At 34.4% G+C, this 53,715-nt stretch overlaps 2 protein-coding genes across 3 annotated transcripts; one reads left to right on the forward strand and one right to left on the reverse strand.

The window, feature by feature from the left end:
* Positions 1–12,592: 12,592 nt before the first annotated feature.
* LOC110110508 lies at positions 12,593–29,033 on the forward strand. Of its 2 annotated transcripts, none has more exons than XM_020842014.2 (3): positions 12,593–12,825; positions 12,936–13,032; positions 28,847–29,033. In XM_020842014.2, exons 1-2 carry the CDS (start codon positions 12,658–12,660, stop codon positions 13,014–13,016), a joined length of 249 nt encoding a protein of 82 aa, XP_020697673.1. In that variant the 5' UTR covers positions 12,593–12,657; the 3' UTR covers positions 13,017–13,032; positions 28,847–29,033. The 2 variants fall into 2 exon arrangements, with proteins under 2 accessions (XP_020697673.1, XP_020697672.1); XM_020842013.2 differs by lacking the exon at positions 28,847–29,033 and adding an exon at positions 28,402–28,796.
* A 251-nt stretch (positions 29,034–29,284) lies between these two features.
* LOC110110505 (AAA-ATPase At4g30250) lies at positions 29,285–31,571 on the reverse strand. The gene has a single exon (XM_020842011.2). It carries the CDS (start codon positions 31,107–31,109, stop codon positions 29,595–29,597), a length of 1,515 nt encoding a protein of 504 aa, XP_020697670.1. The 5' UTR covers positions 31,110–31,571; the 3' UTR covers positions 29,285–29,594.
* Between the last annotated feature and the right edge of the window lie 22,144 nt (positions 31,572–53,715).

The following is a 53,715-nucleotide window of genomic DNA, read 5'->3' on the forward strand; positions in this document are numbered from 1 at the left end:
TAATACGCCGATAAAAATATAAATCTTTTTTATTATTTAGGGTGCTAAGGTCATATAGTCAATCTTATTTTCACAATCTTCATTAGAAAATTTAGCAAAATATCTCATCCACCTTTGTTGAATATCATCTTCTAAGAAAAGTATTTTTTGATCTTCATCCTTAATACACTTCACTTGAACTAAATCTTTATTACTCATATCTCTTTGTTTGGCTAACTTATACATATATCTTTCTCTCTCCTTAGTATTTAATCCATTATAAAAATCACTAAATTATAAAAATCACTAAAATTCTATAAATCACTAATAATTAGATCAGATAAATTAAATTAATTTATAACTAATCGTATTGTACGACATTCTATCGTATAGAACGATCGACTATTTTGATAAATCTCTTCGTTGTTTGATCTCCCATCATATTAGAGTAATAATGTTTGAGTTGACTACTAAACATTGCTCGACCTCTGCTATTCATTATTGACCATCACTTGATGCTTACGAATGATGACATTTGACCCCCGTAAGCCATTGACATATCCGATGGTTGGTAGCTTGATCTTCCTCTTATAAGGTGAACAATGGAGCTGGCCATTGATTATTGCTTATCCTTTGATGGCCTCATCAATCACGACCCCAAACAACGGTTGATGTTCAACCTCTGTCAGCAATCAACATTTGATGCCTATATTATTAGTTGCCTCATTTCTCTTCCTATTTAATGATTTAATGAATGGCTAAGCCAATTTCATACTATCATCTGATTTTTGAATTTCCTTGTTGATGATCATCCAACGCCTCTTACATCTAACAATTGTTAGCTACAATTTTTCAATAATCATTTTACTAGTCATCTGTCCTCCCCTTCTATTAAGAGAATGGTCAAGCTGATCTTCAATTATCATTTGACTTTCAACATTCGTCATTTATCAATGATTGATGTTTGACGCTTACCGACCACCATCACTTGATGTTTGCCTCTCAATTGATCAATATTCTGAATGACCAAGTTGACCATCGGCTGTCTTCTAACTTTTGACCTTTCTCATTAATTGTTATTTGAGGCATTCCAATGACTGACATTTAATGCTCGCCTTCCACCAACATACAAAACTTATCTTCGTGGTTACTTTGTCACCCGGTTATTTAGATAATGACTTAGTTAATTATCCACTGGCCTCATTTCTAATATTCCTCATTGATTGTTGCCTCATTTCTAATATTCCTCATTGATTGTTGCCTAATGCTTACTAACCATTGGCATATGTTGTTCGTTAAGAGAACAAATGGTGTTTGAATTCGTCATAAAATATTGTAGGGCAAGTTGATTTAGAAGCCTCTAAGGGTACCTAATGTTGGACATAGTTCTTATTAAAAGTCCAAGAGAAGGCTCATAAATTCCATGAATTGAAGGGTTGAATTCACTTCATTTTGTTTTTGAGGTAAATTCTTCTTGCTAAAACCTTAAAAGTCAAGTTTCAACAATTTGAACAAAAGGTGTATAATCAATTATAATTAAATAATTGAAAATTCTTACTAATTTGAAATACCCTTCTCCCTTCACCTAAAGGCTTCCACAAATGCGGAGCAGAGCTGTTATATTGATTTTTATTATTGATTTGAAATACTTTTGAAGGTTCAAAAACTATTAATCTTACAGATCTATGGAAATACACATATTTATAGTCATCTTTTTTATTACACCAATACCATAAAAAAACTCACTGATTGGACCCCTTTATGGATTTTCTATAACAATAATGTAGTATAAAAATTGCCAGCAAACAGCTATTTCTGAATTTTTTTTGAAGAAATTATTTTGAGAACAATTCTAAACACTTATGTGGAAAATTTACTCATGAAGGGAAGCATCCACAAAAATTTTGGCCAATTTTAATGAACTTACAAGAAAAAAACAAAATCAAATTCTATAATCGACTGGAGTGATAGCTTTGAGAGTAAATCATTTAGAGGGTGGTTATTGACAAATTAAATTGCATGAGCTTGAAAATTAGGATGCAATTGTCATGCTGTGACAACTAGACTTTTTTTTTTGATGATTAAACATCTCTGTTTGGAAGCATGAAAGTTTTTGTTGATATAGTATATTGTCTATTATTCATTTTTTTTCTTTTTAAATTAGAACAAAAATGATTATCTCCTTGCAACATGTTGTGTTAGAGTATTGGTATTCATTAACAAGTCATTAATGTAGACTTTGACTTCGTTTGGGACGGCTTTCTTACTGCTTCTTAAAGCCGCTTATTAGTACAAAAATTAAAAGTTTTGTACTAGAAAGCAGCTTTAAGAAGAAGCAAGAAAGCCATCCCAAACGAAGCCTTTAATGTTCCAGCTTTTTAAACTTTGAATACCTCATCCATCATGCCTTGGAAAGTTTCTCTAGTATTCATATTACCAAACAACATGAGGTTGTAGCTATAAAACTTATCATTGCCACTGAAAAGAATTTTCTCGTGATTGGTAGAATGCATCTTGATTTGTTGATAGCTTGAGAATAATCAAAGTATCTCATAATAGGATTGTAGATTGATGAGTCCTCTAGAGGTTATAGCCGCGGAGCGGCTAATGAATTTAGTTGGGTTGTTTCAAAGGGTGATTTCTTTCATTCTTTTATTGCCCTCGGAGTCTTGAGGCCAACTCCTCGTCGAGTTGTAGTACTCTCGGATAAATCTAGCTGTGTTTAAGTATCATGTTTAAGATTAATGTTTTGTTTGAGACAGCTTTTTTACTACTTAAAGTAGCTTTCTAGTAAAAAAAAAATTTAGTTCTAAATTTTTTTGTACTTAAAAGCTGCTTTAGAAAGCAGAAAGAAAGCCATCCCAAATACAACATAAATGGTAAGAGTTCAACCTCTTATAAGAAATTTCATTGTCACATGATATGTAGGGATGACCACCTTGAAAGCATTAAGGAGTCGGCACCCAATAGGATGTTATGAAGTATCAGAGCGTTGATTATTATGAAGTTTTGTCATTGCAGCAGATTGTTGTTCATTTTCTGCCTATGCGATTTGTCTTTCAGTCTCCTCAGAGAAATCATAAGGGGGCCACCAGTGTGCTTCAACCACTAGGATTTAAATTCATTTTGCTTAAATACACATTTAAAATTTATGTTCATGATACTCGTCTTGTTAATTAATATGTTGCCAATATGGTAATTGGCGGAGCAATTCAGTGGTAATAGTGTTGATGGAAGTGATTGATATTTTTAGAAATAAAGTCAGAAGAGGTGGCATATACCTCACTAGATTTGCTTGCGACATGCCTTCCTTTACACCAAAACACCAACTCCTTGCAGAATCTCTGACTTCTTATAATATGAATCACTTGTGCTAGGACAAATTTGCTCGTATTTTCTTTCATCATTGCCTTACGAAGTTTTTTCTGGTCTACCTTTACCTTTCCTAATAAAAATCAATTCTAATACATCTACCCTTCTATCCGGGTCATCAGAAGGCCGTCATTTTATGTGACCAAATCATCTAAGGCGACTCTCTCTAATCTTATCTTCCACTGGAGCTACTCCAACCTGTTCACATGTATGCTTGTTTCGTATCTTGTGTTTAAGAGTAAAGCTACTCATTCACCTGAGCATTTTCATCTCGGCAAAGCTTAATATTAAAAAAAGACAAATATTTACTTATCTTCATCTCTCACGCGGCCACTACCTCTTCCATTATTCTTCCTCTTCTTCTGCAAAGCTGGTTGACTTCAACTACAATAAGGGGTTTGATCTTAGAATTTTGAGTTTTTATCTCTAATCAATCGAATTTTGATATTAATAGAGCACTTCTGAACTTCATTACTGAGTGATAGAGCTCAGATTGATCATCAAGAATGACCTCATAAAAATTTAATTTCATTCAAATTTAACAAATGATCATATCAGCTTCATTTGTAGAATATTTGACATTGTTAGCAAGAATGGATCTCTATGAAGATCATAGACCAAGTTGGAAGACTAGTGAAATTTCAAATGATGCTCGGGATAAAGATGGAGGATTTTAAAAATTGTAGAGTTATTTGTAGCATGGTCTAATCAAGTGGGATCTGTGATATTTATGTAAAATTTTTTAAGCCAGAAGGATATATCATACACATTAATGCAGTGTTCATAAGGTTAGTCAGTCGATCTTTATCACTAAATCAATACCATTCAATTTTATCATCCATTCATCTCACATCAATCTATTACTTATAGACATAATATCAATAACAATATTGAGTATCAATAACGGACCTGTATCAGTATTTTCAGTGTCAGTCACAATAATAGTAACAATAATTAGGATAGTAATAAGTGACAACGATTAGTGTTTGTAATATTAATATCCATACATTATATCAAATTCAAATTAGTAGCAAACATTCTTGCATAACTCAATCATATCAATCATTTTAATATATATTACCTTGCAATCTTATCATGACAAATAATACTATAGTACTTTTCGACCTATTTCCAGTGTCTTTTTCTCTACTCATTTTACCCAGAAATTTTTATACACATTTAATCAGTAAAAGTATAATAAAATTATATTATATTATTCAGGATGATCAAATCTATAACATATCAAAAATTATACAGTGAAAGCTTACAAAATTATGATATGATGCATTTTTGACATATTTAGGAGAGATAAACTCGTAGAAATTAAAATTATTGAAAACAGAAGTAATAATATAGTTACTTACAACAAATTGAATACAATCCATAATACAAATGATGGACAAATATGACCCAAAAATCCTTCTCTCTACTTTCTCTTCTTCTCCTCTTTCAATTTCTTCCTGGCCAAGCAACTTTGTGAGATATACATAAAAATACTATTAGTGGCCTAACACTGTAGCGCTCTAGTTTATAATTTTTAATATTTTTCAAATAATTTATTTCACAGTTTTAGGTTATTACAATGAGTATAAATTATGGTCTTCTTTATGATGTCCTGATAGTGCAGAAATTTTCAGATGTATTTCTTGAGGAGTTAGTCAATTTTCCTCCAAATAGAGACATAGAGTTATGCATTGATATATGTCTGGTTACAACCCCGATATCTAAAGCTTCATATATGATGACACATAAGGAGTTTCAGAAGTTAAATGTTCAGCTTTAAGAGTTCATGGACAAGGAATTAGTTCATCCTAGTGTGTATCCATGGGGAGCATTTGTTCTATTTATGAAGAAAAGGATGGTACGATGTGTATATGCATTGACTATATTGAGTTGAATAAAGTCACTATTAAGAACAAGTATCTTCTGCCTGATGATCTATTTGATCATCTTATTGGATTTTTTGTATTCTCAAAGATTGATATACGATTAAAATATTATCATATGAAGGTGAGAGAGTATGATGTGATGAAATTAGCTTTCAGTACTTAATATGGACATTGAGTTTTTAGTCATGCCTTTTAGGGTAACAAATGCACTAGTCATCTTTATGAATTTGATGAACAGAGTGTTCATAGATTTTTTTGGATCAATTTATGATTGTTTTTATAAAAGATATTCTGCTTTATTCTTCTCTTAAGAAAGATCATGCTAGATATCTGAGGATTATTTTGGAAACTCTGAGGCAACATCAGTTATACGCTAAATTCTTTAAATATGAGTTTTGGCTGATGAATACTTCTTTTTTGAGATATGTTGTGAGTAGTGCTAGTATCTCTATTGATCCCCGGAAAGTTCAAGCACTCATTGAATTGCCGAGGCCAACTACTGTATTTGAGGTAAGCATTTTTTTGGTTTAGTAGTTTTTGTATGGACACTAGAGTGTGAGGTTGGTTTTTAGAGATTGAAAGATTGTTCGATTTCTGATCCAGTTTTGACTCTTTCTTCTAGTACATAAGGCTTTCAGGTATTCAATAATATTTCATTGAGAGATTTGAGATGTATTCTGATGCAACACAGTAGAGTTATAACTTATGCCTCAACATAGTTGAAGCCATATGAGATGAACTATTCAAGATATGATTTGGAGTTAGCTACTATTATATTTGCGTTAAAGATTTTGCAGTATTACTTATACGATGCATGTGTGAGATTTTCATCGATCATCAGAGTTTAAAGTATATATTCACTTAGAAAGATCAAACTTGAGCCAAAGGAGATGGCTTGAGTCGATTAAAAACTTTAATATGACTATGCAGTATCAGTTTGATAAGGCTAATGTGGTGGTAGACGCTCTGAGAAGATCTTTTGGATTGTCATATATATAACTTACTTTTTATGAGTATTTGATATAGATATGAAGAGATTTTAATTGTAGCTGATTTTTTTCTATTGATTGAGATTCTGATATATTAGCTCAGATAATTATTCAACATTCTTTTTAAGAAAAGGTCTAGGAATATCAGAAATCAAATGATTGATCTGGTAAGAAATTTGACTTATGAGTATATGATTATAATATTATCTTATACAAGAACATATTGTTGGTTCCTATTTTTGGCGATCCTAGGAGAGAGATTTTACACAAGACTCATGATTCAGGCTACAATATTCACCCATGAAGGAGCAAAATATATAGTTATTTGAAAGCTATGTTTTAGTGTCCTAGATTGAAGAAGGATGTGATAGATTTTGTATCAAAATATGAAGCTTGTTAGTTAGTGAATATAGCGATCAAGAGGATTTCTTCAACCATTGCCCATTCAAGAGTGGAAATGGGAAGAAGTTACTATAGATTTTATGATGGGTTTTCCCAGGTCAAGATGGAGACATGATACTATTTTGGTTGTAGTTGATTGTTTAACAAAGTTTGCTCATTTCATTCTTATTCGATAGTTTGATTCTGTAGACAGATTGATACAAGTATATGTGAGTGAGATTATCAGATTATATGGGATATTGAAGGTTATAATTGATAGGGATGATAGATTTGCCTCTAGACTGTAGAGGGGTATTCAATAAGGACTAGGTATGAAATTGCACTTCAGTACAAGCTTTCCTTCGCAGACAGACGTAAAGTCTGAGAGGACTATTCATGTACCAAAGGATCTTCTATAGCTCTATTTTCTAGATTTTAGTGGCAATTGAGAAGACCAAATTCGTTCGATTGAATTTATGTACAATAATAATTTTCAGACAAGCATAAATATGGCTTCGTATGAAGCTCTGTTTGGTAGGAAGTGTTGTACATCATTATATTAGACATAGATGGGTAAGAGATATCTGATTGGGCCAGCCTTGCTTGATGATGCTACTAAAAAGATTCATTTGATCAAAGATAGATTGAAGGTTGTATAGGACATGCAACGATTATATTTTGATGCTAAGTATTAGATTGTTGAATTTCATGTAGGAGATTTTGTATATGTGAAGATCAGATAGATGAAAAGTATTATAAGATTTAGTAAGGAAAAAAAATTGAGTCTAAGGTACGTTAGACTATTTGAGGTTTATTAAAAGGATTTGAAAAGCTGCATACATGTTACAGTTGCCAAATCACGTCTCGAATTCATAATGTATTTCACATGTCACTTATAAGAAAATGAATATCTAATTTTGAAAATAGTTTATCTGCTGAAGACATCGAGCTACGTCTGAATTTGAACTACAGGGAAAAATCAGAGAGGATTTTAGCCTATGATTTCAGAAAGCTAAGGAGTATACATATTCTTATGGTTAGAGTTCTATGGCAGAATAGGATTGAACGAGAAGCTACTTGGAAAAAAGAGTTTGAGATCATATTGTTGCACCCTTTTCTATTTATGTGATTTGAGACATGAGTTTTGAAATATCGAAAATGAAATTTTTTGAGAGAGAAAAGAGTCGTGAGACATTCAGGTTCAACATTCAGCTCCACCCATTCTGACCTGACTTAAAAAAGGAAAGATTTGAAAACTTGAGTTTTTAACCCATTTGGATGTCTTTGGGAGTGTTTTAATGTTGGAGTGTATTTTAGAATGAGTCCTAAGTGTTTGGAGTGAATTTTGAAAAAAAAAAAATTAAAATGTTAGTTTTGGAGTGCCCCAATGTTAGGTATCCGAGCATCGTGGAGCTGCACTCAGACAATACGCCAAATAGTGATATTGTCGCTCACTTGGCTATCAAATTTGAGATTTTGAACTAGCGCCACAGCGTTAGGCCACTAATAGCACTTTATATATTTTTAAATCTATTATTCGATTCATTTGATTGATCATAACCAACCAAATAGGAGAGAGAGAAGAGAGGGTTGGAGAGGAAAAGTGAATTTTTGAGCCTCTTCGGGCCATTTTATCTGTTGGCCTAGCTGGAAAAGTTGTTTAGATCAAGGTAGGTCACATTATCCCTATTTCAGTTTTCAAAAATACAAAACTTTTCAAAATATTTTGATTAAATATCTATTTCTGTTATAAAAAAACATAAATAACTATGCATTGATAAAGCTTTCACTGCATAACTTTTTATATATTATTTTATAAACATTTTGAATATTTTCTAAAAATTTATATCGATTATTTTAGAAATTATGCAGTTTTTATCGAATAAAAAATAATTTGGACACTAAAAATAGTGTTGCATCATAATTAATGTTTTAAAATAGTATTTTACACAATTAATGGAAATTATACTTGGTGGGAATTTCTGTTGCCTACCATTATACAAATTTGTGCAATTCTGAAGCATTCTCAATTATGCTTTAATTTCCATAATGTGATAAAATATGTGCATATGTGATCGAATTATCATTACTGGTAGATATAATGGGCTGAAATTTTTTGAGATTTTATCTATGTTCAAGAATATAAAGCTTATATGACATGTTCTAGTGACTATAACTATTTTCAGGTGCATATTGATATATTCTGGTGCTATAAGCACAAAATGGAGTCATAATGGGTCAGAATCCTTTGAGATTCTATTTGGGACCAAGATAGATGATATGAATTGCTATATAATATGAATTTTAATTTATTTATCTTCTCGATATTATTATTTAAATAATTGAATAATTATTATGCTCTTATTATCTTTTTTAATACACTGATTTATTAGACTATATTGAACTGCATTTAAATATTAAAAAAAAAACTTAATAAAAAAATTTAAAATTTTAGATCAATTTGTGTGGTTGCTGAGTTGTAGCTCATTGTGGTTTTACTTTTGGTTTCAGGATTTAGAAAGAGGAGCTTGTTGATTAGCAGTTCAGAATTAGATATAAGTTTATGTATTTATTTGTTTTAATTTTTGTAGTCATAACTAATTTATTATTCAATTATGTATTTCAGTTTATAGCTAGTACTGTAGTGTAGATACATTTTGATGAAATGAAAAAAAAAAAATCTTGTGAATGTGTTTATTTATAATATTTTAAATATTTTAGCAGCTTCATAGTCTGTTATTTATTTAAATGAATATTATAAGAGAATATGTAATATTTCAAAATTGGATTTTAGGATTTGTTTGTCACAGCTCAACATGATATGACCTATCTTGGTAGGATTATATTATGACATGATACCCTCAAGATTCATTCATTCACTAATGGGAGTCATATGGAGCTAAAGACGGATTGAGAGTTATAAGGAGTCGGAATGACTGATTTATATAATTTGTTAATTGAAAGTTATAAGGAGTTTACTAATTGGGAGTTATAAAAGGCAACTAATTTGAAGTCATAAGGGTAGGAGCAAGATCAAGATAACTTCATCTAAATATTTGATACAAAGAATATTGATATTGATCATTATATTGATATTGACTACTATTGATAATGCTATTGATATTGTTACTACTTATTGTTATTGATATCGAATATTGTACTGATACTAATATGAATCACTATTATTGATATATGGATACTGATTATTATTACAGAATGCTGTTATTGATACTATTGTTATAACTGATAGACTACAGTGAATGATTTAATGATAATGACATACTGATTGATAAATTGATACGGTCAAATGGCACCAATAACATACACTAATGCATTGTTTTCTTATACAATTTACATCATGATGTTTCTATTTCCTTACATTGATTTTAGTTGTAAGATTTTTGGTTGCTTATTGGGCTATTTGCTCACTTTGTGGTTTTACATGTTTATAGATAAGGGTAAATACCCCATGATATGAGGCTTCAAACAATATGCATAATTTTCCTTTCAGCACTTTCAGTTTATTTTATAGTCATGATGTATATGTAATAATAGATTGGTGAAATCACACGTAGTTTCCCTTTCACAACTTTTAGTTTATTTTATAGTTATGACATATATGTAGTAATAGACTGATCCTTTTGTATCATGACTATTGTATTCATAATATTTTTAGCTTATAATAATTGTATATATTGATGAATATAAATATATTTGTATTCCTTTGTGCTATTTATATGAAATATGTGAGATCCGGTTAATTGGATAAAAGAAAAAAAAAAATTCTTCTAAATTAGATCTCGAGTTGTGACTCAAGCTCCCACTGATCCACTCATAATACCCCCTAAGTAAATCCTCTTTACAAGAATTGTTTATTAAAGAAGTTATCAACAAATATTTGCAATAATACAAAATTGAGGAAGCTAGTTGTGAGATTCAAAATTTTAGAGAGAGAAACAGTTAGAGATAGAAAGAGAAAAAAGAATTTAGAGTGAGAAGTTATAAGATTTTATTATATTGTAAAATATAAATTGCTTTAAGTAAAAATAATTTGATGCTCTTGGCTTGAACTTTAACCTCTTAGTAATAGTCTTGGGTCAAGATTTAGCCGCAGTAAGGACCATATTTTGGTTAACAAGTAAAAAAATGCATAACAATGCTTAATAATCACTTGAACCAAAGTACACGAGGCATGTAGTCCTAAAAATATATTAAGAAATCAAAGATTAATTAACAAAGGCCAAATCCGTAGGGTTCCTTTCACTTAAATTGTTTGTTGATTTTACTTTAAACTGTTCAATTTTAACAATGGTTTTAGGCTTCGTTTAGGACGACTTTCTTACTGCTTCTTAAAGCAGCTTTCTAGTAGAAAAAATAAATTTTTTATTAAAAAGCAGCTTTAAGAAGCAGTAAGAAAACTATCCCAAACGAAGCCTTAATGTTTGAGCTTATTAGCTTGATTAGTTACGGTGAATTTTCATAAAAAAATGAGTATTCAAACGACTTAGCTTAACTAGATCTTGAGTTGAGTACGATGATTGATCGGTGAATTTGTTATGATTTTGACAAGTTCATCATGATTTTGGCATGTTCACTGCGGCCATTGCGAGTTCACCATAATTCTAACTTGGTTATTGTGGCCTTGGTGAGTCCATCATAATTTTGGCGAGATCATTATGACCTTACCAAATTTTCCATAGTTATGATGAGGTTATTGTGACCTTGGCCAATTTTCTAGATTGGTTTTAGACCAACTTGATTTGAATCAGATCTTTGTGATATCTGACTATAAACAAGTGACACATCACAAGAGCAACAGATCAAATATATCAGCCAGCATCACAAGAGGACTATTAAAGAAGTAGGGAAACACACTTCGGAGTATTTGGGATTGATGTTGATGATATTGGCGCCTACACTTTTGCAGAACTATGTACTAAGTTTGAAAAATCTCTATCATGGTTTAGGGAAGTTATGTCAGTTCCTTGGCAAAGGGTTTGGTGCCTATAATTTATGGGAAGATGTAGTCTTCTGCTGGTCTGGGAAGAGAGAGAATATTACGTGCGAAGTTCAGATTCGTTCGAAACGGATGTGACACGTCACCAAATGCATCGTGTATTGGGTGATGTGGCATATCTGGATCGGCCTCCGAATGCATATGGACGCCGTACATAATAAAATTTTGAAAACAGAAGGATCAATGAGCACTTGGAAACGAAGATTTAGACTCGATAGTAGTAAGTAGTTGTTGCACTATGCATGAAATAGAAGGGCAAGTCTTTTCTTGCTCACACTTTCAGTTGTTTAGATAATATAATATAAAAAATAGAGATTAGATATATAAATACGTAAAATTTTTATAATATGTATGTCAAGTCAAAATTAATTTTGTATTTCTTGTAATGATTGAAATTGAATAAATATGCTCGTTGTTTCATGTTTTTGAGAAATATATTTGAAAGTTTTATTTGGGGCGAAAATATCTTAACTCTGGAGTGCACGCTACTTTGTCAAGTCTTTTAGACTAAAATGAATTGGAATAGAATTTGAATAACATTTGATCAAAATTGAAATCATATGAGATAAAAATTTAATCAATACTAGAATGTTGTTCAAACCCTAATTGAATCAGAATCATTCTCATTCAAAAATTTGTTCAATCAAAGTTCAAACATAAATCAAATATGATTCTTATAAGGCATTATTTAAAAATTTTATAAAATAGTGGAATTATAAGATTTAATAAAATTTGTATAATATTTGAAATTTGTCAAATAATAGAGTATATCATAGTAAATTTTAATAAGAAATATTTTATTAAATAAAAGCAATTGTAATATTCTACAATAATATATTGAATACTTATATATAAGATTTTGATTATTATAATATGAGAAATAAAATCAATTTTTATGTTATAAGTCTCAAATTGCAATTTTTAAATCTAAGAAAATAAATATATAAATTACACACAATATATGGAAGTTTACGTTGAACAATGGGTATCGCCTGCTCGAGGCTAGGGCTAGGTGGCGAAAATCTTATCAATGAAGAGATCCGGCAACGCAATGGGCTCGACGGGAGGCAGCGAATCAGGTGGAAACTCGGCTGTTGGAAGCGTAGGAAGAGATATCGCCGGTGTTGTAAGAGCTCAGAAGCAAAAACCTCCCTTCCGAACTGCTCAGGACGACTCCAAACCCCTTCTCCAAGACCCGGTCCGCCCAATTCTTCGCTCTAATACGCCCTCTATCAGTTGAATTTTTTGTTTTCTCCATCAATTGCTCATTCGTGTTTTTCTTTCATCTATTTTTTTTGTACGTAACAGATACTGAGGTCGGTTCCTTTTGAAACTGAGCAAGCTATGATTCGATTACCACCTTTTCCACTCAAAGCGGCCAAATTCTAATCGAGCAACTGGAAAGGTTTCGACTTGTTTGTTGTATCGTGTTTTTTAATGGGTTATGACGTGAATGCGGAAATCTATCTGTGGTGTATATTTAATATATAAGTGATTATCCCCTCTTTTTAGTTTGATCACCTTTCAGGCTTTATCTTCTGAGTCAAGCCTATAAGTTGTCATTGTCTAGGTTTTAGAAGCTTGAGTTTCTGATGGGTCTAGAAAAACGTTTAGGGAAAAAGATACTTAAGCTGACATCTGAAGTATAAATCTAGTTATGTCTATTTTTTATGGTCAACTTTATAAGCAAGATCAATCTGACATACGCTTTGTTTACTTTTATGAGTTTATACATCATAGCTCTTCTTATTTGTTCTTAAATTTTTTTTTTCAACTCTTGTCTGATTTATTAGGATGTCTGATTGTTTTGCATATAATTTTGAAGTGTTGAGGCCAAGTAACTTAATTGACTAGAAACAGATTTGGAACTACTTTGGTTAGAATTTCGGTGCCCCTAGAAACTTCAGATTCCCTTGCTTCTTGTTGCTCGTGGGAATTTGAGACAATGCAATTTGGATCTATCTTGATTGACTTAGTTTTTTTTGGATATCACATGCGCATGATTAGTCAAATAAATAAAAGAATGTGACAATATTTTCTGGGGGAAAACCGTTGGAGGGGAAAAATAATAGGCCTGAACTAATGGGCATCAGCCATTCTTTGTACAAATGTGACCTTATTTCATATAAACTAAGGGATTTTAGTACATGGTTCTTCTCAAACAATTTATAGAGGCAATGTAGAGGGTATCAAGATAGGTATATACACTCATCAGTTGTGAATATTATAAATATATGCGATAATATGGTTTATCATATAACTAGACATGGCTCTAGTATAATCTTGGATGAAGTTAGTTCTTGTCCAGGTTCAACTAAAGATTGCTATGAGACATTTCTCGCTGGATATGGCTATGACATAGACTTTGTTGTGAGATCATTTATATGTGGGTCTTGAAGAGGACAACTACAATTCATGCTAGGTTATTGCACATGTCCTGATGCCTCTAGCATAAGTGAGATTGCAATGCAAGCCTTGAAGGAGACAACTATGGTACAAGTAAGGTTGCATCATAGATTTGGAGGGAGACCACTATGATGCAAGTGAGTCTATGTAGTTCTTAAAGATGATGTTTGTGATACAAGTGAAGTTGTGGACCACAAGGTCATGTGGTTGATTGCTAAGTTTTTCTATCTCTTTTAACTTTATAAGATTGATGGATTTTTCTACCTCTCCACCAGGTTATCAATGTTGTTGGGTATTGATAGTCTAATATATTTTGTTAAGCACTAAAATACCTATTTTTTATTCTTCAAGGCAGGGTGGTTGGTCTAATTCAACCATTCGGATCATCTATAAGATGTTAGAACTCAATAATACACACTTTTTTGACAACAACAAAGGAATGCTAGATAGTTGGGGCGACAATGAAGGCTCTCTCATCTTAGGTGACTTGGCTAACCTATAGAGATGTGTAGTTCTTCCACTGGGTCTGACAAGATGAAAGGGGTTTTCATCACATTGTTTGCATTGGAGAAGAAAATGAGGAAAATTCTCATAGTGGAACCCTTTTATTGAGGTGTGGGAAAGATCATTGTTAAGCTAGTGAACATGATCGAGGAAGAGGAAGAGAAGGACAATGAAGATAAACAAGAGCTTGTCAAAGTAAATAGGTCGATCAAGATCCCTTTACTGATGCATATAGAGACGTTCGGATCGTAGATTCTGGTGTAAGATAGGAAAGCCAATAAGGAATTGTGATTGAGTCGATGAGGAATTCCTAATTAAACATTGAGGTCAGTTAGGATACCATAAAAGGCTTGACTATCTAGTTGATATGCCATAGAGCACTGGAGCAAGGTGCTTTTTAAGTCTAGTTAGCTTCGTAGCTAGGTGTTGATCATCTGATAGTGGTTATCACATGATGGCTTCTTTAGCTATTGACACCATTTCTAGCACATGGAGCATAGCACATGGAGCATCTCAACCGTATCTTGGGAGTGTGATATGAGTGTGGGCGTATATTAACAAGCCCATCTGCATTTTTTTTTTTTCATTTGTGATAATGGTAGTTATTTAGGAATGGTAGTTGCTAAGGTTGTTTGGTTAATGCCAGATTAGAAAGTGCTGGACTCTATGGAAGGCATTAAGGTAGTGTGCTTAATTGAGCACAAGTTGTTTGAGGCCAACGAATAACGTGATGGTGATGGAATAACACTTTCACTTCACATATTTTTAGGTTAGGTAGGCGGTGATGTTAAGATATGGAGCCTTTTTTCTTTATGAAGAAAATGTGCTACACAGATTGGGGTGTCAAAGACGGGTTCTAGGTCGGGTTCGGATCAAACCTGACATTGAACCGCTGCAGTTTGACACAACTTGAACCCGACATATTTGACACCATTTCTAGCACATGGAGCATAGCACCTGGAGCATCTCAACCGTATCTTGGGAGTGTGATATGAGTGTGGGCGTATATTAACAAGCCCATCTGCATTTTTTTTCATTTGTGATAATTGTAGTTATTTAGGAATGGTAGTTGCTAAGGTTGTTTGGTTAATGCCAGATTAGAAAGTGTTGGACTCCATGGAAGGCATTAAGGTAGTGTGCTTAATTGAGCACAAGTTGTTTGAGGCCATGAATAACGTGTTGGTGATGGAATAACAATTTCACTTCACATATTTTTAGGTTAGGTAGGTGGTGATGTTAAGATATGGAGCCTTTTTTTCTTTATGAAGAAAATGTGCTACACGGTTCCAGGTCGGGTTCGGATCAAGCCTGACATTGACCCGCTGCAGTTTGACACGACTTGAACCCGACATATTTTTGCAAACGGGTCAAAAATTCCAACCTGAACCCGACCCGCCAAAAACTCGGGTCAACTCGATCTGACACGGGTCGTGGCCTTACTGTTGCTGCTTACGTTGACGCTTTTGCCGCCATTGCTACCATCGATGATCTCAACCATAAGCAGATTCTTGACATCTTCCTCGACTCGAGATGGGCGTGCATCTTGTCATCTCGCAGAAACTCATTAGCTTATTGGCAAATGATAGTCCCATGATGGTGCTCTGCAACATTGCGAGGGTAATTAGGGATAGTTTAGGGCAAGTTGGACAACTCTTACATCATGTGTTGAATGAGATGCCACTGTTTTACAAAATTGTGCTTGGTTCGCCCCCAAGGATGCAACTGTTTGGGGGAATCCCCAATCCGTAGGAGGAGGTAAACCTTTGGAAATCCCACAGGGAGAAGCTGGAATCTGTGATGGTTTTGCTGGTGCCGAATTTGTAAGTCAGGCATGTTCTGCAATGGATGCAGAGTTGCTATGATGAGATCTTTGCACAATCTTCTAGTTGTAAGGGGCTTATTCAAACTATTTCAAATGTTGAAGGGCTAGTGGCTACTGAGAAGATGGTCCAAAAGGCATTGGATGTATGTGAGGGGTTAGAGGAGAGCTTGGAGGAGTGGCTCAGGGCTGTCTTTGGTTTTGATATCAAATCCCCTTGGAAGCAAATCTGCGGGCTTATTCTAAAAGCTGGGATTGACAAAGTCGGAGGATGGGTCAAATCTGGATCAACTTTGAGTTAGCAGGCTGATCCGGACCCATCCCGATTTTTCAAACGGGTCAAATCCTTAAACCCGAACCCAACCCGTTTGCCAAACGGGTTGATCCTAATACGAAATTTTTGGGTCAAGTTCGGGTCGGGTTTTCAGGTCATGTCAAATATTGATTCCCCTATACATAGACTTAGTCATGGGTCAACATTCTTGATAAATTCATCATAGAGGTTGTGATATAAGATATATATAAGATTTTTATAATGAAGGCAACAATTTGATTGTCATCCCTTTAGGGTGGTGGTCGAAGTGTTATTCAATATTTAGATAGATTTGGTGCTGAAACTTCTAGACTATCAAAGACAAGTTTCCTTGGAAAAAATGGGAGTAACTACAGATTAAAAGTTTGGAATTTTAGGAAATTAATAATGGCGTTTTATGGAATTTGGATAAGTGGTCAAGGAACTTTGAAATTTTTATCTAGTTGCGCACATGATGAAATGTCTCTCTATATTGGATTTTGGCTATGATATTTTTAGGGTTATTGGAGATTTGAAGCCTTGGAAGTTTGTGAGAGACATGAGAGAATATTTAGGAGAGTTTTGAAGAGGTTGAATGTGTTTGGGGTTCAGAAAAGCTAGACTTGAGGTTACATGGAGGAAATAAAAATTATGTCAGGAAAAATAAGGAATAAGGATGAGAAACGATAACTAAGGATTCACTAAAAAGCTTTAGGGGATCAATTACCAAGTTTTACTGAGAGTAGAGCATCCACCAAGCCTTTGCATATTAAATCTGCATAAACAAGTATAATTTTTATTCCATGAATAAATTTTTTTAAATGATGTTTATTTATAGGATATTTTCAAGCCTAGGAAATCTATAGAAGCTAATAAAATACTATTATTTTGATTGATAGCTTGTTCTTTATAAAGGAAAAGAAAATAAAAGAAATAAAAAGAAATTTGAAGCCTTTAAATACGTGAAAATCCTGATTAGCCAAATAATAAAAGTAAAGCGGTCATGAGATTAAATAATTATGAAGATTTTTACCTCTTTGATTGGTATTGCCCATCTACCTATAAAAGCCTTAATTTAAACTTCTTAATTATTCTCCAATATTTTAAAATGATTATGTGTTGTTTATAAGCTTGCATGGAGAGTTGTGTATGATGAACCACACAAATCTTAATACTGAGGTTTGATTTGTGAACTTATTAGTAACTTTTATTTTGGTGATGCACAACTCTGTTGAGCCTCAAAGAACTCTACTTTATAGGGTTAAAGTTCATGTACTCATCAACGAGACTTGGGCAAGCTTCTCTAACTCTTCTTTGATCATCCAAGTGTCCTCATAAGAAGATTGGTTTTTTCATCTTATCAAGAGTTGAAGTAATTCTTGTTGGTGAGTGTTGTTTTTTTGAAATGATATTATCAATATCCAAGAATTATGGGGCACAAGAAATATGTAAATATATCTTGTGTCTTTTATAATAGAATTATCCCGTAAATCTTGAGGCTTAATAATTTCATAACAAACAATATATTCTCAATATTAAAAACATAACTTATCTGCATATTAGATGGAAATTTCAAGAGAAGCATTTGATTTAGGTTTTTTAAAAATTTCAAATAGGCCATAAGTCCTTGCATGAAATTTAATATATTTTGTGGGATAATGCTATAGGTGAATTTAAATTAAGATATGATAACTTTAATTTGTTATATTCTTTGGAAGAACGTATAGAATTTATTTTATTTACATAATTATTATTATTTAATTGGATTTACTGTTTTACTTGTGCTTGTAGATTATGAAAGTTTTTTGCCATAGTGAATGCAGCATGTGATTATGGGGGAATATATGCCAAATCAATTCATTTCTTTGGGTTATCACTATTAATAACTTCAAATGATATTCTTAGTCATTTTAAAAATATTTCTATTGTATACAAACTCATAACTAGATAGATACAAGTCTCATGTACAAATATTCTTACCTACTAAATACCTTAGTAAGTCACTTGAGGATCTAATAAGAACTTCCGTTTGATTATTTGTTTGAGTATGAAATGTACATGAAAATTTTAATTGTGTTTCAATAGTTTGCATAACTTTTGTAAAAAATATGAAACAAATTTAATGTCCCTCTCTGACATTATTATTGATAGTAACCCATATAGTCTAATAGTTTCTTTGAAGAAAAGTTTGAATTTGGTAGATATTATTAGTTTTTTTAATAGGGTAAAAAATGCATCATTTTGGAGAACCTAACAACCTAAAAAATACCATCATATATCAATGAGTAGTTTTTGACAATTCTAAAATGAAATCTATGAAAGGTGCTCCCAACGTCAATAGGGGACAAGGAAAGTAGTGTATTTGTCGGCTTTTTATTTAATTATTTTGACAAGTTTGCAAGTGAGATAATAAGCAATAATATGTTCAACATATCATTTAAGGAGGGCCAAAAAATTTTTAGAGTGCAATATGAATTTCAAGGTTTGGTTGTAGTTGAATGCCTAGTGGAAGTAGATGTGATGAAATGAGGTGTTGTGGAAGGAGATTTTGGATGCACGGCTATAAACCTATTAGTGAGAGGAGAAGTGAGAAATGGAGCTAAAGGCAGCAGAGGTAAAAAACAAATGCATTTTATAGGAGAAGAAGGCAGATTGACATAAGTGGAGATCTTATGAAGGATAGATTGTTTTAATATAAGGATAATATTGTTGAGCCAAAAAGATGTATTGAATGACATGATGGGATAGTCTGCCACATCTTAGTTGAAGGGAATGAACAAAACACACAATAAAAGATGCTGAGGGTTAAGTGAAAAAAAAAAAATCTATGGGTATTAAGAATAAAGAATGGAGTAGCTTCATTCAACATAATAGATGATGCATTATTGATTAACTTCTTTGTAGTAAGATTAACGCCCCCCTAAAATTTGCAAGGAAAGTGCATGTGAAACAGTAAGGCTCGAACAATGTCAAGAAGATGCTAGTGTTATGGTCATTTGCAATATGTTTCTAAGATTTATATGGACATGATGGTTGATGTATAGTGGCATTCTTGACACAAAAATAGCGAAAATAGAAAGTGCATAAAATTAAGTGAAGAGTTTTGACTTCGAACAGAAAAATTGTACTTTTGTTTTTTATAAAATAATTTGAATAATAGGTAAACTCAAGTAACTCCGATATGCCATTAATGAAGGAAATGAAGTGGTGAAAACAAAGAACGGTGGTAAAGGATTTTGGTTCCTATATGTTAAATTGAATCAAAGTAAATGGGACACTTTTATGTAAAAGTGAGAAAAAGGGAGATTGCATACAATGATGTTTGCAAAATCCGCATGTGTTATATTCAATTTTGAAATAAAAGATTGTATATGAGTGAAACATCGAAGACGGTGAGGTTGATCCACACAACTGACCACGCTATAGTGTTAATAATAATAGGAAATTGCAGGCAAGATAGTCGGATCAACAACATTTAGATAATAAGTATTATCTAGGTTCAAGTTTCAAGAAACTCACCAATTGTCTTCTTTGTGTCGAGATCCTGAAACATATTTTAAGTCGGATAAAATATAACCTCACAATTATAACTCGTTTAGATAATGCATAGATAGATGCTTGATAAAATATTATGGGACATGTAGAACATTGTCTAGGGTTAAGTTGGAGGAAAGATGGACAAATCATTTCCATAGAGTTGGAGAACGAAAACCATAAAAAATAATAGTATGTGCAGGAGGTATCATCGTAAGGGATGCAAATAATTTTTATCTGTTTTATGGGAGGAACACTAGATTTAAGATTTAAGACACTGATAAAGACAGTTGCAACAAACTTAGTGGAAGAGTTTGCATGAGATGTTGAGATAGTTGAGTTTGTTGAAGTAGTTGATCTTACTCTTCTTGGAAGAGAATAATAGATTTTGAAGATGTGGCACTAAGAGTAAGCATAGTGGAGATGGATATGCATGTGTACTGGTGGTGGAGGAATAACCAAAATCCTCTTAACATTGTTTAGGAGGATGATTAGTAAGCTACAACTACAATGAGGGCATGTTAGAAAGATGCTACTATAATGACACATGTTCCACTAATATGACCTCCACATCCATGATCCCCTTGATGGTCCGGAGAGGTAGCTACCAAGGCTCATTGTCAGGAGGAGGCTGAGGAGAAAATAGTTTTGTGACATGAAGAAACTTGTGAGATAGTCATCACAATTTTAGGAATGGAGGAGTCATCCATCAATTGAAATTATACATCCTACAAAGAAGGATAGAGCCCAAAAAAATTGGTGATTGGAAATATTCCGTTCTATGTTTTTCCAGATAGTTGGATTAGTTGTAAAGGGACAATATTGAATTAACTTGTCCCATTTGTAATGCAATGTGCCATGATATTCTTGGGTTTGCATACCAATTTATTGAAGATAAAATATCTCAAAATAGAGTGTAGATATGAGAGAGATTGCTTTCTTTAAAGTAAGTGGATTGAAGAAAATTTTAAATCTTTTTGGTTGAGTCCTTAGACAGTCGCAACAATGGAAGGTTCAAGTCTACTTAGCAACCATGCAAGAATAACATAATCAAAAGCTTATAATTTCGAAAAATTGATGATGTTAGTGTTAGTTAGAGGAGAGACATCAAGGTGATGGAGTGTTGTGAGAATAGATTAGGAAATGATAAAATCTCGATCATATAGGATAATTGACATACCTAAATTTGATAATAGCTATATTGGTGGAGGAAAGTTTTGATTGTTTGAGATAGAAGTGTGAAGCCATGTTGACCTCCATAGAGAATAAAACAAAAGATTAAAAAAAAAAGTCAATTCAACACCCTTATTGGATGTCTTAGTCTCCGCACGAGCTCTGCACATCGTAAGCCATAAAACACACTCAAATACATCGTGTACTTGTTTGACATTGTTCTCCGCATGGCTGCGGAAATCCACTCAAATCCTCGGCGTCGTGCTCCGCATGATCTACGCACGTCGACGCAGCCTTGTCACGCACAATCTACGTGTTTCTGCCCTTTCATTATAGCTGAACGAAACGAAATGCCTCGTATCTATCATCCACGCTTCTTCCTCTAGCACACAAATGCTCGCGATCTCTCCCACTCGACCTTAACCCCTTGATTCCACAGCTCATTCGCTTCTATTTGTCTCATGTTCGACACTTCCTTTGACGTCGTCCCTTCCTGTTGGTTCCAAACTCATGCCTCCTTCGACAACGTCCCTTCTTGTTGGTTCATAATCGTGTCTGCCACTGTACTGAACCTTCCGCCTCTTCTGCTTCCATCGATCCTCTCTACCAAACTAATCCTCTGTTGCCTCTGCCAAACCTTTCGCCTCCTATGTGCCGATTCTGCATCCATCTCCTCCATCCGACCTTGCCACGACCCATCCGCTAATCTCCACCCTCCATGAGTGCGAGCTCCCTTTTGTGTGCACCTAGCCGGTCATTAGAAGGCTCCCTCCTCCTCTCTTATTTGCAAACCCAGCTATACGAAGATCTCCAACCTATCAATTGACTCAACCCCATGTTTCTTGCATCACTGTGCCGACTTCACGATCACTCCTAACCTCCTTTACTTCTCAAACCCAATCTGACACCCAACTGCGCCCGAGTTCCTCCACTTCAATCACGTGTTGATCCCATTCCTGGATGAAATTGACGCCTCACTGGACCGAATACCTCTACTTCAACCACATACCGATCCCACTCAATCCAATAGACTTCCAACAACCGCACTCCTCAGACCTCCCTGTCCTCTATCAGATCTCTCCAAGCTATCCACTCCCTGCAGCAGCCTATTTCCAAAGATTCACAAACTCATAACATAGGCCTTAACACCACTCTAATACCTCTAACAGAGAAAGCTTTCTCACTCCCTCTGTTATTATTATTATTATTATTATTTAAAAAAATAAAAGAAAAAAAGGAAAAAAGCTAAAAGAAAAAAAGGACTAAAAAAAGAAATAGAATATATATATATATATATATATATATATATATTCATTACCCCTGAAGACTCATGCACGCCTTTCCTGGTGTGATGAGATTGAAGAGTACGACCACAATGTCACCCGACACCGACCATGCACGTCTTTTTTGATGTGGTGTGAAGGCTAAGTCTCTCCAAATTTCCCTAAACGGGTGGGGGGGGGACGTCGGGATGTTGTTGAAATTCTTATTAACAGAATATTTGATTTCAACAGAATGACAAGGAACAGAACCTGCAAAATGAATAATAGGGAACTGGGCCCTGAACTTCAAAAATGCACAATCAAATTGAAGATATGAATCCTAAAATATGACTTAAGTCATTCAAGCGAACATGAATCAATAAGGGACTAATGTTGAGCAAAACTTCAAGCTAACATATCAAACAATAAAGGAGATCCTAATGTTTCCCTACAATTGATGTCGGCCAACATGCACAAGGAAGTTAGTGATGAACGCAACTCACTTATAGTTGATATCAACTTGCAAATAAATGCAGCAATCCGTTGGCAAGTAATGATAGTTGAAAGGGCAATGAATATGATGAATCCCATGCAAACACTGATGAGTGATCATAACAAACATAACAACTTGCCCGTGATCAATGACAACTGACTTGCAAATGAAAATATCCAATCCACCTTACAAGCACCTGCAAACAACTGTAGGAGATTTGTCGTGCACAATAATCTACCTATGATGACAACAAATAACATGCAACATATGCTAGATCATTCCTACAATCAACAACCATTTTGTGGCAGACATATACAATGATTCCTTGCAAGCAAAGATCAAGTGATCAACGTATAATGTTCACATCAATAGTACCATGCAAGCGGGAGGGGCATATGTGCATTGAACAACAATGTGCTGGCCAACATGTGCAGGGTAATCGGTAATGAGTGCAGCTCAACTAGTAGCTCAAATCAGCATACTAACAAACATACAAAACCTGTTTACAAAGATCAAGTGATCAACATATAATGTTCACATCAATAGTACAATGCAAGCGGGAGGGGCAAATGTGCATTGAACAACAATGTGCTGGCCAACATATGCAGGGTAATCGGTAATGAGTGCAACTCAATTAGTAGCTCAAATCAGCATGCTAACAAACATACAAAACCTGTTTACAAATAATAATACTCCCTACGGACATATGCATGTAATGTGCAATGAATGTCAGGACATTCGCACAAACAACAATGCAGTGTGCCAGTGTCGAAGGAATCCAATCTGCTATAAAATTAGGACCTTACTGCGCCTCCAAGTTTAAGGCGAACACCTTGGAAATTGCTTGAGAAAACGGTGGAATATCGGGAGAGATGGCGACTTCTGGGGGCATCAGTCGATTGCTAAACCCGTTGGTCCTCTATCTGAAGAAGATGTAGTTGGAGCTCAACTGCATGACCTGCTTGAATATTTTGAACCAACCAATGTTGTTGCCTTGTGATCATACCATGTGCTATTCTTGTGATGGGATATCCACAAATGATAGATACATCTGTCATGATTACAGACTACCTTATGAACGTAAAGATTGAGACCTATCACTCATATTAAAAAGTTTCTTACTATTTACAAAAATATGAGTTCAATTATATCTTTGCAGCAAGATTCCTCATTTGACATTACTGACATGGATGTATCTACTTCTGTCTCGTGCAACAACCATGCTGAGACGAGGCATACTCATTTTGCTGGAGCTGAATGTTTTGTTGATCCAATACAACTAAGCCCTTCAATTGATAATTTTAAAGATTATGATAGTGACAGTTGGGATAAAGAAGGACCACATGATATGAAGAGGGAATCCGCTGATATGTTACCAGAGGAAGGTCCTAACTGCAGCACTAAGCATGCTAGGTTGAATGATTCTTGAGAGTCAAACAATGATCAGTTGAAAAATTGTCTCGATGAGGGGGCATACCAAAGTTGATTTGGATGTGAACATCATTGAGATCTATATATTTTTTTATTCCTTCAGAAATGTTGAGGCTTCTGGAGAAATGATGCATGCCTTGAATGGAGGACAAATATTTGAAGATAAGCTTCATAATTTAATGTGCTACACGTGCATTATAAATGCGCAGAATAAGTTCCTCAAGTATATTATTCTGGTGAGAAAATTGTGAGTCTGGATGATGAATTTTCATGTCCCTACAAAGACTAAATGTTGCAGTTGTAGGTTGAAGGGAGTTGCTCCTGGTTGTTATATCAAGAGTTACAAGAAAAAATTCTATGTTGCATGTGCATATCAGATACTAGACTATCATTCGGTACTGAAAACTATCTTGTGCTCTGTCCTTTTCATGCTTCGAGGAGACTACCTTGTGACAAATCAAAGACAAAAGAACCTAATAGTGCATTAGTCGAGCCTTTGGTTTCATTAGATTATGATACCTTATTGTCGAACCTTCGGAGGATTGTAATCCCTTAAAAATTGATAGGGTATTGTATGAGAGGCCTCAGACGGTTGAGGCTTTAGCTTTGGGGGCAGGAACTGTTGTTCTCCATACATTGTTCCTTAATGCAATTTCTGTTGATGATATGCAAATATTGTATGAAAATGTGTTGCTAAACAATGTCACCTGATCCGTAACACTCGCACAAGCGAATAGAAGACGTTTACATGCCCTTAAATACAAAACTTGTGCATTTTCCAAATGATCATCACCTATAAAACTAGTTATAGTTGAACATTGGAGAATTTCCCATGCATTAAAATACTCATTAGCGTAGTCACATCATGTATATACATATTACAAAATATAAAATACATCATGCAAAATGCATTTGACGAGCTTGTTGTATGCGCACATGTGATGTCTGAGGATGCTGCATGGGTTAAACAATAAACTTAAGTTCAAGTCCAATTCTCCTATACGAGCAGATAGAAGTCGACATGACTTGAACTATCAAACAAATGTACGATCACGACGTCGACCGAAATATTTGTTTTAATACATTCATTTTAGGCCTTTAAGGACTATAGTAAAAAAATCCACTTTTAGAGGCACAAAGCCTACAATGAACCCGATCGTCTGTCGGCAAGTAGACAAAGTTGACAAGGTTCAACCGAGAAAATGAAATTGCCCATAAATACCCCAATGATGGCCGTGTTGACAGAAAATCTCAATCGGAGGGGGAACCTCTAAACATTCAAAATGCCTCTCAAATCTCCATGAAGATTCAAAACTAAAAAATCACCAAAACTTAAGATATTTAAAATTGAAATAAAACACCTAAATACTTAAAGTAAAATATACATTCACCATTTGCAACAATTTTCTTAGGTGGACAAATTAATCTGAAAATCACTTCAACTCACAAAAAGTAAATATATGGTCGAGAATATCATTAGGATTCATTCTCAATCCGTCTCTTTCCAGGAATGACTTGGCACGTGTCCTCTAACTGATGGTTTTGCCGCCAAATGACACCATAGGTTGGATATGATTAGGACCCTCTGACTGGGTAGTTTTGTTGCCAAATGACACCATTAGATTACTGTCATAATCAGAGCCCAACAACTTCAAATCATTAAGTAATGAATCAATAGGATATGATTGATAGTACACAAAGTTCTCTATTAGCTAAGGTAGATTTAAATTTAGCCTCTTAGACAAATATTCACCCAGGTCTACAAGATACCCTTAGACGAAGCAATCATAGATGTCGACAAGGATTCTTCTGTCAGGTTGGGTCGACTACCTCCTTTGACTAAGTAGATCAGGGAACCATAAGATCTTGATCGGGTCTATCATCATTCCCCCCACCATCTGCTTTAAGTACGAGGTGGTGAATTTTTAATTTTGAATATAAATTTTCAAAGCCTAAATCATGCTGCTGCTATACGCTAGATATTATGTACCTGTGGATACTAAGTATCTATTTGACAACCAGCTTTAATCGAAAGTTCTCTCTCGTTATCGTGATGAGTAATTAACTATAGGGGCTTGCGCCTATAGGAAGCCTGAACTCAGATCATAAAGTCCTCGCAAAATGAGGGCAAAATCTCTAGGTAATGTCTAATTCGAAACTTAATCCGTCTTCTGAAAATTTGCCTCGGAACATACTCGTTAAAACTTAAAACTCTTTCCTCGACGACCTAAAAAATAAGATAGGGGCCATAGAGAGGCCAATGCGCAAATTTTCGGAGTCCACAAGCCATGATATCATTTGTAAAGAGAGCAAAATTCTAGAGGTAATAAATAGCTTAAAATTTTTTAGAGTCATGAGGTTGTTGAGCATTAGGAATTTTTAGCCTCATTCAACTAGTGTAGCAAAGCCATAGAGAGTGCGTGTTCTTGGCATGCGAGCCAAACATAGTGGGAGTCATAAGTGATCAAGTGAAGCATGTGAGCCAATGAGCAATTTGGAGTTGTGAGCCAACATAGTTGGTCGTGGATGCAACAAGCAGCAGGCGATGGTTTAGCTCAGTAGTCCGCTAGTCATAGCAAGCGGATAGGACTATGAGAGAGGATAGCAAGCCACAAGCAGGTCGCAGGTGGTTGATGAGAGGCCACTAGGGTTGATAAGTGGGATTTTGGTAAGTATGGGAGAATATGAACTTATATAACTCATACAATGAATTCATTAAGACATAATGAAAAATCAAATCAAAATTTTTGACAGTTTTGGCATATCAATTAATTTCATTATAGAAGATCTCTTATGGCGATAATTTTTATGTTAAGTGACTTGCTGTGCTTGCTGAAATTTTATGCTTGATGGACCATTTGCATGTCTCTCTATGAGAGATCCGAATGTTAACTACTTTAAAAAATATATATTTTATGAAACCAAAATTAAATTATAGTCGTATCTAGGAGTACTGTGTAATAAGATAATATCATGGAGAGTAAAAGTAGTTTTTTGTAAAAATAAATAAACCACCTATGTTATATGTAGCTCATTGCAATAGAAAAATAAATAATAACCAAGTTGAATGTTACATTAATAAATGTGTGAAAAAAATAGAAAACTTAAATGGAAAAATAATTATTTTAGAGAAACAGTATGAGAAACTTATTTAAAATAAGCTAATAGAGAAGAGAATGATTTTCTATGTCGTTCCTTATAAGAAATGATGACATTTGCGAGTCCATCATTTGCTTGAATGCCATCAGAAATTATTTCAGGTTTTAAAACTTGATAAACCCTTCATATGTAGTGGTTTCATTTGATCACACAAATGAACGAAAACAGTATCACCATTTTTGTAACTATTTACATACAATCAAATGGTTCTTATGCAATTTGGGCATGCATAATTAACGGTAAGAAGTAGTAATAATGTTGGTGAATATAGTTCATGTAAAAGGATTATTATAAAAAGGAACTGTTAACTGTGAACATAAACTGTTAACTGTGAACATGTAATGTTGCTTTGAATGAATAAATGAGGATTCATAAATTTGACCTTAAAATTTTGTAAGGTCTAAATTGGGATTATCTATTGTTTTGTTTGGCTACATACATTTTGACAATTATTTCTGCTTTTGCAGTTTTTTCCTCCATTTTTCTACTTTTGCATGTCTCTCGGTGGTTTTCAAACATTTCTCATATGTCAAAAGGGTTTATGGCCTAGTGGGTAGAGGAGAAGGTTGTTTCTCTAAGATCACAGGATTGAGCCATATATTCTATGTTTTATGGCTCACCACTAAAAACAAAAAAAAAAATTCTCATGCACAATTGCAATATTCATTACAGTTAACTTAAAAAGAGTAGTTCTTTTGCAGGCTGGTGCAAATATGCAGTCACGGCTGCCCCATTTGGGTTGGGGCAAAACCTTCAGCGCCATGCTCCTTGAAATCAACCCAGATGTGCAGGATCGAGTCCTAAATAGTTATATAGAGGCTTGACAATGACAATGAATATGACTTACATATGTGTCTTAGGCTTCGTTTGGGATATTTTTTTTTTTGTTGCTTTTTAAAATAGCTTTATAGTACAAAAATTAAAATGTTTGTACGAAAAAGCTGCTTTAAGAAGCAGCAAGAAAGCCGTCCCCAACAAAGCCTTAATCTGCACTGAATGCTATACTTTGTTTTTTAGGGAAAGAATGCTACACTTCTTCAAATACTATGGTTTACTTATTCCATTATTAATATTCGTTGAACTGTTTTCGATTTTACTAATTGGGATTATTAGCTTTAATATTTACATTTATGCATAACTTTACAGTTATTGTTATATATATGGACGCAAACAACACAAGGGAGAAAGGCAGGAACAATGGGACTGGCATGCAGATGAGAATTTGCATGGACTTCAGAGACAAGCATGTTTTTTATTTTGTTAATTTATTAGTCTGAGTGGTAAGGCCGATTCAAATTCAAAATCTTATAAATAAATTTCAAAATCTTACTAATTTGTATGAGTCTTTTCACTTTTCAGTTACTACTTTATTTGAACTGATTCTCAATCTCTGTTTATAGTAGCAAGCCAATTAGAATGATAACCGGTGTGAGACTTATGTTTGGTTTGTGATAATTTTTTTTATCGTTTTTTAAAACAATTTTTTAGTACGAAAGTTTTTAGTTGAAGAATTTTTTGTATTAAAAAACTGTTTTAGAAAGCGATAAAAAAACGGTTCCAAACAAAACTTTATAGAGGTATAAAAGAACTTGCAATTTCCTAACTTGCACTAAAAAATGCATATTTATGCATAGCAATGCACTTAATGCACAAATAGTCAAGCAAACACACCCCAACATGCAGACTTCCAGAAATACAAATACATGGTAGTCAACATTTACAAGAATTGCAATATTAAAAACAGCTACTACGATAACCTTACAATAAAGCTAATATCAAGAAACTAATCCGGAGTTATAGACAAAAGGGTTACAATGACAACAATTTATTGACTGGTACAGCTAATGCAAAAGTTAGTCCAAGCCTCCCACTAGATGCAATGGTTTTGATCTTTCTACACTCCCCTTCTTCCTGATTCCGACTTGGTCAAGCTTCGCAGCCGACCGAAGAACCGCACCTGCCTCTCCCAACCACCGCTAGCTTCTCTAACAGCGCACCCATTCCTCCCTCTCCTCCTCTTCTCCCTCCCTGTCGCCGCCTCTTCCTCCACCTCCACCTCCTCCTCCTCCACCCACCCTTCTTCTAATTCCTCTGAACACCCACCATTAATCCTCAACTCCAACTCTGCCATGAGCTCCTTTATCGCCACCTCCCGCTGGCCCCTATTCCTTAACAACACCTCTCCAACCTCCGCTGCTGTTATAACCACCCCATTCCTCGTGCACCTCTCAGCTGCATCCATCATCGCCTCCTCCTCCCCCTCTTCTGCCTCCCCACCAACATACCTCCCTAACATCTCCCTCATCATATGTGCTCCGCACCCTCCAAGTTGCATGTGCACATCCATTCTTCCTGGTCTCAACAATGCCTTGTCCACCCTTCCCTTATAATTTGTCGTGAAAACAATAATCTTTTCTTCCCCACAACACGACCACAGCCCGTCCGTAAAATTCAGTAGTCCTGATAAAGTCACCCTCTCCCCTTCATCATCTTCATCATCCGCCTTTCGCTTCTTTGAATGTCGCTCACCAGTTAACTGGAGGGAACAATCGATGTCCTCAATCACTATGATCGAGCGAGGGGTGATTTGGAGGAGAAGGGACTTAAGAGCAGAGTTGTGCGGCACACGAGTGAGTTCCAAGTCATACACATCATATCGAAGATGGTTTGCCATGGCGGCAATTAGCGAGGACTTTCCGGAGCCCGGCGGACCATGGAGGAGATACCCCCGCTTCCATGGTCGGCCAACCCTTGCATAGAACTCACGGCCAGCCATGAAAGAGTCGAGGTCGGAGAGAAGGAAAGAGCGGAGTTCAGGGTGGAGTGCGAGGGTTTGGAATGTTGCGGGGTGGCGGAAGGGGACGGAGGACCATGAAGTTGGAGATGAATTAGTAAAAATTCGGCGGTCACGGGAGGAGATTGCAATGGTGCGGGCGGAGGAAGAGAGGTGGGAGAGGTAGGGATGGAGAAGGGCAGAGGAATGGCGCTTGGGGAGGCGGAGGGAGAAGGAGCGGCGCTCTTCAAGGGAGTCATGGAGGGTGTCAGAATGGTGGGTCCAGAGCAGGCGGTGGCCGGCGAAGGAGTCCTGGAGGGAGTGGTTGGGGGAAAGAGAGAAAGAAGGTGGAGAAGGAGAGGATGGGGAGGAAGAGAGGGTAAGGCGAGGGGGAGGAGAGGGTGGGTGGAGGAGGAGGTAGTGGTAGAGGTAGAGGTGGACATGGCGGTAGAGATCATTGGGGTCGACGGCAGCGGAGCCGAGGAATTCGGGGATGTCGAAGTAGGAGTAAGGGGTGAGGGCGTCTTGTAAGGATTCCCAGAGGGAGTGGAGAAGAGACAGGAGCTGGGTGGGGAGGATGTTTTGTAGAACGGTGAGGAGGCCGAGAAGTGACCACATTTGGGACAGAAGCTCCATTTTTTATGCTTCTCCTCAGTAATGAAGCTATATTCGGGATTTGCAGAGGAGTTGCTGCGGGTTGAAGTTCACAGGTTTATGAAGAGGAAAAAGAAACAAAGTGAGTTGCAGAGTTGAAGGTGAACGAGCGTTCTGAGAAAATTGCTTTCTGCTTTTGTGCATTTATGCTTTCTGTTTTTCTGATTTGGAGGGAAGGATGAAGGTGCCATATGCACGTGCGATGCACGTGTATGGGTGGATTGTTGGGCAGCAAACTATATTCTTGAGCTTAATAAAAAAATGAATTCGACTTTTTTAGCCATATTTAAGATTTAACTGGAAAATATGAAGCCTTTCCCTACCTAGAGGTGTGAAAAAATAATCTTACTTGTCAACCCGACCCGAAGATGAATTTGATTTGGGTCTAACATTCTGATCCATTTATTAAATAAATCGGGTTCTAGTTGACCTGCCAACTTAATTTTGATTCGAAGGTTCGAATTGATCTGCCAGCTTAATTTTGATTTGAAAATTATTTGTTAAATATATATGTTTTTAAAATTTTTTATTTATTGGAATGATCTTATTTTTATTAATTAACTTAAAATTTATGATTAATAAATTTATAATTTTTTTGAATCAAAATGAGTTATTAGATAAGATTTATATCATTTGGGTTGTTAGTGAGTCATATTTAAGTCCACCTTTTTGACTTGTTTACCAGAACCCAATCCATACATAACTCTATTCTAGCTCTTTTTAATTAAATATGTAAATCGGTGTGGTGGATAAAAATGTGCTAGGCATTCATGTACTGGGTCAAAATAATTTTAATATAACATTTAATTGATTATTTATACATTATATTCATTCAAAATAAATATAATAATTATAAAAAGCATCCATATCATATTTGGATTATAATACCACTTAATAATTAGTTCTACATCCTTCTTGTATCAACATGTTAGCAACATAAGCATTTTTCATGTGATTATCTATATGTTAGGTTTCTCTTTGTCCTCCCAATTATTGAATTTAATTTATTTGAAAAATTAAATATCATCCATCTCTAAAATGCTGTAGCTTTACACTATGAGGCTTCGTTTGTTTTGATTTTCTTATTTTTTAAAATAGCTTTTTAGTATAAAAATTTTTTAATTAAAAAATTGATTTAGAAAGCAGTAAGAAAGCCTTCTCAAACGAAGTCTAAGCCTAGGGAGGTCAAGAACTCCCAATTTAAAATTTAAATAAATTAGATTTTCATGTTCTTATACAAAGTTTATTGCTATGTTTGAGGAACTTTTATTACGTCCGGTTGGAGGCAAAATATCGCCAAAAAACTCGGTATTTGCTTGGTACAACTAGGTATTATTTGATATTTGTATTATTTGATATTAACGAGAAATACCGCTCTTTGAAGACCAATACCGAGTTATACCGAGCTGTACCGAGAAATACCGAGTTGTACCGAGTTTTTCTAGGAAAAACTCGGTACAATTTTTGCATAACTCGGTATTTCTCGATTTAGCTCGGTATAACTCAGTATTGGGTCTTCAAATGATAGTATTCCTCGTTATTGTTTGTTATTGCTCGGTACAACTCCTTTTTTGGTGGGATTTGGCCTCCGACCGGACGTTCCTCTGCGTTCCTGGTCGGAGAAATAATAATTGTTCATGTTTTGAGAACAGTTTTTTATTATTTTTTAAAGCAATTTTTTAATACAAAAGTTAATTTTTTTTACAAAAAGTTGATTTAAAAAGTAATAAGAAAATAGTCCCAATGAAGCTATATTATCTATGTTTCAATCGTTCTCATTTTGCTCAAAACTTTTCAATGGATATTCTATATTATGAGTTAGAAAACATATAAAATCTTGACTCATATATCACTCATTTATATAAATATTAATTTAGTTAGTCAAATGCGTCTTGAATTAGTTAATTTTATGTATGTCATAAACATTTCTCGTATACTCATTATTTCACGAATAGTTTGGCTATTAACAGAAGGAAAACAAAGGCTTCCTTATTTTCGTTCTACTTCAATATAGTATATTTGAATAAGCTTATTTTTCATGTAAAAGGGAATATAAAGATAAATGTTCAGGATGGTAAGCTCATGTGAAGGAATCCAAGGTAGAAAAGAAAAAGAAAAAAAGAGAATACTTAAGGAAAGGGAAAAAAAAAGTGATACTGAAAAGAAGAGAAATTCAACGATAGATGCCCAATGCATTCCCAATGTCAAACATACCCCAATAGGATTCTATGATTGCCCACCCAACTTACGTACTGGAAAAAAATCAGAAATCCGGACAAATATCGGAATACCAGAGTGCTCGGTACCGAGCACTCAATTGACGTGGCGTGTTTGTTATTGGTCTCTGGACGCGTCGGTGTCGCTGACGCAATAATTACTCTAATTTTGAGGAAGAATCTCAAATTTATTCGATTTCAATTTAGTTAATTAGATATTATGACTACTGCACTATATTCACGACAAATCAATCATTTTAGTTAATAGAGGTATTCTGGACCTGGATATCTAAAGACATAATAATCATATTTTAGTATATACACTGGTTATATCCTAATCTAATTCATATTTATTATATATATAATTTAGTTTAAAATATATTCATTATGTTTTTTTTATATAAGTAGCTTTAGATTATTATCTTGTATTAGACTGTTTATTTAGGTATATAAAATTTTGTGATTGATATTAATATATCATATATATTAAAATAAGAATATAAATTATATTTTGTTGGGCTTTCAAGTAGCGAATGTTTGCTGTTGCCGTTCTACTTTAAGGTTAGACGCCGGTTTATATTGTGGGTACGTGAATTCCACAAGGTTAAAGTGTATTTATTCACATTTCATTGTACATCTTTAATGTTTACCCTTTTTGTGAGGGCTTTAATTCATTTTTGCAGCCGGGTCTAGCGCTTTGTCACTTCAAATTATACCAATTAACCAAAGGTGTGCGATACCTTTTTGGTTGATTTTCGGGTATCTGTTGTGTTTTATTTTCATTTCATAGGTTTTTAGCTGTTTGTTTTTTTCTTGTTAATTAGGTGGGATCTTGGCTCATAGGAATTTTTTTTTTATTTGGAATTGTAGTTGTTCTGAGTGATAGATGAGTATTGTTCTTTTTAAGGAAATTGTAACTTACCATTTAATTAATGAGCTTAGTACCGTCTAGTGGTGTACACCTCCATTAAAAATTAAAATTAAAATAAAAAATTAGTGAACCACGAATCGAACATGAGTTTATAATGAACAATGATTTTAAAGTAATATATTCATATTCCAACTTATATGAACTTTCTAGTCCAATTTGAGCAAACATTGAATCAAGTACAGTTTTAACAACATGGATTTGTTGTGTTCTTTTGTATATAATCGAGTAATATTACTGGTAGGAAATGTATTTTAAACATTATTGTGAATTGTCATTATAACAAGTTGGAGTGATTGTGAAACAGCATTAGATCTTCGGTATATAAACTCTAAACCTTAAAAATATTGAGGCATGCTCAAAAATAGGTTATATATGAAAGAAGATCAAGACAGTTTAAATGATTAAAAGAAACAAAATTTCATAAGCACATTCGGCAGTAAAAATAAGTTTGGGAAACACTATGCCTTTGATAGTGAAAGTATGTACTATTTATGAATAACACATAGACACACTTATGTTTACTATTGGAGAAATGCCTTATGTGTTAGTTAGCTTTTTCTTAGTTTGATATAAAGGCATAATAATAATAATTATATTATATATATTATATATATATATATATATATATATATATATATATATAACTCAAACCTAATTGACTCATCCAAATTTTCTTAAAACTATTAATTGCCGCATTTTCTTTGACCTAGTTTCAAGAAGGATGATCTAAATAGGTCATTATAAGTGACAAAGGTCGAGCCTATTAGATATTTTACATCCAACTAGAAAACAATCAATACAAATCATAAAGTTAACGTAGAATATCTGGAAGAAACTGTCATCAATATCGTAAGTGTATTTGATATAAGAACTTGAAATTTCTATTAAGAGCTTTGGTCTCAGTGTAGGAACCCACTTGTAGTTTTCATCAATTGATCCAAATGTCATGTTCTGAGTTTGCTCTCTAATCACCATAACTTTATTCTTGTTAGTGAAAATTTATAAGTCATCTCTAAACTATTGTTCAATTTTAGAGAGGGCCATTTAGATGCTTCTTCACTATATTATATATTTCATTATCAAACCAAGTAGATGTGGCTTGCCAATTAGTAGGTCTATTGACATTAGGTGTCTATCTACTATTGACATTTAAAAAGTTTGGTCATTTGCATATTATATGTATTTAACTTTCATGAACATCCTCAATAAGAGCATGCAATTATAACTCTTTTTTTCTCTACTAGCTCTAATCTTAACTCCAAAATTTCTTATTAATAATTTGGGTTCAATGGGCTTTATTGAAACACAAGAAATCATTTAAACATGTTCCAATAAATAGAGTTTGTTCATCTCCACATTGACCAATTAAAAATTCATTATTGTAATTGATAAAGCCCTCCACTATATGATGATTACCCCTAACTCTTCCATCTTGTTAACTTACATGATTTTCATTAGCATCATTGATTTTAACAACAACCTCATCATGACCACTATTATTAGACTATTTAATCAATTCTTGCACCTTGACATCAATTGTAAGAAGCATATAGTCTTTCTTCAAAATTTAGCATATATGATGGTATTACTCAAAATTATTCACTCTTAGTCGTGGACAAATCCTGTCAATCTCTAAAGAGCCAAAAAGAAAAGGCCCTTTTTAAGCTTAATACTTTATTTGTTGCCATTTTATCTCTTCCTATCTTTATTCTTGACTTCAACCCAAATTTCCCTGATTTTAAAAGTTGCAAAAAAATACTCTTTCATTTCTACTGCTAAAAAAATCTATCCGAAAATCAAAGATCTTTTTTTATCATCATCAAATCTCTTTTCAACAAAAAATGTATTTATAAATACAAAAAATCAATGGAAAAAGAATTCCACACTCACTTTTATAAATAACTTCCCATACCATATAATGAAATAGGTAAAGAATTACTGTTTTCTTATGTAGCCTTTTCCTTGCAAACATGCCCATTAGAAGGGATTTGCTTACCCAACCACTTTATAAATGGCTTATATAGCTTATAATTATTTATTTATTTTTTAAATGCAAGCATACATGCACATCACATATGTAAGCTTCGAACTCAAAATCTCTTAGTTGGTAGCCAAAGATTCCAACCAACAGATCAAGATGAGCTGCGTATGTGATCTTCTAGCATGGTGTGCGTGGAAGAAGAATTCAAGCCGGTTTACAAAAACTCATAAGAGAGAGGGCAGAGAGAGAGAGAGAGAGAGAGAGAGAGAGAGAGAGAGAGAGAGAGAGAGATATTTTGTTTTGTTTTGTTTTTTTTTTTTGAAAAACTATATAAGAGCATATAGTATCACCATTTAGTCAAAATAAATGGCACTAATTACTTTTACCTTATGATAATCTCTCCACTAAAACATTATGAATAATGCTTTGTATGTTCAAGGTGTGGATGATTTTCTTTTTATAAAATAAGAACTTGTTCTCATTATTTTTTTAATTGAAAGCAGATCATAAGATTAATTATAAATAAATAAGACTAATTTCATGTATGAGTCTCTCTCTCTCTCTCTACACGTGATTCTTCATAGCTTTGCCGACATATTTTCTCTTTTCTCATTTATTCCTCTTTACAACATTCCTTTATCCTAATCCTCTTAAAGTTGTTGAGTGCAAGACAAAGCAACATCTCCTTTGCAATGGTTTACCATAACGCGCTTTTTAGTCGCGTTAGCTATCGATTAATTTTAGTTTATCCCTGATGGTTATAATTTAATGAAAGTGCTCTCTTCATAATCTTAATATATTCAATCTAACAACTTTTCTAAGCCACTCATTAAGCTTGATTAGTTTACTTAAAACTTCTACATATTGATTTCAAATGTACATTAACAAGGATATATATATATATATATATATATATATATATATACAAAACTCATCATAGCTAGTGAATTCAGTAAATTATTATACTTAATGAATTTAATGACTCATTACACTAAAAAAAATCATACCAAATGGATTTAGTTATCTAATATGTTCAGCTCAATAATTTTTAATTTAAATAAAATACACTCACGGCCCCTATGAATTAATATAAAATAAAAATTAGAAGTCCTTAAGAGGGATGGATAGTTTACTACTACTCAAAAGGCTATAATCAAAAATGGAAGAAAGCCATGAGAGCCATAAATCCCTATCTAATTACAATCCACAAAAAACCTAGGAAAATTCTACGGGACTAGCTAGGCTAGGAGCCATCACCCAAAAAATGTGAAACAACACAAAATTGGAAATTGGAAAAAGAAATGGAGCACAAAACCTATAGTAGAAAAGATCAACCTAAACAAGCAGGAGCCCACCACCTCTGATTCACACCAATTGACCAAGCAAGCCAAAAAATTGAAAAATCAACAAAAAACAAACAAGGAAAAAGATCTACCACAAAGATCAACAATAACATGTACACCAAGAGCCTTGACCTACAAAGGGAGAACTAACTAAACCAGAAAGAGCAAATCAGCAAAAGAGATGATCCAAAATGGGGACTAGTCAACGCAAACCTAACTCTATAGAGGAACAACAAGATAACCACAAACAGAGAGATGATACCACAGGGAAGCCTAAGAAATAACTTAAGTGAAAAGCTGAAAGACTATCAACATCATCAAAAACAAAAAAATACTAGAAACAAAAGACAAAACAAAAAAAAAAATAGCCCTCAACCGAATGAAGCACAACCAAGAGACCTGAAACAAACCAAAAAAATCCATGCATATAGGAAATGAAATTGAGGATTAATACAACTAAAAATAAAAAACCAACATTGGGATAACACCAAACTATGGCTTGAGACAATAAAATTAGCCCCATATAAAGGAGGGCATGAAATACCAAGCACAAAGAATATGCCACAAAATCCATATATGAAGGGAAAGAAAAACAAAGAACATATATACCAACAAGAAAAACTAGAAACTAAGCCAACCAGCCACAAAAACATATTAGCATGCTCAAATCCAATCATATGAACCAATACCACAAAAGCTAAAGACAGAATATCGAGACAAAAAACACAAGAATAGGAAATAGCTACACAAAGAATTGATAGAACAACCAACATACAATACCAATCCTATAGCAGTAGAACCAAAAATCTAAAAGATAGGAGGCCCAGAAGATATAAAAGAGCTCATGTTGCCCTAAAATAAGGTAATACAAGTTTATCCAAGGTCAAAAATAATTATATTCCTTTTTTTACAAGAGTTTATTGTAGGACCCAACTTCATCGAAACTTTCTCCTTAACTTCAACTTGCATAATATTTATTATAATTAATTTTTTTTCTTTTTATTAATGATGTGCTATTTGTTGGAAAAATTCTAACGTACATTGGTCGAATTTAAAAACAATTTTCTTTCTATGAAGTTGTTGAAGAATGATAATCAACTTTAAAATAAATTTTAGGATGATATCTTATCAAAATAAAAAATTAATGGATAATCTTCAACTTTCTAAAATAAAATAAAAAAATACTCCATTTTTATTTATGCACATATGTAATTAGCATATTGAGGTGTTTAAATATTTTCACAAAGATGATTTATATTATCAGTAAAGGCCTAGATGATTTATAAATTATTATAGGGCCAAACTCTAAAGCTTAATATTCAAGTCTTCATATTAAAGAAACATGAATTTGAGTTGTTCATGTCCAATGGAGTATACTTATTTCATTTGAAGTAGACAATCATCATGATTCTTTAAGCTCACTTAGGTGAAAGTCTTCTATGCTTAGGCTATTTAGTGATAGTCCTAATTCATATATGATTTTAAGGTTAATTATATAATTTAACTCTTTTAGTAATTTATAAATTGCATTTTATTTCCTTAGGCATCTTTTTACATTAAAGAAAATGAAGTGTGAAAAAGTTGTTGGACATAATGATATTCCAATAGAGGCGTGAAAATTCTTAGGAGATGAAAGAATTTTTTGGCTTACTAAACTTGTTAATATTAGTTGAAGATTAAAAAGATGTTAGATGAGTGGAGAATGAGTGTGTTGATTACTATTTTTAAGAATAAAGCTGATGCACAAAATTTTGCAAATTATACAGAAATTTATAAGTTAATGTGTCATACTTTAAAACCTTAGGAGAGATTTATGGAGCATAGGTTATGACGTAATACTAATTTTTCTCAAAATCAATTTGGATTAATGTCGGGTAGGTCTACTATGGAAGCTATATATTTATTGAGAGGTTTAATAGAGAAACATAGAGAGAATAAGGAGGATCTTCTTATGATATTTATTGATTTTGAGAAATCATATGATAAAGTTTCAAAAGAAGTGCTATGAAAAGTTCTATAAAAAAGGAGTTAATAATGCTTATATTCAAGTCATTAGGGATATGTATATATGCAGGTTGTTACTTGTGTTCAAACAGAAGTTGGTTTGACCAAGTATTTTCTTATTTATGTTAGATTATATCAAGGATCAGCTTTAAGCACATATCTTTTTTGCTTTAGTCATGGATGTTCTCACTAAACATTTGCAAGAGGTTGTACCATGTTATATAATTTTTGCTGATGATATTCACTACAAGAAATTCACTGAATACCAGCAGTTTGACCACAACTATTAACCGGCTGTTCCGCCGCCGGTATTAAACACTAAACCGCCAGAAGTTCCGATGGTCAACTGACCGCCGAAAATACCACCAATTTTTTCTTTACGTGACAACTTCTACCTTGGTTTAGTCGTTATTTTTAAGTGAAACTTTTCCGGTGGTTAATACCGCCAAAAAACTGTTGGAAAGGGCCCTAACATTGGATGCATGCCACACCGTTCTTCCTCATTTCTTTGCGTTGGTCATTTCATTCGTCCAGACGCCCTTGCCCTTGCCCTCGTTGTGCTTGTTCGTTTTGTCAATAGAACTCTAGCCACCAAACGCCGCCCGCTCCCTCGCCTCTGACGCCCTCACTCATATTTGACCACCTTAGCCAAAGGTGATATCCATGCATCTCCTTAATTAATTTTGCTTTAGTCTTGAATGTTCTCATTAGACATTTACAAGAGGATATACCTTGGTTAATTATTTTTGATGTTAATATTCTTCTTGTTGATAAGACTAGAGAGGGAGTTGAAGGTAAACTTGAATTATGGAGATTAACCTTTGAATCTTGTTGCGTCCTGGAATATTCGCGGCGGTAGAGAAATATATGGTTTAACGTCTTAGCGTTGTACGAAGATCCAGCACACAATCAGAATTGGAAATTGGAAAAAGAAATGGAGCACAAAACCTATAGTAGAAAAGATCAACCAAAACAAGCAGAAGCCCACTACCTCTGATTCACACCAATTGACCAAGCATGTCAAAAAAATTGAAAAATCAACAAAAATCAAACAGGAAAAAGACCTACCAAAGATCAACAGCAACATTATCAAAAATAAAGAAAGGGTAAACCAAGAGCATTGACCTACAAAGGGAGAACTAACTAAAAAAGAAAGAGTAACAATCAACAAAAGAGATGATCCAAAATGGGGACTACCCAACACAAACTCAACTCTACAGAGGAACAACAAGATAACCACAAACAAAGAGATGATACCATAGGGAAGCCTAAGAAATAACTTATGTGGATAGCTGAAAGACTATCAACATTATCAAAAATAAAGAAATACTAGAAACAAAAGACAAAACCAAGAAAAAATAGCCCTCAACCGAATGAAGCACAACTAAAAGACCTGAAACAAACCCAAAAATCCATGCATATAGGAAATGAAATTGAGGATTAATACAACTAAAAATAAAAAATCAACATTGGGATAACACCATACTATGGCTTGAGCCAATAAAATTAGCCCCATATAAAGGAGAGCATGAAATACCAAGCACAAAGAATAAGCCACAAAATCCATATCTGAAGGGAAACAAAAACAAAGATCATACAAGCAAGAAAAACTAGAAACTAAGCCAACCAGCCACAAAAACATATTGGCATGCTCAAATCCAATCATATGAACCAATACCACAAAAGCTAAAGATAGAATATCGAGACTAAAAACACAAGAATAGGAAACACCTACACAAAGAATTGATAGAACAACCAACATACAATACCAACCCTATAGCAGCATAACCAAAAATCTAAAAGATAGGAGGCCCAAAAGCTATGAAAGAGCTCATGTTGCCCTGAAATAAGGTAATGCAAGTTTATCCAAGGTAAAAATAATTATATTTCTTTTTTTACTAGAGTTTATTGTAGGACCAACTTCATCCCAACTTTCTCCTTAACTTCAACTTGCATAATATTTATTATAATTATTTTTTTCTTTTTATTATTGATGTGCTATTTGTTTGAAAAATTCTAACATTAGTCGATTTTAAAAAGAATTTTCTTTCTATGAAGTTGTTGAAGAATGATAATCAACTTTAAATAAATTTTAGGATGATTTCTTAAAAAAAAAAAAAAAAAAGGATAATCTTCAACTTTCTAAAATAAAATAAAAATATACTCAATTTCTATTTATGTATATATGTAATTAGCATATTGAGGTGTTTAAATGTTTAAATATTTTTACAAAGGCGATTTATATTACCAATAAAGGCCTAGATGATTTATAAATTATTGTAGGACCAAACTCTAAAGCATAATATTCAAGTCTCCATATTAAAGAAATATGAATTTGAATTGTTCATGTCCAATGGAGTATACTTATTTCATTTGAAGTAGACAATCATCATGATTCTTTAAGCTCGCTTAGGTGAAAGTCTTCTATGCTTAGGCTATTTAGTGATAGTCCTAATCAATATATGATTGTAAGGTTAATTATATAATTTGACTCTTTTAGTAATTTATAAATGCACTTTATTTCCTTAGGCATCTTTATACATTAAAGAAAATGGAATGTTGAAAAACTGTTGGACCTAATGATATTCCAATAGAGGCGTGAAAATTCTTAGGAGATGAAAGAATTTCTTGGCTTACTATAATATTAGTTTGAAGACTAAAAAGATGTCAGATGAGTAGAGAATGAGTGTGTCGATTCCTATTTTTAAGAATAAAGCTTATGCACACGATTTTGCAAATTATAGAGGAATTTATAAGTTAATGTATCATACTTTAAAACTTTAGGAGAGATTTATGGAGCATAGGTTACGACATAATACTATTTTTTTTCTCAAAATCAAATTGGATTCATGTCGGATAGGGCTACTATGGAAGCTATATATTTATTGTGAGGTTTGATGGAGAAACATAGAGAGAATAAGGAAGATCTTCTTATGATATTTATTGATTTTGAGAAATCATATGATAAAGTTCCAAAAGAAGTGCTATGTAAAATTCTAGAAAAAAAAGGAGTTAATAATGCTTATATTCAAGTCATTAGAGATATGTATACATGCAAGTTCCGTTACTTGTGTTCAAACAGAAGGTGGTTTGATCAAGTATTTTCTTATTTTTGTTAGATTACATCAAGGATCATCTTTAAGCTCATATCTTTTTTGCTTTAGTCATGGATGCTTTTTGCTATCTGATAATAATCACTACAAGAAATTCACTGAATATCAGCAGTTTGACCTCCACTATTAACCGGCCGTTCCACTGTCGGTATTAAACACTAAACCGCAAGAAGTTCCAACGGTCCTCTGACCGCCGAAAATACCACCGGTATTTTCTTTACGTGACCACTTTTACCGTGGTTTAGTCGCTATTTTTAAGTGAAACTTTTCCGGGGGTTAAAACCGCCGAAAAACTGCTAGAAATGGCCATAAAATTGGATGCCCCATCGGTAACATTCTTCCTTATTTCTTCATGTTACTCATTTCTTTCGTCCAGACACCTGCGCCCTTCACTACGGGAAAACACGCAATTACCGTCGGAATTTCCGGCGGATATTTTTGCGCCGGTAAGCACGGTGCCGGAAAATCTACGGCGGACTTTCCGGCACAAACGACGTCGGAAAAGTTCCGGCAATATTTGCGCCAGTATATGCATAGGAATAAACCAATATCTCACTATTTCGGTCGCACTTTACGGCGGAAAATCACCGGCGGATATTGCCTTCGCTGTGCTTGTTCATTTTTTCAACAGAACTCCGGCCGCCAAACACCTCCCGCACCCTCGCCCCTGACGCCCTCACTCATATTTGACCACCCTAGCCAAAGGTGATCTCCATGGATCTCCTTAATTTTTGTTTTAGTCAAGAATGTTCTCATTAGACATTTACAAGAGGATGTACCTTGCTTAATTATTTTTGCTATTGATATTCTTCTTGTTGATAAGACTAGAGAGGGAGTTGAAAGTAAACTTGAATTATGGAGATTAATCTTTGAATCTAAAGGTTGATTTTGAAAAAGCCTTAATCCCATATCATTTTGCTTTAGTTTGGTTCTCCGAGATGTAATGAATCATGCCAATAATATTTTTTGAGAGACATAGATCTAAGAAAATATAAAAATAAAAAATAAAAATAAAATATTAAAGATAAACATACTCAAGTTAAATTATGAAATATTTTATAAGTTTCTTGTGATTTTAAATATGCTAAGTTGTTTAAATTTTAGATCTCTTCTCCTAGCATTTCACATGAAATTCTTTTATGAAATCTTTTATATTAAAAAAAGCTAAAATTATCCTAATTAAGGCTTCATTTGAGATAGCTTTCTTACTGCTTCATAAAGCAGTTTTTTAGTACAAAAATTAAATTTTTTATATTAAAAAGCTGCTTTAAGAAGTTGAAAGAAAGTCGTCCCAAACAAAGCCTAAATCATAAGCTTGGGCTCTGGACCTAGATCAACTAATAAACAAAGTTAGATTAAGCTTTTGGACAGCTTGTTAGCTAAGGTTTAAGGTTGAGAATATTCTCCTATTCCATTAAGAATGCTTGGTCTACCTATTAAGCTGAGGTTTTGCGGAAGTCATTTAAATGGACTTAGAAGAGGTCTGAGTGAGTCAAAGAAGAGGTCAAAAATCTCAACATCTTAACAAAACCCTAGCCTTAAATGATGCGCCAAGCCTAAGATGTTGGACTTCGGTATTTGCAGTTGTTTGTCTTTTGGGACTTCGGTTACCACACTCCTTATAAGGAGAAATTATTAGGTGCGGAGTCCCGAACATCCACTTAAAATGTGACACATGGAGTGCCCTTTGATTGCACTTTTTTATGTACTTTAATTTACCTACGTTTTAACTATGCTTTAATTAGTTGCACTTTAGTTGCGATTTAGCTGTTCTTTTGTTGCCCTTTTTTTACTCACTGTGACTGTGCTTTACCTGTTGAAAATTAAACTTGATTAATTGAGCTTTTAATTGAGTGGGCTTTCTAAATGAGCCCATAGTCTAGAAAAGTCTTTAGAAACTTCTAGAATCCTACTTTATAATGAATGTTTTAGAGGATTCTAGAGATATATTCTAAAAAGAGTTGTTTAGAGTATTCTAGAATATGCAATTAATGACTTTTGTAAAAGAAGATAGGAGAATATTCTAGAAAGTCAATATTAGCCCTTGGATTGAAATGTCCGTCTGTATGTACGGCGTTGTTATCGGTGATGACGCGACGGAAGTATAACGGCATTTTTCCTGGCGGATATGTCGTCGGTAGTGTGCCGATGCACCGTACGCCGATTTTGACGTCAGAATATTCAAGCATATCATCTGAAGCGGCGTATTTTATGCCGGAAAGAGCCGGCGGATTTACCGGCGACGTAGAAGCCGGTCATTTAAAACTCAACGAATTATAACCGGCGTAAAAGACGACGGAAACGTTTCCGGCGTTTTGTACGCCGGAAAATCCGCTAGCGAAAGCCCTATTTCCGAACCCGAGTCCGTCTAGCTATTCATTTTCTTCTGCCGTTTCTTTGATATCTCTGCTCTACTCTCATCGCCCTAGCGTCGCCCCATCGTAGATCACCGTTGCCAAGGCTTCTAGACCTCCACGAGACGTTGCTGATGATCACCACCTCCGTCGCTGGCGAAAGGACAGTTTTCACGAAAATCGACCGTGAGTTTCAAAAATTTTTGTTGCTTTTCTTAATATAAATTTTTATAGATTGATAAGGAGTTTTGTTTTAAAGGTTGGAGTAGCTCCACCGGTGTGAAGACCATTCAACCTAGTTTGCCGAAGTTCGCCATCTCAATCGCCGACTTTGTTCATTGTAAGATTTTACTTCTTGTAATTTTTTATTAGACATTTGCTAGAGGATGTGCCTTGGTGTTTGCTTTTTCTTATGATATTATTTATGTTGATAAACAAAGAGCGAAGAAGAGGGAGAGAGAGAGATTAAAAGTAAAATTCTCATTACATGATTCCTTTTTCGCCATTGTGTACGATTAAAAGTCAAAATCTCATTTAAATCTAATAAAGAAATATCATTTCTAATAGTTTCTAACCAAGTCTTTTTTGGTCTACCTCTATCTTCCACTGGAGCTATTCCAACCTTTTCACGTATATGCTCATTTCGTATCCTATCTCTAAGGATCAAGCCACTCATCCACCTAAGCATCCTCATCTCTACAACACTTAACTTAGTATTATGTTTCCCTTTTAATGGCCAACATTCGACACCATAAAGCATTGCAAGTCTCACCACCATCTTATAAGATTTTCCCTTAAGTTTGAGGGAGATTTTTCTATCGCACAATAAGCCCGATGCATTCCTCTACTTCAACCATCCAACTTGAATTCTATTGATAATATCCCCATCAATTTCACCATCACTCTGAATAATAGATCCAAGATATCTAAAACGTGTACTCTTATTAATGAGTTGATCGCCCAAAGTTACAATTCCATCACTAGGTCTATTACTACTAAAATTACACTATATATATTTAGTTTTAGAGCTGTTCAAGCGAAAACCTTTATACTCTAAAGTTGACCTCCATAATTCGAGTTTACCTTCAACCCCATCTCATTAGGTCTATATGGAGAGAATAAGATTAAGAAAGTGAGAGAGGGAATGAAATAGAAGAAGGGGGAGAGAGAGAGAGAGAGAGAGAGAGAGAGAGAGAGAGAGAGAGAGATAGTTAATAATAGAATGAGTGAGGGAGAGATTGTGTGTCTAAGATACTAAGAGAGGGTGATAAGATAAAATAAAATATATGAATGTCACATAAATCATTATAATATATTACTTATCTACTCCTATATGTATGTTATGGATATTATAAATAAAAAAAGTTGGATGTATAATCGATTGGCGCAAGGACGAAAGACATTAACAGATGAATTCATTAATTGGGTGAACATTTTCATTCAGATAGCGAAACAACTACCTAGCTTCATATCAGATGGAATGTTTCGATGTCCATGTTCTAAGCATAAAAATCTAGTGCACCTAAGACTAGATGATGTAACTATTGATCTGTATCGTAGAGGATTCATGCCACAATATTAGTATTTGACTTCTCATGCATGGTGAGTACGAGCCACATTTTGATTATTAATGCGGTCCATCTACAAGTACTAATATAGCTGAGGCTGAAAATATCTGACTAAATCTTGAGGAATTAGTTCATGATGCAACTGGAATACAATATGAATAATATACATAAGAGTTACCGAATAAGGAGGCACATAATTTTTATGATTTGTTGCATGCTGCCCAACAACTAATATGAAAGGGGTTCGCAAGCCCAGGCATATGAGGGGATGACCTCTACTGGATCAAGTTCACAGCCAGTTCACATGAGTCCTTACATAGTCAACAAATAACTGCCCTTCAAGTGGAGCTAGAACAAGTAAGGAAATTACAATCTGATTGGCAAGTTCAATTGCAAGCATAGATACAAATGCAGATGTAGGAGCAACATAATCAGTTGTTGGATGAAATGCACAAAATGAAGGAGCAGTTGAGTGGAAAAAAGGTAGCTCCAGCTGAGGATGAGTCCACGGATTCAGAGTAGTTTAGTTTTTTCAATGTCATATGAACTTGTATAAGTTTTTGAATATTTTGTGTTAATGAATAATCTGTGAAGTTTTTTAATATTGGTTGATGTGAATGAACAATTTGTAATGTTTACATTTATGTTTTTAAGTATTTGTTGAAGTTCTTAAAATCTGTGTTGTATAGATCTGTGTTGTGAAACTATTATTTGTATATATTTGCAGGTGTGGAAATCTGATTGCTGCCTGGGAAGACAATTTTTTTATTGCTACATGTTTCCGACAGAATTTACGTCGGTAGTTCGTCGGAAATGATGATACAACGAATTATTGCATTTGTTTCGGGGTTTTCGCTCTGCCGGAAATTCTGGCGGATGAAGCGCCGGTAATAATTCGTGCCTTTAGTTTCGGCGTAAGTGCGACGTTTTTTCCGCCAGTATTGCCGACGGATAGGTATGCCGCAAATTCCGGCATATTTAACGCCGGAATAATCTGATGGTAGACGACGTTTTTTTGGCACAATTTTTTGCTGGTAATGCGTGGGAGAGTGCGCCGGAACATTTTCCGGCTTATTATATACGTCGGAAAGCTTTTTTTCGACGCGTGCCAAACCGGCACATGAAAATCTAATGGAAATTCGGCGGAAAAAGCAACTTTCCGTTGTATTTGTTACCGACGGATTTTGTCCCCCGGTAATGTCGGATTTTCCTGTAGTGATAGAGATACGTTCGAACATCTACTTAAAATGTGACACGTGGAGTGCGTTTTGGTTGTACTTTTTTTGCATTTTACTTGTATTTTATCTGCGCTTTAATTGTGCTTTAGTTGCACTTTAGTTGTACTTTAATTGCTCTTTTGTTGTGTTTTATTTACTTCACTTTGATTGCGTTTTACCTATGCTTTACCTGTGCTTTGGCTGCGCTTTTGATACGCTTGGCTTAAAGTTCCATGTACACATTAAATATGTAAAGTAAAAAATAAATCCAATTGAATATTCAGTGCCCACTTCACGTGTCAACATTTTATCGGAATCTGGACTCATCTCCCTAATAATTTCTCCCAGTAAGGTAGAGGACTAAATGCAAGGAAAAATTTTCAGGATATTGCAGAAAAAGCTAAAATAAAATTTTCAAAGTTATCTGCTGTACTCATTTCCAACTTTGATTACACCAAGGGCTGGCTTTACTTGACATCAAAGAATAAGAAACGTGAGCAAGTAAAATATTTTGCACTTTTTAGTGAAACAAAGTGCTTTCTCCCATGCCACTGGCTATTTTGATTGCGTGGTATTTTCAAAGAAAAAAATCAGAGAAGAGCATCACTGCACGAGATAGAGAGAAGCTTTTCATTTTGCCCTCCATTGCTCTTGTTCATAGGCGGATCTCAGGCAGCTATCGACTTATATTATTGATATGCGTATTAACGATGAGTTTACATCTTTGATTAGCATCGTTGCTCTTACAAAATATATTATAAAAGACAAAAAATATTGTATCCCTTGGTTTATACACTTATTATTTTGACACTAATTTTATCAGTTGCTACTACTACAGTGGAGAGAGCAATCCCTGCAATGAAGATTATTACGCATCTGCTATATAGCAAAATGAGTGATACCCGACTCAATGACTGTCTAGTGTCATATATTGAGAAAAAAAATTTGATTAAGTTCCGAATGAAGTCATTACACAACATTATCAGAAAATACAAAATAGAATGTAAAGTTTGTAATTTTTTTATTTCATAAATTATAATAAAGTACAATGCTTTGTTTTGAATTTTGTTAATGAAATATATATATATGGGCTGGATTCGCCACAGCTCTTGTTTGCTCATGGTTTTTTTTTCTCGTTTCATAGTTTGTATTCTCATATAATAACCATGGAATTATGCTGAAGAAAAGCAGTATCTTTTTTTATTTTTGCTCTTTATTAAATTCTCTAAAACATCCAAAATTATATCACCTATATACCGAGATTAACCAATTTCTAAATTCTAATGATTACTAGAATATGATTAGCTTATAATATCTCATATCATTACTCGATAAACCCGTTAATCTTCTTTTTCTCATGACATAAATAGGCTTATTATTCTCTCAATCATTACTTAGATTTTGTTTTATGCATTGGAAGCTTTCAGTTCCTATATCCTAACTAATACAACGAGCTTTAGTGCTCTACTTTCAATTAAAAAGAGAACTTGCGTGCTTCGAAAGATGCACACAGCTTAACAACCCCTTTATCTTTTAATTTCCCCCTCTTTTGATGCTACTTAAGCTCCTTCCACCATTTCTGCAACTTGTTGTTCCTTCAGAATGGCATCTGATAAACACGGCTTTGGAATCTAATTTTAGAATAAAGATAGCTTTGTGAAGAATACTATGCTTTTAGCTTTTATTTTTTTTAAAACTATTACGTTTCTTTTTCAATAGTTTTCTTACTTTTGTCAGTATACTTTGGTGGTTTAGGGCGAGCATTCTTGTAAAGTGCAGGTACATGGGCGCTAGTGGAGACCAAAGATATGAGTTTTCTGAGTTCAAAAGTTCAGTAAAATCTTCATGGTTTTATGCATGTTAAGTGGGCAAAATGATAGGATGGCCAGTGTAAGCCTGCAGTGTCCTGCCTGTAGCTGTGATAGGAGTTTTTATTTGGCTGTTATAAAAAAAATTATAATTGAAATTATTTTTTACAATAATTTTTATAAGTTATTTCTTTAAAATAGCTTTATAAAATAAATAAGAAAATTGTCTCAAATCAAAATTTAATGTATTTGTATATAAGATTCACTTATCACTCCTTCGGGCTTCTGTTTAGGGGTGTCAAAATCGAATTGTGAGTAAAACTCGAAATTGACCAAGCCCGTCTGACACGACCCGAATCCGGCCCGTTTTTGCAAACGGATCAGAAAGTGCAAAATGGACCCGATCCGACCGACACGAAATCGCCAAAGGAATGTTGAGAGAACAATGAAGAAGCGCGCGATTGAGCAAATGGGGGAATGACGATGTCAGCGAGCTCCTCTTGTTGTCATTACTTCCTATACAACAAAAGAATGTGACGGCTAAAGCAGCAGCAACAACGCGGGCGTGACGGTGGCAGCGGCAACGGTAGCTTGGGCATCATGACGGCAACGCGGACGTGACTGTGAGGCGATGCATGTTTTTGCACCTTCCGAGTGAGTGATGCGAGGACACAAATGAAGCAACAAATGACAAGATGGGTCACATGACTCACACGGGATGTTGTAGGGTCAAACCAAATTGGTTTCAGGCTTCCGGGTCAATCCGAGCCTGACCCGATGTTCCAAACGGATTAGAATTCTGAACCCGAATCGACCCATTTCAAAAATGGGTTGACTCTAACTCAGAATATTCGGATCGGATTCGGTTTGAATTTTTGGATTGTGTCATATATTGACACCCCTACTTGTGTTATCCTTTATGCATTTACGATAAAAAAGAAAACGTTATTATCTTTGTGGTTAAGCCTTTTTTGAGGACTCTCTTGTTTTTTTTTTTTTTTTACTTTTCTTATTATTTTTTAAAAAAAGTTTTTAATAAAAAAATTGCTTTAAAAATAATAAGAAAGCTCTCACAAAAAAATTCTAAATATCTATCATTTATTTATTGTAATATCATTGAATTTGAACCTACTTGGTTAGAAAAGTTTGTCGTTAGCTAGCTATTATCAACGACTAAATAGCAAATAATTTACAAGAGACTGACTCAATAAAGTTCAACAGCAATAATTATAAGGGTGGAAATTAAAAAGACCTGATGTTCCTTAAAGGCAGCAGATAATGTGTTTGCATGTATGCCTTTTATATGATCATTTAACATTGTTACGCAGTGAATTTGATGTAGAACGTCTATAGACTCTTTGCTGTTTTTTTTTTAGTTAAAATTCACTCATGGGGCCTACGTGTTAATATCAAAAAAAAAAAAAAAAAACGGTTAAAAACAAAAAAAAAAAAAAAAAACGGTTACAGAGTCCTTAGAAGGCTCCTCCAGCTCGCTAATGCTCGAAAGAGCTACAATCCAAAAAGACAATAAAAAACCTAAGAGCCGGTGGAACCTTAAACTATGATTACAAAAATAACCTAAGGAATAACTCGGGCTGTGAGACGACAGCACCCAAAAAAGGAAGAGGCGTAAAATTCCCTTCACACATTCTTCCTGCAAAAAAACTGAGAATAACAGAAAAAGAGACACAAAAAACAAACAAAGACTACCTTGCGGTCCATGAATTTCCTCACCTTATGCTCGTTAAAAAGCCTGCAAGAAAATCTCGAAAAAAAGATGAGAGAAATATAACTAGTAAAAAACCTTAAGAGACCCCTCAAAATAAGGAGACACCAACAATTGGTGCGAGCTTGAGGAATAAGATCCTTACCAGAACTCTAACAGTAAGTAACAGGAAGAATATAAAGAACATAATCAGTATAACCAATAATACCCTTAAACACCTTACACCCACAAGATGGAAAGAACCAAACTACCAAGCTACGAACCGACTAGATACCAGAAGAAAACATCACCACACCAACCACAATCACACCAGGTTTCCCCACTAGAGGCGGAAAACCCAGTGCAAAACCTGACCACCTCAAAGCAACAACCACAACCCCTCAAAATACGGAGACTCTTCGCTGTTTGCTTTAACAAGTTCTTGAAAAGTTAAGCAGCTGTTTGCGATTATTTTCTATTTTTATTTATATTTCTTGATATATTATGTTTATATTTAAATATAAATGAAAGTATTTTAAATATTCTAAATAATTGTATATATTTTTTTAATATTGTATAAGACGATGTCCAATGGCAGCAGGAGATGTCCAGAGTGATTTTCATATAGAAAAATGGTTTTGCATTTATTGATCTCAGGTGGTATAACTATAAACAGGGGGACATGAAAAGTCTCACCCAGAAATTTCGGGTTTGGGTTGACCTGAACCCGAACTGAGTCGGTTTCAGGTTAGGGTTTTCGACCCGTTTTAAAAATTGGGTCAGGTTTAAGCTGACCCGAAAACTAGGGGTGTCAATTTCGGGTCACGGGTCGGGTTCGGGTTCAACACGAAACTGACACGAGTTCAAACGGGCAAGAAATTTGAACCCGGACCCGATCCGGGTAGGTAAACGGGTCGGAAATTCGAACCCGAAACCGACCCGACGGGTTGCCGGGTTGACCTGGATTAAGTTTTGGTCTTCTTATTATACAAACAATTACATAGGCTCGAGATCATCACGAAAGAAACGCAAATCACAAATAGGCACATAAACAAAGAAAAACAGCAAATATAATATACACTGGATGGTACTACTAAGAGGTTTCAATAACCACCACATTGAGCCTTTTGCTGATGATTTTCAATCTTATTACTAATGGTCGCTATTAAAATGTTTAAAATTCTTAAAGAAATTCTTACTCGTTTCACCATTGTAGTGCTGGCCCTCTCCCTTATCCTCTGCCAAAGAGTACTTTTACTTGTTACTAATTTCGCTACAAGCCCACCTACACCTCCAGGATTAATCTTCCATAGAGGAACCCCGGCTTACTTCCATCACGCCTACCACAACATTTGCCTATTAATATTTCGGCCCGACCCGCTCTTTTTAACCGCCGCTCCACCCACACACCCCAACCAAAACCTCCTCTCTTCCTACTTTCCTCGCACTCGCACTCACCTTTTTTTTTTCGGATCTTCAATAAGAAATGGCTAATTGGTTCCGGCTAATTTTTCTTTTCTTTTGGAAGTCGTGATGCTCTACCACCTCCTAACCACACTCCTCGCTGCTCTAACTCTATTCCGATTTACCCCCTTCTTTCACATACTTAATGGCTTCTTTTAATATCTGTCTAACCATGGAGAGACCTCGACTTCACACCACGCATTTTTTTCCTCGGGTGCTCTAAATAAAACTCCAATGCATCATTGGCGCTTGCTGCTCGGTCTTACCAATTTTGTGGGCCTTTTACGAGAGAGGGCATCCCGGGGTGCAAGAATACTAATTTGATTCGGCCATCTGCTCTCACTTTCTCATCCAATTAGGTTTACCTTCCTTCAGATCTAAATAACAGTTATGGTCTCGCACATGAACATAATATGCACCACACCTACTACATCGATTTAATTGTTCCTGTTAAAATACTGACTCTCCTATTTGAGAAAAGTGTACTGGCACTATCAAAGGGAAGCGGCAACACCTTATCCAACTGGGGTTTTGGATAACCCAGATGTTCACTTTCTGGCCAGCAAAATGCGTCTAGGGGATTTCTCGATTGACTCTTTCTGAATACTCACACTAATGCAGACTATTAATTTCCCTTTTTCAAGCACATAACTGTCTGGACCCCATTGTTAACTACTCTTCGACCCAGAATGAGGTGCCGCGATTGCGTGGGGAGAGTCTGATTTAATATATTCCTTTACCAACTTAAACTGTACCTGAACTATTTTATGTTCTGTTTCGGGCCTAATGTAACTTCATTTGAGGAATATTTGGGCAGACCCCACCACCCCATTCAAGGCATCCCCCTCACAACACGACAGTCCTACACATGTTTCGTGCTATTG

Source organism: Dendrobium catenatum, unplaced genomic scaffold, assembly GCF_001605985.2.
Source record: "Dendrobium catenatum unplaced genomic scaffold, ASM160598v2 fragScaff_scaffold_898, whole genome shotgun sequence".
Taxonomy (NCBI): domain Eukaryota; kingdom Viridiplantae; phylum Streptophyta; class Magnoliopsida; order Asparagales; family Orchidaceae; genus Dendrobium; species Dendrobium catenatum.

What these genes read in the sequence shown, in the direction of transcription:
- LOC110110508 (XM_020842014.2), top strand. Translation starts at nt 12,658, where the DNA reads ATGAAGAGATCCGGCAACGCAATGGGCTCGACGGGAGGCAGCGAATCA. An exon ending in AACCCCTTCTCCAAGACCCG is followed by an intron (nt 12,826 to 12,935) that starts GTCCGCCCAATT and finishes TGTACGTAACAG; the next exon opens with ATACTGAGGTCGGTTCCTTT.
- LOC110110505 (XM_020842011.2), bottom strand. Translation starts at nt 31,109, where the DNA reads ATGGAGCTTCTGTCCCAAATGTGGTCACTTCTCGGCCTCCTCACCGTT.